At 37.7% G+C, this 71,707-nt stretch overlaps 3 protein-coding genes and 1 non-coding gene across 14 annotated transcripts in view; 2 read left to right on the top strand and 2 right to left on the bottom strand.

The window, feature by feature from the left end:
• Positions 1-5,420: 5,420 nt before the first annotated feature.
• On the top strand, positions 5,421-42,846 carry PRP4K (pre-mRNA processing factor kinase PRP4K). 11 transcript variants are annotated; one of them, XM_037045344.1, is made up of 19 exons: positions 5,479-5,611; positions 12,289-13,488; positions 16,314-16,490; positions 19,031-19,186; positions 20,769-20,850; positions 22,185-22,395; positions 24,939-25,012; positions 26,803-26,893; positions 27,550-27,697; positions 28,789-28,926; positions 29,857-30,010; positions 32,650-32,764; positions 35,479-35,630; positions 36,728-36,814; positions 37,913-38,651; positions 39,161-39,206; positions 39,723-39,810; positions 40,578-40,623; positions 42,666-42,846. In XM_037045344.1, the coding sequence occupies exons 1-15, from the start codon at positions 5,571-5,573 to the stop codon at positions 38,114-38,116; spliced, it is 3,030 nt and encodes a 1,009-aa protein (XP_036901239.1). In that variant the 5' UTR covers positions 5,479-5,570; the 3' UTR covers positions 38,117-38,651; positions 39,161-39,206; positions 39,723-39,810; positions 40,578-40,623; positions 42,666-42,846. The 11 variants fall into 11 exon arrangements, with proteins under 11 accessions (XP_036901229.1, XP_036901240.1, XP_036901239.1 ...); XM_037045337.1 differs by adding an exon at positions 40,067-40,137 and having other exon boundaries at positions 37,913-39,810; XM_037045342.1 differs by having other exon boundaries at positions 39,723-40,623.
• Positions 15,749-15,854, bottom strand: LOC118986494 (U6 spliceosomal RNA). The gene has a single exon (XR_005066390.1). It is a non-coding gene; the product is annotated as a U6 spliceosomal RNA (small nuclear RNA).
• A 3,887-nt stretch (positions 42,847-46,733) lies between the features above and the next one.
• FAM217A (family with sequence similarity 217 member A) lies at positions 46,734-54,235 on the bottom strand. Its single transcript, XM_037045346.1, has 6 exons — positions 54,143-54,235; positions 52,471-52,555; positions 52,293-52,306; positions 51,207-51,281; positions 50,977-51,035; positions 46,734-48,209 (listed from the first exon to the last, which is right to left on the bottom strand). The coding sequence occupies exons 1-6, from the start codon at positions 54,203-54,205 to the stop codon at positions 46,991-46,993; spliced, it is 1,515 nt and encodes a 504-aa protein (XP_036901241.1). The 5' UTR covers positions 54,206-54,235; the 3' UTR covers positions 46,734-46,990.
• A 7,106-nt stretch (positions 54,236-61,341) lies between these two features.
• The window catches only part of LOC118986459 (uncharacterized protein C6orf201 homolog), a 34,562-nt gene continuing 24,196 nt past the window's right edge, over positions 61,342-71,707 (top strand). Inside the window, exons 1-2 of the mRNA XM_037045428.1 lie at positions 61,342-61,534; positions 71,206-71,404. Coding sequence (XP_036901323.1) covers positions 61,342-61,534; positions 71,206-71,404 — 392 coding nt within the window. The remainder of the gene's footprint in view (positions 61,535-71,205; positions 71,405-71,707) is intronic.

Consider the following 71,707-nt stretch of genomic DNA (forward strand, 5'->3'; position numbering starts at 1 on the left):
GCCTGTAACATATAAAAATGTAACATATAGAAATATTTGTTAATAAAATTACAGCAGATGTGGGTAGGAACAAAGATGTATTGTGCTAAAGAAATTCAGATGGCAACTTGAATCTAAAAGAACAAGAAATTAAGAGAACTAGAAATGATAAATAAGGTCAATTAAAACAAAAGCTATAGATATATACTTGCTTACCTTTCTTCTTCCAGCTTTTTTAAAAGATATAATCATTATAACAATATATTGTTGGGTTTGTAAAATTTATAGATACAATATGTATAAAAATTATATCACAAAAAGCAGGGAAACAATAAAACTATATAGGAGTATTAATCTCATTGGAATTAGGTTGTTATAAATCTGAAGGTGATTCTAATAAGTTAAGATGTATATGCCAAATCCTAGAGCAACCCCTAAATTTAGCATTAACTTTTTAAAATGTAAAAAAAAAAGATTAAAAAATTAAACTGTTACAGTAGAAAATACTCACTTAATGCAAAATAAAGCAGTAAAGATGAAACAGAGGAACAAAAAAAGATGAGACATAGATTAAAGATATAGACATAAAGATATGAGACAACAAGTAAAATGAGAGACATAAATCTAACAATATCAATATAATTGAACATAAATGGAGTAAACAATCTAATCAAAAGGGAGATCATTACGCTAAAAAAAATCAAGATACAACTATGTGCTGTCTACAGAAGACACACTTTAGATTGAATGGTACAAACTGAGCAAGCAGCAATTACTAGAAAGCTGTAATGTCAGGGAAAATGAACTTCAAAATTTTTTTTAAATGTTACTAGAGAAAAACAAGAACATTTTTAATAAGTGTTAATTCAACCGGAAGGTATACTCTTTATAAACATGCATGCACAGCCCTGGCTGGTGTAGCTCAGTGGATTGAGCGCGGGCCTGCGAACCACACGATCGTGGTTCGATTCCCAGTCAGGGCACATGCCTGGGTTGCAGGCCAGTTCCCGGTTCCCAGCAGGGGACGAATGAGAGGCAACCATACATTGATATTTCTCTTTCTCTCTCCTCTCCTTCTCTTCCCATCTAAGATAAATAAATAAAATCTTTAAAAAAATGCATGCACCTAATAACAGAGATCCAAAAAAATAACAAAACCTCACAGAAATGAAGGTAGAAATGGACAACTCAGTAATACACATATCGGCTCTTTAAGAGCCCATTTTCAATAGACATCTAATAGGTTCTGAAATATGACTTCATTTTCCCCTCACTTAAAATCTGCTCCTCTTTGTCTAAGTGGCAATTACATCCATCCAATCACTCAAGCCAAACTATTTAAGTCTCCATCTCTCACACCCCACATTCAAGCAATCTGTGAATTCTGCAGTTTGTTTTTTCACAATATATCCAGAATCCAACCCTTTTCTATTTCCACTTTGTTTAAAACCACTACCATCACTCACCAGGATTACTGAATTACACTCCTAACTGGATTCCACCTTTCCTCCCCTGATCCCTGCTATCTCCATACAGCAGCAAAGTGAACCTTCTAAAACAAATTGCCATCCCTTGACCCTGCAGGCCCTACTATCCAGTAAATTTTAAATGAAATCCACATCCTGTAAGGTCCCTTCCCAGCTTTATTTCCTTCTTTCTTTAACCACTGCACTCTCTCCACACTGAATTCTTTGCTCTACTCTGAAAGTAATTAAACTGAATTTATAATGCACCCTATTTTAAAAATATCATTAATATAGGTATAAATGTACAACAAAGTAAGGCTAAGCCCTGTTGTAAAATGTAAATAAAATCCATCTACAGGTAGTAAATTATAGACAATATTCTATTTTTTCCTACTGCAAAAAGATTTCTAATTTATGTATTATGCTTTTATTACTGTGTAATAAAAATGTATAAAAAGCTGTGTATAATACCCCTTACATCCAGTGGTGACAGTATTTAACTATATATGAAATTTGAAAATAAACTATGTGGGTCACAAAAAAGATCTGAAAAGAAACAAATTAAAACAAACGTTGTTTGTAGACAAAACTAGTATTTACCAATATATGCTCCATGCACTGTCATTTATTATTTAATTCTTGTAATAACCCCTTGTGATGAGAACGATTATTCTTATGCTACTCGTGTAACATCATGCTCAAAAAGGTTAAGTAAGTTGTTTGAAGTTGCAGAGCAAGTGATGAGGTCCAGATCTCTTTGACTTGGTCATGCTCTAAATACTGTTGTAGATATTGCCTCATCATTCTCAAACACGATAGTGGAAAACTGAAAGGACTTACACAACCAGTAACAAAGGAAAGGAACACGTGTAGTTTTACAAGTATTTACTGATAACTGCAATTATGTAAAATTATGTAAAAAGTGATGGGCATGTCACACGAAAAAGCAAACTATCACATTTTACACATAAGCACAATAAAATTTAATATTTCATAAGGAAATAGGCCGATATAAGCCAATACGTTAATGTTGGGTCTATGAGGATAATGGGACTCTGGGTGATTTTTGTTTCCTATTGCTTTGCCTATTTTCTCCATTTTCATAAACGCATCGAGACTGCTTTAATACAAACAAAAAAACTAAATTAATTTTCACGAAACAAAGGGAAAAGTTCTTGTTTTGTGATAAAGTAAAAAATCAGCCCAACGTCTTCCCAAAAGGCAACAAATCCCAAGCCTAGATTTAAACTGTAGTATTATCCAAAAGGTGATCTATAACGTTTCCCTATCTGGGTACTTTCCGTGAACCAGTTCTTCAAACTACTTTATGGTGCTCTTCGTTTTTGTTTATAGCGTACATTACGAGCCTATTGAGAGCTTAACGTTATTGATGGTGACAGCACAGCTTAATTTAATAATCCCTTTCCAAGAGAGGAACATAATTCAAAGGCATTTTCAAATTATTTCTAGAATAGTATCTTGCATGAAAATAACACGCAAAAAGAAGCATAAATGGCAAGAAAAAAATGTTCAAAAATGCACACTTGTCCCCAAAACCTCGTCTCCGGGACAATAAACGGTCGGTATTGTTTGAGTGGCGGCGTCAAGCGCTGGGCTTTCAACGTTCCTTCAGCGGGAGAGTCAACCTCGGCTTTACTGTATGCGGCCTCCTCCGGGTTCAGCACACTGAGTCAGCTACACGGGGCCTGGTAGGTGTGCGCTGTCTACCTGCTTGGTATGCGGGCACGCCAGCAGGCTTGGCGGTTCGGGAAAACCGCCCCGACTGTAACGTCAGCCATAGCGCCGAGTCTCACTGGAACTGAAAAGAAGCTGGCTCGGCCGGACTGAGCAGGCGCCTCGGCGGGGCAGGGCGGCGCGGCGCGGGCGCGTGGGCAGAGACCACAAGCCCGCGGCTCAGCCTAGATTCGCAGCTTCAGGGCAGGAAATACCAGGAAATACCAAGGATTGCAGACAGTAACACTTCTCAGATCCGCCAACGTCTTCCTTGGACGCACGCACGCACGCACGCACGCAACTCTCTGGGCGGTACGCACGCCCAGCGCCCACCCACTGGAAAGCGCGCTTGCTCTCTGAGGCCCCGCCCCTCCAGGAATTAACCCGGGGCGATTCTACCTCTTAGGTATCTCTGCCGAGTTTCCGGCGAAGTGACTGCTGACAGAGCAGGTTTCTGGCGCAAAGGTTGTTAAACTGGAGGAGGAAAAGCGGCAAGAGTGAACGGTTGGGGTTAAAGTTTGAAAATGAAATTTTGCGCTTAAGTCTGTTGTTTAATAAACGCTTGCTGAATGATTAAAGTAGTAAGATGTTTGCTTTAACTCCATAATTTAAAAAAAAACCATTCTTCCAAAACTGCACAGTAACATAGGTTTGTATGGTGTGTATGTTACACGCAGTGACTACTAACAACTCTGATGTCCACAAATGTCCCATCCTCTCCTCAGGGCCTGTAGACTTGTGCCTATGGTTTCTGTCTGGAGTCAATCCATCCCATACTTCCTCTTTTCCTGTGGTCCTACTTTACCAGCAATATTGTCTTTTCCAAAGGACCCTGCTTCCTTATGTGCCCGAAGAACAATAGCTTAAATTTTGTCATTTTTTAAAACATCACCTCTTACGGTGTTTCAGGCTTAATTTGCTCTAGGATCCACCTGTTCAATTTTTTAGCTATCCAGGGTGTCCACAGTTTGGGGTGAGTTCTTGACAAATCCCCTTCCTAGTGTCCACTCCGTACCGGCAGTACCTTGCAAACTAATTTGGTGAGATTTTAAAGGAAGTATTTTGCCAGCATCGTTTTCTGAAACTGATTTTTACTATGTTCTTATAAAAAAAACACAAAAAAACCTTAATGGTCTGTCCAAATCTAGACTTTAGCCAGTCATACATCATCTAGCTTCAAACCTGAACATCCTTAGCTCCTACTTTCCCTATCTTTCCCAAACATATGTTCAGTGTAATCTTCACACTAAGCATACCGCAAAGAATCATCGCCGAAGGTGACCAGAGAATATTACGGTTGAGTAAACTGAGATAGGCCTATAAGCTCTCCTCTACATTTCACATTTTAACATGTTTGGGAATCTGTTAACCAGGTACTTATTTTGTAAGAATAGTTGTTAACTTTGCCCCTCTGAAAAATCAAGATACATAAGCAGCCCAGATATTCTGAGCTCAAATTTCCAGGGCAAACCCAAACACAGTGATTACAACACTGAAAATATTGGTCACCCTGCTTTCAGGTTCTGAAAGTGTATGGAGATTGATTTTTTTTTTTTTTTGAGAGAGAGAGCGAGAGCGTGCAGTATCAAATCCTGAATGATACTGAAAACTCTCCAAGAGTCAGTGTTTTCTCATGGAGTGTTTCATTTTGTTGTAATCCATTATTATAGAAAAGCTTAAGTTAGATAATTTGACCTAAAAATACTACTTAAAACTTCAGTTTACAGAACCAGTTAACGGCTCCTGCGTTACCCCTGGATTTAGCAAAAACTGAAAGTATTTAAGTTTCAAATAACTATCAATAACGGTTACGTATCAAAAGACACACTTAACGTTCTAAGCGCAGTTCTAACTTTCCAGTATTCTCAATACTCCTTTACACATACTTTCTGTTATTGCGACTTCCAATTATCTAGCCAGTAAAAGGGCATTCACTGTGCCTCCAAGACAACCCAGAAGCAATATCAACGTCTTGTGTGCCCGAGCTGGATTATTATAACTCAACATCTGGGCCCCACAGTAAAACCAGTTGTCGGAACCCTACACAGGACACCTGCATCCCACTCCGTTTGCACCCATCGCCAAAAGCCCGGAGAAGTAGTGAGCCGGTTCTAACAAGTCAAGAGCGCAAGCCTAAATCTTTCGGCCTCAATTAGCAGGCACCACCTACAGCGCCTCACGCCCCCACGTCCGGGGAAGTTGCGTCATCACGCTAGTTCGCCCTGTCCCCGGATGCACTTTTATTTCCGGATTCTTAGAGCGGACTCAGAGCTCCACGGTTCCCGAAGCGCTTAGCACATGCGCGAGAGCTCTGCTCTCTCTTCCACTTCCACTAGCTTCCACCGTCCAGGCAGCCGCCGCCACCGCCGCCGTAGAGTCAGGAAGTTCAAGATGGCCGCCGCGGAGACTCAGTCTTTGCGGGAACAGCCAGAGTAAGTAGTCCCTCTGAGTGGTACGAAAGGCCGGAGCCTTGGGGACTGCCGAGTGGCAAACGGTGGGGATTTGCATGGGCGGGCGGGAAAGTTCTGGCCTAACGGCGAGAACCAAACTTTGCCTTTCCACGCTCAATATATTGCGGGGCGGGAAGCGTGGGGTGCGGACGGGCGGTCTGCGAGCTTCATTCTCCCGGAGGCCGCGTCTGTTGGGTCTAAGGCGGCTGCGGCCTGCCGCGCGTCGTTGCCCAGGGAGGCACAGGCGCGAGCGGCATCTACAGGTCCTGTGCGCTAGGCGTTTACCGGGACCGTAAGGTCGCACCTTCCTCTCCCTCCCAAGGGGACCAAGCCGAGCTCCGTGGCCCCAGCACTCTGCAGCGTCGGTGTTGGGTATCCAAGGAGCAGTGCGGCACCCGGGCAAGCCCTAAGATTTTCTTCCTCCCGCCTGCAGTACCTCGGTCGTCCTGCTACTGTTGGCAGCGTTAGAAAGCGGAGAGAGGGGTGCTAGGGTCACTCTCTTTGACCATCTCAAAGCTGTAGTTTGTACACTTCATCTCTCTGCCCTTATATTCGTTACTCCAGTATCCACCCATATTTTCGCCCCTGCCCATTTGCAGCTTATTTGCTAACTTGTAAACGTGAAACAAAGTAAGACCAAGTCTTTGGTTTTGAGGCCTGACATTTTTGGCTTGAGTTTATAACGCGTCTTTGGGAGTACGGTTGAAAGAAGTAGTGCAAATTGTTGGCTCCTTCCAAATCCAAGCACTCTGTCTATAATTAAGCTAATGTGAAGATCGACGCGGCCAAGTGAAAACATAGTCGTATATATTGCAGAAGCTAAACATTACTTAACTGAAATCAGTATTTTGTTTTTCGTATTTATGCTAGGAAAATTCAAGCAAGGACATAAAAGAGAATGAGTTTTAAAACAGTATTCCTATTTTGACCGGTTTTTGCACCAGCATTATCTGATTTGTTTGCAGCCATTTTAGGAAAGAGGTAGATAAAGTCTCCCAGCAACTTGGGATTGAGAGGAGAAATCTTTGCCACCAGACAGCCCCACACTTCATTGCTGTGCAACCAGTTGGACTCCAGTAATTTGCTATACTGAGCTAGACAGTCAAGTTCTTCATTAAAGGCTTTTGGAATCTGCTTTATTATCTTCACAATCTGACTTAGAGCAAATAGATTCTAAAATTTTAACTAGACTTCGTCTCTTTGTTTCTCATTGAGTTCACAGTGTGTACAGTTACAGTATTTATGACAGTACAGTAAAAATCTTATGCTATGCAGTTGATTATTCTAAGTAATCTGTTTAGAGTTCTATAGTACCTTGCCCATTCATCTGATTTTAGGGACAGTTCAGCCATAACTTTATTTACATATTCAAATACTAGATTTAATAAATAATTTCATTTAGACCTCTGTAATATGAATGACACTGACACAGTCTTTAATTCTGCCTCCCATCCCCCACAGAACACTCGGTGTAAATGGAACATTTGGTCTATATGCGTTCCACTTTCAATTATTAGAAAACATTTAACAAAGTAAATAATAGTTTGATATGAAAGTAAGTACAGTGTATGCTACTCATAGTGAATGCTGGATGTACTTTAATGACTGAACAGTTCTTTAGAGGACACTTGAGTAGTTTATATGGAAGCTATTCAGAGTAGAACATTTAGAAAAAATGAATATAAAAAAGTTTTAAGCTTCCTGAATGCTTTTTAATGCTTTTACATCTGTCAGTCTCATGAGCTAGCTCAGCCTTTGGATTTTAAACATTTGCATTTTAATATGCATTAACTTATTGACTTATTTGTACTTTCCAAGTACTAGGTACTGTTCAAAGCACTAAACATATATGAACTTATAATATCCCTGTAACAGTAGATACAGTTTTACACATGATGATGTTGAAGCACAGAAAAATTAAGTTAACTTGCCCAAAGTTGTACTAAGTAACAGACCCAAGATTTAAACCACGGAAGTCTGATTCTAGAACCCTGCCCCTACCGATTTTATAGTGTGGTCTACCAAATTGTGGCCCCTTTTAAAAATAGCCTTTAAGGTTTGAAGTCATTTTTACTTATTTCCAGGGTGCCAGGAAGATTCACTTTTTGATGTGATAGTTCCAGTTCTTTGAAATTTAATCCCAAACCTGATTTGGAAAATACATGGGTCAAGGAGTTCATTTTAAGAACAGTTGGTCTTTTAGAGTCATTCTTATTTTTGTATCTCCATCACTTCTGTATTAAAGTAGTGTAACTTGTTAGAGAAATAGGTTTAATTACTTTCCTGGTAAAAGAAACAATGGCATTCATTTTGCTCACCATTCTGTGTCACCAAAGCATAAATTGAATGCTCTCCAAATAAGATGGCCAAAAATATTCTTTTGGAAAAATGTGAAAAAAGGAAGTTAACATCACACTTGCTTGCTGGTAACTGGTCACTTTATTTTAAAATTGTTCGTGGCTATTTTTATTGTGCCAGATGCCCCAAGACCTCAGTTGTTTGAATGATACATGTCATTTGACAAAATAAATGAATGAATACTGTTAAACGCTCCCATGTTGCCTGCAGTCTTAACTCAGCTTTGTTTTCAAATAGTATGATTTGAAGGATATTAATCAGCTCTCAGTCAGTATTGTTTTATGACAAACCTCTTGTAGACCAGGTTGGTATAGACATACACCTGCCAAATGTGTAGTGTAAAATTAGAAAATGTAAATTTGTACACATGGAATTTTTATATGGTGATCCACCTTTTTCACAGAGGATACATTTCAAGGCCCACAGTAAATGCCTGAAAACACAGATAGGACCAACTTCTGTATATACAGGCATACATCACTTTATTGCACTTCACAGTTACTGCATTTTACAAGTTGAAGGTTTGTACTAAGCCTGCCTCAAGCAAATCCTATTGACATCATTTTTCCAACATTTGCTCATTTTGTGTGTCTGTCACATTATGGTAATTTTCACACTTTCAGACTTTAGTCTTATTTTATGGTGATATATAATCAGTAATCTTTGATGTTACTATTTTAACAGCTCAGCTGATGGTTAGCATTTTTAGCAATAAAATATTTTGTAATTGAGAGATACACTTTTTTTAAAAATTGTGCCGTTCCACACTTAGTATAGTGTAAACATAACTTTTACATGCACTAGGAAACCAAAAATTTCTATGACTCACTTTATTGCAATATTCATTTTACTTTGGTGGTGTAGAACTAAACCTGTAATATCTTGAAAGTATACCAGTACTGTTTTTTCCTGTACATACATAGCTATGATAAAGTTGAGATTAACAACAATAAAGTATAACAATTATGGCAGTATATTGTTATAAAAGTTATATGAGTGTGGTCTCTAGCTCTCAGAATGTTTTGTGTATTTACCGTTGTGAGGATGATACCACATTTCTTAACAAGAAACTTCTCCCTAAAGCATTAAAAGAAAGTTGTTACTAATGATTCTAAATTAGCTGATTTAGCACAAACTCATTATATGTAATGTGTTATGCCATGGATTCATCGAGTTCAAGTTTTCCTGATTTACCTAGTCAGACTTCGATTGTTATTTTCTATAAAATTTGCCTTAGAGATCAACTGAAGAGGGTACTTTATGCCTTATTCCAGTGTGGCACAACTCTAGGATTCTAAAGGTAAACCTAGCTGGCCCTAAAATGCTTATAGAATTCTTATCAGTAACCTCCGAATTTCTTGAGATAACATTCATTAAATTACAATAGAAACTGGGGTCACTTGTGGAAATGACTCTCAGATAACACTGAGCCATCTGAGGTAGGTCCTGATTCTCAGAAGTCTTAGGACACAGGTGGCAAACACAAGGCCCATGGGCCAAATCCAGCTCTCCACCTTGTTTTATTTGACCTGGCACTCTGCAGCAGCACTGAGCTCTTGCTTAACTGTTAAGGAGTACTTACATTTATACAGTCCTAAAATTACCATCGGATCTTTGAAGGTAACTGCAGGGCTGATGTGCCGCTGATGAAAATGAGTTTGACACCCCTGTTTTAGGAGTTAGATAAGTTGTTGGTCAGCTCTTAAGGATTTTGAATGAAACTTCTTGGAGGACTTGGAAATTATAGAAAGACCTAGAAAAGGGTTCAAAGAGCAAATTTTCCTTAGGGAGGTGTGATTAAATCATTTGGAGTATTGTGGGATAGGAGATTTTGGAGGAAGGGTTGCCCATATATGGGTATAGCCTATATAAAGAACAAAGTCAAAATGTCTGTGTATCTTCTACCTAAGTCTGTGATTTTCCCTCCTTCACAATTGAACCATGTTGGTCTTTTTTTAATACAAAGCTGTTACGCTTTCTTTTTCCAAGTCTTTTGAAAATGTTTTATAGTCCAGAGAATGCTACTATATTTATCCTGTTTTCTCTTACCCTGTTAGAAACAAGTAAACTTAAACTAAAACCTGACTCAGCAAAAGACTGAGCTTCCTCTGCAGCTCTCTTTTAGTACTTTTTTCTTTCCCACAGTCAATAGTACCAGAAATGAAGGTTGGTAGTCTGACATGAAAAAAATTCAAAGTTCTTGCCGTGTGGTAGTTATGTTCTCCATATTCTGCATACCCCCTCATTGTCAACTGAAAACTTTTCAGGCATACCTCCAGTATGTCCTTAATTGAATACAGTTCTGGCTGGAGGGCCAGACTTTTCTTCAACCCCTGCTGTAACGCCAGTGTTTTTACAGACACCCCATCCAGCAACTTTATCTTTTGGTTCCTGGGTCTCTGACTCTAGTGACTCTGTAACTCTATCTCATCCACTCACTCCCAGAATCTCATACTATATCTTGTCATTTGGAATTAGTCCATTGAGATCTTAACCTTCATTAGACCAGTTTCTTCCACAAGTTTGATGCCTTAACAACAATGATCTGTTTACGGTTTGTTATATGTAACTATGGTTTTGGGGGAAGGTGTAATTTTTTTCCCCTTACACTGTGCCTTTCTCCTTCTGGTTAATTTTTTACCCATTCTCTAGGACAGTGTTTCAGCTCATGTACCTTCCCAATAAACATTTCTTATTTCCAAAGTTTCAGCTTAACAAATAGGTTAGGTTTCTCTGTAATCTCATACAAGATACTCCCTTTGATCATTTTCAAAATGATTTTAGGTGAGGCTTTAGTGTTTCTATAATGCCCTTATTCATGTCATTATCATTGCACTTTCTTTTCCTTTGGACTATAATTTTCTTGAGGGAGGCCAGTGTTTTACATCTTTGTTTTCCTGCTACCTGGCTTAATGTCTATATTCAAGTACAGGTGATTTTTTAAAATGTTAACAGATTGAATTAGATTGATTAATTCTTAAGTTACAAGGAGCTATTTGTAGTATATAGAATAAAAAATTTACTAAAAGTACTTTTAGTAAGTACTTTTAATAAGTATAGGAGTATATAATTTGAAGGACTTTGACTAATTAATTCATATTTTTCTACAAAAATAGTATGATGGCCCCAATTCAAATAAACTTAAGTCTGATTTTGGTGTCATATTCTAGAGAGTGATGATTTAGTATGGAGCGTCTTTAAAGGGTAAAAATTAAAATATTGCTCTTGTAGTCTTTGTTTAACTTGGGGATATTGAACATCAAGAATTTAGCAAAATAATTTAGAATCATAAACTCAGGATAGCCCAAACAGTTAAGCACAAAGCCACCTATTATTATGAACATATTTTGGGAAACTAATCTCTTCGTTTGAAACTTAAATTATAGTAGTACACTGAACAAATTGTGTTGGACCATGTGAAATTGCCCATTTTGGACTATTGTTGACTTACAGAAGACCCTTTAAGGTGGTTCAACCACAAGATAGCTCCGTGGCTGCTACAGGCCAAGAGTCCTAACTCCTGGTCAGTTTACTTCGAAGTTTTAACCCTTGGAGGGTTACTATCCGCATCAGCCACTGGTGCATATGGTGGAGTGCTTATTTTGGGTATGGCTCAATATTGGCCCCAGAGATTTTTTTTTTAAAGTATGCTTCTGAATTTCAAGTGGAGAAAGAGATTAGTCTTCCAAGATACATTTTTGTGTTTTATGGGGGGAAAAAAGAAAACAGAGGATATTTTTGGTGTTATGTCTTTGAGGGAAATACTGGTTTAAAATCAAGTTACTGAGTGACTATTTCAGTAATTGGTACTAACATTTTATCTGGTTTGGATTCCCTGTTCCTATTAAGTATAATTATTTTAACCTCTTTACTATGTATTTCCTCTAATACTTTTGGTATTTGGGTTCAAGCATTAGAAACATATTAAAGGTTAAGTCACTGTTTGACTTCCTTCTTGCCACATGCTGTAGAAATCAGTGTCTGAAGCTGTTATGAAAATATTTTATGTATGTCCTGGCTGGTGTGGCTCAGTGGATTGAGTGCCAGCCTGCAAACCCAAAGGGTCAGTTCCCGGTCAGGGCACATGACTGGGTTGTAGGCCAGGTCCCCAGTGGGGTGGGGTGGGGGGCATGCAAGAGGCAACCACACATTGATGTTTCTTTCCTTTCTCTAAAAATAGATAAATAAAATCTTCTTTTAAAAAATAGAATGTTTCAAAAATATATATGAGATGTATTTTAGTGTTATTTTGTTATGGCACTGAATGTTTGATAAATGATATGATTTTGATATATTTGTAGGATGGAAGATGCTGATAATTCTGAAAAAAGTGTAAATGAAGAAAATGGAGAAGTATCAGAAGACCAATCTCAAAATAAGCACAGTCGTCACAAAAAAAAGAAGCATAAACATAGAAGTAAACATAAGAAACATAAACATTCCTCAGAAGAAGACAAGGATAAAAAACATAAACATAAGCATAAACATAAGAAACACAAAAGAAAAGAGGTTATTGATGCTTCTGACAAAGAAGGTATGTCTCCAGCAAAAAGAACTAAACTTGATGATTTAGCTTTGCTGGAAGACTTGGAAAAACAGAGAGCCTTGATTAAAGCTGAACTTGATAATGAGTTAATGGAAGGAAAGGTCCAGTCGGGAATGGGGCTCATATTACAAGGTTATGAATCTGGCTCTGAAGAGGAGGGGGAAATTCATGAAAAGGCAAGAAATGGAAATAGGTCTAGTACTAGATCGTCAACAACAAAGGGGAAACTTGAACTTATGGACAATAAAAATAGTACAAAAAAGCGAAGTAAAAGCAGATCCAAAGAACGGACTAGACATAGGTCTGACAAAAAGAAAGGTAAGGGAGGTGTTGAAATAATTAAAGAAAAGACAACTAGGAGCAAATCAAAGGAGAGGAAAAAGTCCAAAAGTCCATCCAAAAGAAGTAAGTCTCAAGATCAAACAAGAAAATCAAAATCTCCTACCCTTAGAAGGCGATCTCAAGAGAAAATTGGGAAGGCCAGATCTCCTGCTGATGACAAGGTTAAAATTGAAGATAAAAGTAAGTTAAAAGACAGAAAAAAATCCCCGGTTATAAATGAGAGTAGAAATCGTGATCGAGGCAAAAAATCCAGATCCCCAGTTGACTTAAGAGGTAAATCCAAAGACAGAAGGTCACGGTCCAAAGAGAGAAAATCAAAAAGGTCTGAAACTGATAAGGAAAAGAAGCCAATTAAATCTCCTTCTAAAGATGCTTCTTCTGGGAAAGAAAATAGGTCACCCAGTAGAAGGCCTGGTCGTAGTCCTAAAAGAAGGAGCTTGTCTCCAAAACAACGTGATAAATCAAGAAGAAGTAGATCGCCACTTTTAAATGATAGGAGGTCTAAACAGAGCAAATCACCTTCTCGAACTCTGTCTCCTGGTAGAAGAGCCAAGAGCCGATCTTTGGAAAGAAAACGAAGAGAACCAGAAAGGAGACGACTTTCTTCCCCAAGGTAACTTGTTTTCAAAATGTTACTGTTTTTTTACCAGTGCACCAAATTTTAAAGGACAAACTAGAACTTGTGGATGATGAAACATGAGATAGTAATGGGTTTTATGTTTTTTGTAATTTTGTCGTTGTGTATCTTAATTATGGGCAGTTCGCAAATATTCAACTTGGTGACAGACACAGTTTTTGTTTTCAGGTTCTTAATCTAGTATCTACTTTATAGACCCATTCCTTAAACCCAAGTAATTTGGCAGGTAAAGCCCTGTATACTCCTTTATGGAAGGGGTATAGTTCCTAGCAAGGATTATTCATTGAACAGTATAGGCTGACATTTTAAACTTTAAAAAAGGATGTCAATTTTAAGGATTGTGATCTGTGTATTCTCTTGAATTGGCATGATTTTGAATTCTAACAGTATAAATTGGAACTATAATTTCTCTTAGCCCCCAAATACAAGGAAATTAAAAGCAGAAATTTTTTTTGTTATTAATTCATCATATATTTACTTATAACCAATCGTTGCAAAAAAACTCTTCACTTTGGAAGAATGGTATAAGAAATGATTTTATTTTTTTACTAATAATAATGAAAATAATCATTTGTATAATACATTTAGTCCATCACTTTTTTCCTCATAAATTCTTGTGATTCTCTCCTCATGAGGTAGATAACTTGTACTTAATGAATTAAATGAGAAAATTAGATTGCCTATTTAACTAGGATCGTGGAAGTAATAAGGCATAGAAAAGATTATGATAGGGAAGGGTGGGAAGTTGCTTAGACTAGCTAAACTACTATAGAAACAGGTTTTTTAGTATCTTTATATTCAGTGATGAAGCATGTGAAATTGTCAGCCAAGTTTTACTTAAAAGAATGTTGCCTTATTCTGTGTAGGGGTTTGAATTCATAGCCATTTATTATTGCATATTAACATTTACTGTGTATGGGTATAAGTATAAACCAGAGTTTGTAATTTTTCAAGAAATATCAAGAATACTCTTTTCAAAGAGCTTTATTTTAAGAGGTACTGTTTATTCTTTACCTCTAAGTTACATTGTAATACAATGGCCCATTTTCTTTAGCTTTCCTGTATTGAGACAGCTGTTCATGTTACTAATTATGTTATCTAAAGTGTTTTTTTTCTTTTAATTATTGAGTTTGGAGAGAGGAAGGAAGGGAGAAAGAGCAGCATCCATTTGTTGTCCCACTTATTTATGTATTCATTGGTTATTTCTTGTATGTGCCCTGACTGGATATCAGGCCTGCAACCTTAGCATATTGGGATGATGCTCTAACCAACTGAGCGCCTGGACAGGTCCTAAAGTGTTAGTTAATGATCCTGGTTTCTTTCAGTCTGCAATCGGTTGTGATATTTTGAAGCGTTAATTAAGGATTGGAGTCCAGTTTTTGAAACAAAAATATGGTTTGAATTCCAGAAGAAATAGTAATTAAGGAGAAATTTAAATAATGCAGAAGCATGTAAATTCTCTCCCTCTCTATTCTGCTGTCATGGGGATCTGTCTTTCTAACCCTTTTTTATCAAGCACTTCTCTGATAATACATAAGGACATTTTAAAATTATTTGTGTAACAGCAACATATTTCACAGTATAGATGTGCCATAATATATTTAATCATTCTCTTGTTGAAACGGATAAGAATTTAGGTTGATTCTAGTTTTTCATGATTGTATGCAAAGATGTCTGTAGGTTATATGTGAGGTTTCTTTGTAGAATAGTTTCACAGAAGTGAAATTGTAGAGTCTAACTTTTACAAAGTTATTGCTGAATTTCCTTCTAGGAAATTTATACCAATGTGTATTTTCATAACTAGATGGACTATCCTTTTCCCTAAACCCTTACCTAATATTTCCCCTGTTGTAAGGTAATATTGATTGTAAAATGCTATTATATGTAATCGATATTTTAAAAATAAGGCTCAATTGCAAACATCAAAATTTAGAAATAAAACAGTCTTTAAACTTAGGGAAATGGAATATTGCCAGTCCCTTGGGGAAGTTTTGAGTTGATTATCTGGGATTAGAACCAGTGGCTTTGACCATAAGAATAATCTCTAACAATGTAAATTCTGAGACCAGAGTAAATAGGCAATTTTTCTGTGTGCCTACCATAACATCAAAACATCATTGTAATCATTTGAATTTAAGTTTTGTTACAAAGTGCTAATTTGTGTTTACTATCTTTAACTTAGCATGCCCTTTTTCTTCTTAACATTGTGAACATTTATTTTTATGTATTTATTTTTTAAAATATGGAATGCTTCATGAACTTGCTTGTCATTCTTGCGCAGGGCCATGCTGATCTTCTCTGTATCATTCCAGTTTTAGTGTATGTGCTGCCAAAGCAAGCACTGTAAATATTTATTTTAAAAGGTGTTTTCCTTCTAACAAACATTTTGGAAAGACAGAATTTTTTCTTAAGAACATTTTTGCATGAATCGATTCCCTGATTCTCATTTTTGCGTGAATTACAAACATGCATGTTAGAAGAGTAGAATAATACCTAAAAACACAAAAAACGGATTTTTATAAATTACTGCAATGGCATGGCCTTTTCCTAAGATGTTCATTACAGCCCTGGCCAGGTACCCCAGTTGGTTAGAGCGTTGTCCCAATATACCAAGGTTGCGGGTTGGATCCCTGGTCAGGGCATAAATAAAATGAAACAAAAATCAGTGTTTCTCTCTCTTCACTCCCTTTCTCTCTCTCAAAAATCTGTTTTGTTTTTTTTTTAAAGATGTTTTTACATGTAGAAGAAATTTATTTTGACTTAATTTATTTTTCTATTAACTTGTATTTGTTCCCTTTAAGAACACGACCTCGAGATGATATCCTCAGTAGACGTGAGAGATCAAAAGATGCCAGTCCCATCAGCAGGTGGTCTCCAACCCGAAGAAGAGCAAGTAGATCTCCCATTAGAAGGAGATCTCGCTCTCCACTCAGGCGTAGCAGGTCTCCCAGAAGGAGAAGCAGGTCTCCTCGGAGAAGGTAAAGATTCATTAAATTCTGAATGTTTAATGTAGTTCTCCTTCAAATTTCAATAAGTCAATATTCATCAAAAACTTAAGTCTTTTAAAAGTAGGACTTTTTTTCTCTGTTTTTGAGAGATAAATATTAAATGAGCCTAGGCTTAGGACTTTTTTTTTTTAACTAATAGTATGGATCATAGCAGCCCACTTTTCTTTCTTTCTTTCTTACATCTCCATACTTATTTTTCTGTTAAGAACACAGCCTCTAGGTGATAGGCTCAGCGGGCATAAAAGACCCTGGGCAAAGACCTAAGTTACAGTAGTAAAGACCATTTTAAGTGAAGCACATGTAGTCAGTAGTTAGTTGCTTAGTCAAAAAGCAGGGAAGTTGGTTAATCAAAAAGTTGGCTTTTAAAGCAGGAAATCAATTTAAAATAACATATACGTTAAATATTTTCACCCATAACATGAATGGATGTTCATTTGCCAATCTTTCAACACTTTTAATTGAAACAATACAGAACTATAGTTTAAAGAGACAGTACACCAAAGACTTATATTGCAACCACTGGATATATCTTTTCTAAATATATTGTATCCTAGATTCCTAAAGTAGAAAATGCTTTATCTAATAAGCATGTGTATGTTTAAATGTTTTAAAGTTATTGCCATATTATCTATTGATTTTTTACTTTGGACAACTAGTCTTTAATATTGCCCCTCACATGTTTCTCTTCTGCCTGATTTTGTCACCTTTCTGTGTGCTTCCAGATATCATCATTATTGTGATCATAACCATGTTATTCCTTACTGAGCAAATAGACAGCCTTCATTCTAATGCTTCTAGCCTTCTGGCTCCAAACTGACTGATAGTCCTGCTTATTCAGTTATCATTATAGAATGTGTTTTCCTATCCTCTTGGTATTCCCTTGTTTTCCTTTTGCTGTGATTCCATTTTCTGTATCCATTGCCTACTCGTGTTACCCCTTTGGTGATGAATCTCTAGTAACTTCCTGAGGGAAGTGCATGGGAAGGACTTATATTTTGGGATCTGTGTCTCTAAAAAATGCCTTTTATTCTCATTGCTAAGGTGTCAAGGAATACCAGGTTGACATCATTTTTTCTTAAAAATTTTGAAATTGTCATTTATTACTCCAAAAAAAGAGAGAATGTTGAAGTTGTTATTCCACTGTTTTCTAGTTTCCAGTATTCCTATTTAAAACACCTATTCTGATGTCAATTTTTATAGGGCTTGCTCTCCCCTCCCCCACCTTTTTTTTATAAATGTGCTGTGACTGGCAGACTTGACTGGCACTAAACTCTTAAGCAGTGTGTAGTCCTTTTTGGTCCTTCATTATATAAACTTCCTCTTAATCCTGTTTTCAGTAGAGTGCCTCCCTGGTACCTTGGGCCAGTTTTTACAACCACCACCTCTCCATAAAAAAATCTTAAGTATTCTGCCAGACTGTGAGGGTGCATGGTTGTCATTTTCTGCTCACCCGGGAATAAAATATATAGTCAAACCGTTTAACCAAAGGCTTTCAGCCAGTTCTTTTTAGCTTTTATCTCATGCTTTATCCCTCAGAGGACATACTATCTCCAATTCTTGAGGCTTTCTGGGCTTTTGTGGCATGCACTATGTGTTTCTTTTTTACTTTGTCTCTTACTATTGGACTAAGATTTGATCTATAACTGATCTTCGATTTGTATATTTCAAGATTTTGTTAGCATCTTGGCTGTCATGACTTCATTTTCTTTGGCTGAAGATTTTCTTTTTAACTGTTCCCTTTGCTGTGCTTTTAGTAAGCCTTCAGAAGAAATCTGAGATAAACCTGGTTATCAGATGTGGTTAACTGGGAGTTTGCCAATCCTTTCTAGACTCACAGCCTTTGTGTTTGGAGTTACATCCTTTTAATATAAACTTCAGTTAATGCTTGAGCTGTAATAACAGTTTATTTGTTTGTCTAACATGAGGCATTTAACCTTTGGGCATTTATAAAAAACTGTCCGAGGACCATATCAATTAAACTTGGGATTTTTATCGCATTTCTCTTTCCCATAGCTTATCAACAGAGATCTTTTTTTAAAATCAGGTTTATTGAAACATGATTTATGTAAAATAAATGAAGCCTTTTTGGTGTAAAGCAGAAAGTTTTAACAAACGGAGCGATATAACCACCTCAGACAACTAGAACACCTCAAATATAGAACAACACCTCAAATATAGAACATTTCTATTACCCCCATAGTTCTCTTTGCTCTTTTATAGCCAGTAAGTAGAGTAGCTATGTTTTAGTTATTTTCAGTTAAGCTTATTATATCCACCCTTTCTGAAAATATTTTACTTTCCTTTAAAATTTTGACTGGCTCTTTAATACTTTATTTTTAGAACAGTTTCAGGTTCATAGCAAAATAGAACTTTTGAAAAGTACAGTTCTGTATACCCGTACTCGCAACACAGAGCAGCCTTCCAATTTTAACCTTTAAAAAAATTGTGTGTATATGTGTATACATATGCGTGTATATATGTGTGTATATCTATATAATCTTTTAAAATAGGGACAGAGGTCGGAGGAGCAGATCACGCATGAGAAGGCGGTCTCGGTCACGGGGTGGTCGTAGACGTAGGAGCAGAAGCAAAGTAAAGGAAGATAAATTTAAAGGAAGTCTTTCTGAAGGAATGAAGGTTGAGCAAGAATCATCTTCTGAAGATAAGTAAGAGTGACATTTTCCCATGTTTTCTTTTTCAGTTCAGAGAAACACTGACGTAAATCTTTATTTTCCACCTAAATATTGTAAGTGAGCCCATTTGTTTGGTTTTGAATTGAAGTTAAACTTTGTGCATATTTTATAGGATATATGGCAGAGGTCATGGTTTTTTGAATTTGAATGTTTCTGTTTTGGGTAGAGTAAATATTGGGCCGTTACTTTATGATGAGCTTTTCCTTAATTTTTTTTTTAGAAACAATAGATATGTTAGATAATCTCACCAATCTTTTAAAATTTTATTTATTTATTTTTAGACAGAGGGGAAGGAAGGGAGAAAGAGAGGTAGAGAAACATCGATGTGCTGTTGTGTCTTGCACGCCCTCCACTGGGGACCTGGCCTGCAACCCAGGTGTGGCTCCTGACTAGGAATCAAACCGGTGATCCTTTGGTTCATAGGCCAGCGCTCAGTCCTCTAAGCCACAGCAGCCAGGGCTAACCTTGCCAATCTTAATACCAATTTTGTGGGGAGAAATTTATATATTAAGTTTAGACTTTTTAGTTTGTAAAACGATACATACTTTGCAACTGAGGCTATCTGGTGGTAGATGCGCATGTTAAAAATGTGGAAAATGCAGAAACGCTTCAGTGTTTAATAATATGGCAGGGAAATCTTTTCTAAATGCAAACTTAGTTGTGTAAATAAAACATCTCAAAAATAAGTAAGACTAGTTTAGAGCAGTGGTTCTCAACTGGAAGTGATTTGCTTCCCCACTTGGGAACGTCTGAAGACATTTTAAGGTCATCCAGTGACTAGAGGCCAGGGATACTGTTGAACATCCTCCAGTGCACAAGACAGCCCCCATAGTGAACTGTCAAAATGTCAGTAGTGCTAAGTAAGGACAAGAAACTCTGATTAAAGCCAAGTGATGAGAAAGTTGAATTGGGGAAAGGTGTTATGCATAGATTGCTAACCTCTTCAGAGTCCAGTGGACATTCAGCAGACCACAGAAAAGGCTGCACTGGGAGGGATCATGAAGGTAGTGGAGGAATTTTTTAGTGGTCAGTTAGGACCGGCCTGGGTCAGTGTCAGGAGATAGAGCCACATTCCTCTTCACATTGTGTGCTAATGTTTACGTGTGCATTTTTGATGGAAAAGGGTTTGTAGCTTTCAAAAGGTTCTGTGACCCAGAAAAGGTACCTTGTTTATCTGTTCTGGCCCTCTTGTTTTATAGGTGTGGAAACTGAGGATAGAGAGGTGAAATGACTTTACTAATCCTAAGGTCATGACAGAGCCAATGCTGACACTTTTTTAATTTAAGGATCTTTTGTTCTTCATTTTGGTGCCATGAAACAGATAAGGGTAAAAATGAGACACAGAAGGTTAAATTACTTGCAAGAATTTCAAACCAGACACTGAGACAGTTTTAGAAACAAAGATAAAGAGGGTAAGATAGCTTGAGACTTTTGCTTAAACTTACTGATGACCTACATTTTCCAGCTTTTGTTTTTACAGCATAAAATTATGGTGTAGGAATATCCAAGGGTGTTTAAAATTAATTACATGTGTATATGTGTTAACTTTTTTAAGCCTTGAAGACTTTGATGTAGAGGAGGAAGATGAAGAGGCATTAATAGAACAGAGAAGAATACAAAGGCAAGCGATTGTTCAGGTATGTGATTTTAGTAAAATTTTGATTAATCCTCCTTAAATAATCAATATTTTAGTAAAATAAAGGTTTTTTACTTTAACAAAGAAGTGACAATAGTAGCAATTTAATGGGTCTTTAAAAAAAAGATTGTTTCTTAATAAAATTGAAATGTTTACCCTTTCAGTTATTAATAGGATTGATATAAATCTCTTCTGTAAGACAAAAATTTGAAGTTTGCTTTTTAAGTTAATGAACAGGAAAAACCCTCATAAATAAGTATAGGATAAATTGTAGGAACTTTATTTAGCAAAAAATTATGCCTGTTATTATTTGAAAGAAAACAAACTTCTTAATATCTAATTGTTTAAATGGAACATCTCAAAAATAATTTTAAGATTAGAATTAGGCAGTTGGAAAATTGAGTGGGGAAAGTGTTGTGCATAGTCTTTATGTAGTTATTTAATGAATTATAAGGTGAGCTGCCTTGGAAGATTGCCAGTTCCTCCTTGGCAATCCTGGCATAAAGCCATGACCACTAGATCCTTTATGGGTGGCAGACCCTATAAAGTGCCTCTGTCATCATCATTAGGAGAATTTTCTGCTAATGATGGGAAAGTGAGTGTGTGGAGTTGAAAGGAAGAATTCTGAAAGACACGAAAAATGTTTAGATACTATAAGGAGGACAGCGGACAAAAGGAAAGAACAGTTGTGGTAGCTCACCCAAACATGCGTAATAAACCATAAAACAGGTAATGGTGTGTCAGAGTGAAGGAAAGAATTTAAATCACCAGAGGCTGGCTGTAGAGCAAAACTGGAACTCCAGAGGAAACTTAACTTTTCTGGGACACTGATGAAATTTTATTATTGAATTGATATTCCTAAGGACTTGGTTGAAATTTTTTTGTTCTTGCCCAGGTCCACAATTCCTTATGTCAAGCCCTTGGGGGCAGATATGCTTCAGAGCTCAGAAATATTTGAATTTTAGAAAGGTAATATGCTGCATCTATGTATAGTAGCCCCATCAGTGGGGTCTAGAACAGCACCCCATCATCAAATACATGCATATTTCCGTAGCGAGGCATGTTAGTTCATGCTGGGGGAGATGACGAATATGAAATAGTGTCACATCTGTTTTGGTCGGTTTTGCCACCTAATGAATGCGTACCATACATAGTAAACTATTTTAGAGTTTTGTGGGTTTTGGAATTACATAAGGGATTGTGGATCTGATTCAGTCAAGGCATCAATGTTGTCTAAAAAGTTTTAACATATGACTCTTTATAAAGTACCTCTTAGCAGATATATTTAGATAACATCAGATTTTGTGAAAGTAATGTGTTGTATTATTATTACAGAAATATAAATATCTTGCTGAAGATAGCAATATGTCTGTGCCATCTGAACCCAGCAGCCCCCAGAGCAGTACTCGCACACGGTCACCTTCTCCAGACGACATTCTGGAAAGGGTAGCTGCTGATGTTAAAGAGTATGAACGAGAAAATGTTGATACATTTGAGGCCTCAGTAAAAGCCAAGCATAATCTAATGACAGTTGAGCAAAATAATGGTAAGTTAGATTTTTTTTTGTGACCATGCTTTTCTCTGAATTCTTAGCTCTGTAAATTCATGAGAGAGATTGTTTTGGAATGGGGAAACTGAAAGATTAGGTATGTTACTTGGTAACTTACAATAAGTAATACAGTATGTATTAAATGTCCTAGTGAATGTTCTCCATAAATGTATTAGTTTGCATAACTGAAACAGTATATTGAATTCCCACTCATAATCTTTTGTTTTGCTTGCTAGAGTATTTTAAAGCAAATTTTAGCCATGATTTCATTTCATCTGTAAATATTTCAGTTTATATATTTGTTAAAGACTTAATGGTTGGTTTGAATCAAAATCTAAATAAGATGCACTTACTGTATTTGAGTTATATAAGTTGGTTAGGTGTCTGATATTCCTGGGCCTTTTCCTGTAGACAAAGGTAAGAAATATATACATTTTTGGAAAGGAATTCATACCAATATTGCCAATTAAAATTTGAAATTATAGGGGTTATATTAACTGATATGATTTTATATTTCTACCTCTTACAGTAAAAAAACTTGGTTCCAATTACATGATAACTCATATTATCATTTTGAAGCTTTTATAGGTTCATAGAGTTGTCAGTATGATTAACAACATTAAAGGTACTAAATTGATGTGGACCCTGACCTGCAGGATTTATGTATGTTGTGGCTGCTAGTGAACAAATATACACAGACAACGAAGTCTGTGGAGAAAAAGGGATGGCCACTCTCTAAGAGAGGGGGGCGGGGGGGGGGGCAACCCTTATTTGGACAGGCTTTTATTGTTTTGGGGGGGTACATTACATTGAAGATGGTCCTCATTTATTATGCACAGGTTCACTGTAGGTGACTGTCTTTTACAGATAATGAAGGAAAGAATGTAGCTAATTCAAAGGGAAGGGTGTTGCAGATTAAGGGGGAAAAGTGGTTGAACTGGTTACACTCCATACTTGGGAAGTTTAGCACAGATTTTAGGAAGTTAACTTTAGATGTAGGTAGTAAACATTTGCTTCCTCAATCCAGGGTGAGGGAGTTTTAGCAAAAACAAGCCTCATAGCAGCCTAGGTACAATGCGGGCCTGATCCTCAATGGGAGAACCTATCTGTGGGCATGGCTCCTGTGTGCCAGGCCTCGCTTCCTACTGGCTTTTCCGAGTGGGAGCTGGCTACATTCCCAAACCACACGGATCGGTTCCCTTTACTGAATACAATTTGAAATTTAATAGTTCTTTTTGTCCTTAGTATGCATTCCAAGGTATATAGTCACAAATCTCTTTTAAGGTCATTTGAAATAATTCTCTGTAATGTTATACCACCAATTCAATAGGTTTAGGTTTGTTTTTATTTGCTTTTGCTTTTTTTAATAATTTTTGGGGTTTTTGAAAATTTCTAAAGTATTTTTCATGTGTATGAGTATTCTGCCTACACAGGCACTCATCTGCATGAAAATGTCTTGTTTTTGTAGCTGCATACTATTCCAATGTAATGAATGTGCTATAGTTTATTTAATCTGTCTTAAATGGTGCATATATAGGATGTGTTCAGTTGTTGGCTGTTCATTGGAGCATTAGTTACAATAGTGTTTTACATTAAGACATTTTTTATGCTTTCCTTTGAGGTTGGTTTCCTAGAAATGGAATAGAAGAGTGAATGAATATTACAGAATTTTGCTATGTATTTCCAAGTTCACCTCTATAATGGCTGTACAATTATTGGCATACACAAGCAAGGTCTGAATGCTTATTTATCCAGAACCTTGTACAGTGTTGTCATGCTTGGGATTTTTAGCCAGTCTCATAAAAGAGATAGGTATTTCATTATAGTTTGAATTTACATTCTTTATTTCCAGGAACCCTTTAATGTTTTATCATGGTGTGGTTTTTTGTTTGTTTGTTTGTTTGTTTTTTAAATGGGGTTGTTAGACTTTTTAGGAGAGAAATATGTATAGACCTATATCTATTTTTAATGGGGATATTAACCTTTTGCGATTTAAGTTGCAATTTAGAAATACAATTTTTAAAGAGGAGCTTTCATTTTAATACATAATCGTTTAGCTGTTAGCATGTTAATTGAATATTGGTGAAAAATTGGTATTAGATCTTTCAACTTTATGAAATGTACCCTTTTAGAAAAAAGTGGATTGGCTTTGTACATTTTCAGTGTTTTTTTTTAAAGATTTTATTTATTTATCTTTAGAGGGGAAGGGAAGGAGAGAGGGAGAGAAACCACAATGTATGGTTGCCTTTCATGCGTCCCCTGCTGGGAATTGGCCTGCAGGGAACTGGCCTGCAACCCAGGCATGTGCCCTGACTGAGAATCGAACCTCGATCGTCTGAGTCGCAGGCCCACGCTCAATCCACTGAGCTACACCAGCCAGGGCCATTTTCAGTATTATAAAGTTGATTTTAAGTTGATTATTAATAAAAAACTGATGTGCAAGAGGAAAAAAGTTTTAATTGCTGTTAGTGATTTTCCATGATTTCTACTTTAAATTGTATCTCTTCATTTTTCAAATATTAATGCTAATTTTCATTAAGGGTCTTCTCAGAAGAAGCTTTTGGCACCTGATATGTTTACAGAATCTGATGATATGTTTGCTGCATATTTTGATGTAAGTTATTTTCAGTCATAAAAACACCACTATCACCCAAAATATATATAGCTAACAAGTATGCATTTGTGCATGAGTGTGTAAATGGAGGGAGGGAGGGGGAGAGAGAGATGGATAAAGCAAATTAATAAATGTTAACATTTGGACGCCTGGATGAAGGGTATCTGGGAACTTACGTAGTAGTTTTACAACTTTTCTATAAGTCTGAAATTAAGTCAGAATTTTAAAACAAATGCAGCACAACAGTTTGGGAGCTTCATAAAAAGAGTTACTTAGTTGGCCAAACAGAGTCCCTATGGTGGTTTCCATAAAAAGACACATTTTTAATTTTTACCAATAACTTAATTTGGGTATTTTTGAGTGTGTCGGCTATCTCTTACATGGTATAACATTGATTGTTCTCAGTTAATGTCTCTGTTTGATCATTATCAGTTTCAATTGGTCTATCCAACTGTGGAGCATTGTCCAGTGAGAAATCTCCAGCACGAAATTTCACAAACCACTTTTGACACATCCAGTCAGTCACAGCAACTTCCCCATTCATGGCACAAATCTTTTCTTGCATTTCAGTTGTATTACCATTCTTGAAATAATAAAGCTAACATGCTGACAATGTGTATTTTTTTCCATTCAGTATTAAAATGGCTACCCAGAAATTCACCTATTTTGATGTGTGTTTTTTTAAGCCCACACTGATATGACAGCTGTCACAATACAATCTAAGAAGTTAGAGATAACTAAGTTTCAAATGAAGTTAAAGATAACTAAGTGCTGCTAGAGTTTTCTTACAGAAAAAAGCAAATGAACTTTTTGGCCAACCGAATAAATACCAAGTGACTTGAAACAACTTTTTTCTTAGATTTCCACACTGTGTATTCTTGTATATGGTAGTTAGGTGAGATAAGGTGACGTCAACAATTTCCAGGCCTTTATTAAAACAGAATTTATTTTGGGCTTTTATATCGTAGGTGATGGAGAACTTAAGGATTTGGAGCCTAATAGAAATCATTGAGTTGTTGAAAATGTTATAGGGTGGGTTAAGGAATTTTGCTCCTTTAGCCATTTTTATCAGTGCCTTTTCTTGAAAAGTTTTAAACATTCAAAAGTAAGAGAACATGAGCAATAGGAAGCTTTCATAAGAGGAGGTGGGAAGGATAAACATATAACAAAACAATTAAAAAGGGAATAGGATAAGTAGCCAGTGCCCGGAACCCAGCATACATTGGTAATTGGCTTAAGGAATGTGTCACATACACATTTTGCAATGGGGAAGGGGAGTGGTGTGTGATAAAGACTCTGCAGAAGTGCCAGATAACTCTTAATTTCCCTCATAGGCTTAACTGTACAGCCAGAGACATTTCATACATATGTGGGAAGAGAAGCAAGGGGTGTTACATGGACAAGGCAGTAAAAGAAATGTGAGAATTGGTAGGAGAGTTGTACACTGATTGTTAACTTAAGTGCCCATGTATAATGTTTGTCCTCTATCAATAGCTATGGAAAATTAGATCTGGTTTAAGTTTTTATTTTCATTTATATCCTAGTCATGTTCCCAAAAGTTTTTAAAGATACTCTGTTAATTTTTTTTCCTAAACATTGTGGTACAGGAGACTCTGGTGATCATATTTCATTTATGTCACGTTTTACATGAGTTGATAGTAAGAATTTATTTTGGCATGAAATGTTTTTATTAAATTATAGCTGGTTCACCCATTTTTGTTTTAAAGGAAGTACTTTAAATGTCCACCTGATTAGTGGGTACAAAGCTCATATTGCCTCCTTAATTTCAGAGTGCTCGTCTTCGGGCTGCTGGCATTGGAAAAGATTTCAAAGAGAATCCTAACCTCAGGGATAACTGGACTGATGCAGAAGGCTATTACCGTAAGTTCACTGTTCTTATTTAGAGTTCATTGTAACATTTTATAAAAATGTGTGGCTGATGTAGTCACTCATTGAAGAACCCTAAAAGTCACATACATCAGCATTCCATCACTTAGAAAGTGTCTTATCTAGCAGCTGCTGAATCCCACTTTATTTCAGTAACAGCCCAGAATCATCACCAATTGAAGTGAGGTAGACTTGATATGCAACTTAGTTCTGTTCACAGTTGTTTTAGCCATTAAATAATCCCTAAGAAGGAAGGGAGCCCTCACTTGCTCCTCTTGTTCTGAAAACAAGAGAAATAGCATACAAGGAACTTGTATTAGTCATGTAGGACTGCAGCTGGAAACATTTCAGCCAGCACATTTCTTCCATATCCAGTGTTCAAATCATCAGCATTTGATAGGATGGATAGCAGAAACTCCCCTTGTAATGGTTAGAAGTGGACATGCAATTTTAACCACATTATGAAAGACTGACCAGTGGAGGCCTGACCTTGATTCTCTATGGTGTCTAGGAGGCCAAGCACACAGTAGAATTTGATATGTTTTAAGTGACTGCACTGTTTCCTACTTTTTAATTTATTCTGTATATTTCATAGTTTTGTTTGGTAATCTGTGTGGTCAGAATTCTAATTTTTTAATTTACTCCTTTAGGTGTGAACATAGGTGAAGTACTAGATAAGCGTTACAATGTGTATGGCTACACTGGTCAAGGCGTGTTCAGTAATGTTGTACGAGCCAGAGATAATGCAAGAGCCAACCAAGAAGTGGCTGTAAAGATCATCAGAAACAATGAGCTCATGTAAGTTCAGAAAAATATATAATGAAACCTTTGACAACACAGGTATTCACAAGAAAATATTTTTAAGTGCTGTTAAAAAAGTAAAAATCTGTATAAAATAAGTATTGCAATTATAAAATGACAGAAGCCATTATTTTGATGGGATTTTTAGTTTATAGCCATGTGTTAAATGTGAAGTACTAGAATTGTAGGCTGATTTATATTTCAGTGCATTTCCGTACCGACTGTGTACACTATTACCAACTTAGACTTCTGCTGCTGCCTGTCTAATGTTCATTTTTTGCTATGAATATCTTAAACTCAAAACCAGAGGAGAGAATCAATAAAAGGATTATATTGATTAGTTGCAACTGATAAGCATGTGGTGGTAAAAAAAGGAAAGCTGGTTTATTAGATAGTACTGAGAATTATTTGTATCTTTTGCCTTTTTTCTTTAATAGAATAATTACATAATTGCCACACACATTTGAATGCATGATCTATACCACACACTAAGCTGGTATTAAAGTCTATTTACCCTTGGTTTTGAAACACTGGAAAGAAATGTTGCAGATTTATACTACAGTCTTAAACCACCAAAGGTTTTTTTGTTTTGTTTTGATGGTTATCCCAACCACTGTAATAATAGACACTAACTTTTCAAAATGTAGCTTACTGACAAATTATAACTAGAGTTTCAGAGGATAACCAAATATTAATATTTAGTGAGACATTCTTTAATTAGACTTATAAGGAACCAAGACTGTACACAGTATGGTTCCACTTTTGTATAACATAATATTTATGTCAAGACTTGAGAATAAAATGTGCAAGATTGACTTCCTTCAAGCGAGGTGGGTTTATTCTTCAGTGTTTTTGTGTTATTGGTTATTTTGGAAATTAACTTCATGAAAACAGTATTGATTTGGTATAAAGTATTATGTAAATGATAGAGTCTTATTTTTCCTCAACAGATTTATTATTACTACTTTTTAAAAAATACTAACTAATTTACCACCTGTGGTACATCAGATTGGAACTTGAAAACATATACTACTTTTCCTAAATTCTGTATGTATTTAATTTTGACCAATTTTTTTTTTAAATTTCAGGCAAAAAACTGGTTTAAAAGAACTAGAATTCTTGAAAAAACTTAATGATGCTGATCCTGATGACAAATTTCATTGTTTACGGCTCTTCAGACACTTTTATCACAAACAGCATCTCTGTCTCGTATTTGAGCCTCTCAGGTACAGTGTTAAAACTTATACACTCACTGAAAATTAAGCTTTTTTATCTCTACCAGCCTCACTTTAGAGTCAGCGATTTTCAACTAGTCCACCACAAGAATTCTTAAAACATTCGGTACCTGACTGTTTAGTCAGAGGCACTGACCTGTTTTCCCTTACACTGTCAAATAAAAATATGACAACAGCCAACACAACAAGAGCTGTCTGGTGTGAGCGAATCAAAATTATACTTGTTTTTGTTAGATCAGCAAAGAATAATGGTTTTTGGTATGCTGCAGAATTGTAGTAATTAGTTTATGTGTGCCAGAAGATGAAGAAGGTTGAAAATCACTGCTGTAGATGAATGACATGACAGATTTTCTGGGTGTTTTCTTTTTTCTTTTTTTTTTCTTTCATTGTGCCCTAGTTTTTGTTTTTTAACTTTTGATTAAGAGCTAACTTTTTGACACTCATTAATGTATAAACATTAATTGTTTGCACATTATGTGCCAGTTACTAATCACTTTTAACCTTCAGCTGAACAAGAAAAATTCTCTGAAAATTAAGTATTTCAAGGAAGGATTGAGCAAGAATGAAAAGAAATGGGAATTGGGGAATTAGAAATACGATTTTGATCTTCAAAAGCTTTGAAGTTAGGCTTTCCAATATAAACCCATTCTAAAATCAATGTGAATTTTACCATTGCCTGTCTTCTAGTTATTTTGAAAATTGAGTTTTACTGGAAAATTGTTTTAAGTGTACACCATTCCATATGCTCTAATTTCACTGCAGAACAATTTATCAAATGTTTTGGGCTGGGGTTCTTGAACAGAATATTTTCATTGTAATCCATATTTGGGGTTTAGTTTTACTTTATGCTTAAATGTTTTTGCTTTTTTAAATGTACATTTTGCATTTTAACGCCAAACCATTTTTTTTCTCTTTTAAAAGTATGAATTTACGAGAGGTGTTGAAAAAATATGGTAAAGATGTTGGTCTTCATATTAAAGCTGTAAGATCCTATAGTCAGCAGTTGTTCTTGGCATTGAAACTCCTTAAACGATGCAATATTCTACATGCAGATATCAAGCCAGATAATATCCTGGTAAGTCAAATGGCCAGGTTGCCTTGTGTATCCATATACTGCCTTACTGGTAATGTGAGATTACCACTATTCTAGAAATAACATCTGAGAAGAATAATTTACTGTGTGTATTACCCATTACAAATGACTCTACCAGTTTTTACTTTTTTGGTAACTGAGCCATGAAATTTTAAACTATAAAATTGAGATAGGCCACTATCCCAATTTTTTTCTTTTTGATTGTGGATTCACAGTACACACAAATCCCCAAAGTGCTTAATAATAGTAATGATGGGCTTTCTCTGGTATTGGAGGGAAAAAGTGCTGCACATGTTTCTGTTTTTGAAAGAAGGTATGTCTGCACTTCTTTGTGCTTTAGTTTTATAGACTGATGGAGTTAGGGACATTTAAGAGTACTGCCTTCTCTTAAGCAGATCTATGGAGTTGAGTTTAAAAGTGCCCAGGAGTCATTCTTTTTTTCCCTTAGTCTTTATTGCTTTAGAAGCTGTGCCTTCTGAGAGCCCAAACATAGTTAAAGCTTAGTCCTGGTTAGGTGTTAGATTGAAAGATGTATTTCATGGTCATGACCTCATTTAACTAACAACTTATGATGTAGCATGCAGATGCACAGTGTTTATGTTTTTGAAAGTCAGAAATATATATTATAATGTAAAGATTGATGTACAAACACTGTATTTCCTTTTACACTGCCACATTAATAATGAGGCATTTCATTTTGGTATGTTTGGTCTGAGTTTATAATGTATTGCATATCTAATGTAATTTGTCTTTAGGAGCTAATTAAAGTGAAATGGTAGGTACATTATGAATAATAGACTTGCCTAGTCAACTTAATAGTTGATTTTTACCTCAGTTTTTTTCTTTTTTAAATTGTAAAATATGCACAGTTTAAAGATAATTACACAGTGAATATCTGTGTAACCACCATGGAGGTTAAAGAATAAGACATTTGCCAGTATCTTAGAAGCTCTTGTTTTTAAAACCTTCATTTTTCTTTGAGTTAGTGTTAAACTAGTGTAGATTTTCACAAAGACTCTGACACTGAATATTTTCCATTCCTCAAGAAGGAAAAATAGGTATCAGAGGCCAGATGGAGCTGTTTAATGTAAATCCAAAACTTTTAGCTCATGACTTTAGCTATCAGTATGGCAGAAGTACCACATTCCTCATGAGCAGGTAGAAGATGTGTAGCTAAACTGAAGTGCACCTAAATTAGGTAGCCCTGCTATCATTTAAGGCGTTTTAAGCCAACCGAAAAGTTCCATTGGTAGGTTCTAATTTCAAAATGGTCCTGGGTTTTTTCTTGCTATTTGCAACTGCTTTTTTTTTTTTATCCTCACCCAAGGATATGTTAATTGATATGAGAGAGATAGAGGAAGGTGGTGGGGAGAGACAGACAAACACTGACAGGAAAGAGAAACATCTATCAGTTGCCTCCTGTAAATGCCTTAACCAGGGATCAAACTTGCCACCTTTTTCATGTGCAGACAATACCTCAAACCAACTGAGCCACCTGGCCAAGGTGCAGCTGCATTCTTAAGTAGCTAAATACACGTGATACTTTAACAAGCTTTGAAAGTACTTTTCCTTTTGAAGATACCTGTTTTACTGATCTCCTAGATGAAAACAATGCTTATTGATGTGTCACTTAAAAATAATCATTTCTATCATTAGCCTAATCCGGTGGATATCTGTAATGGACCAGCCCGTGTAACACTGACCAAGCTTTAGCACATACCAGTAGAGAGTGCCTAGGGTACTTTAATTATTTAAAGTGTTATGCGTCTTTTGGGTGGGAACAGTAGGCCAAGTTCAAGTCCCAACTCAGAATTTGTGTGTGTCTCTTTTGAAGGGGGGAAGGGACTCTGGAATATGAATTATCTGCACTTGTTAATCCTGAACATGCTTCTGACTCATGAGTGGCAGCAATCATGGGAGCAGCTCCAGCCTTTCTCAGCAGATGTCACTGTTACTGTGTATGTTGAAGTATTTACAAAGGGAAAAAGAAACAAATGACTAATACAGAGTTCATGTTTATTAGTTTCGCCAAGTATATTTAACACTTTTTAAACTAATAACCTTCTTATATTTAAGGGATTTAATAATTTTTGGACTTGAAGCGACTGCTAAATTTGGGGTGATCTAGCAGCTTCCAGTGAAAGTTTTTATTCCATTTTTGTCCAAATTTATTCTAAATCATCCTTCTTCTGTTGCCATCATAATTTTCTGGAAACTGAACGTTAATCTAAGTCTGATCCCTTATTAATGAACGTCTTTGTGCTCCTTAAATAGTGACTTGACTTTATTCAGGTGTTCTGGGGAGTTTTAGAAGATGCTTTGCTTCAGTGATATTTTTCTCTCACTAGCCCATCTTTTTCTAAATAGTGTTGGTTAGAATTAATTTTACTTTGTATTATCTCATATTTCTTCACTGAGAAAAGTTTTTACTAATTACAATTAAACATTTGGTAGCTCTTAATTTTTCATAATTAGGAAATTGAGTATAAAATAAAAAGGAATTTTAACATGAGTGACTTTGTTCTCAATATTGGAAATAACTTCTCAAAGCCAGTTATTTTTATCTGATTGTCTTATTGTTCCTAATATGAATTAAACTTCCATGATAAAATGTTTTGCAGGTTAATGAATCAAAAACTATTTTAAAGCTCTGTGATTTTGGGTCGGCTTCACATGTTGCGGATAATGACATAACTCCTTATCTTGTCAGTAGATTTTATCGTGCTCCTGAAATCAGTAAGTGTCTTCAAATGTTCTTTTTTTTTTAAAGGAGTTTTTAAAAAATATTTTATTTGTCTTTAGAGGGAAAGGGAAGGAGAGAGGGAGAGAAACATCAATATATGGTTGCCTCTCATGAGTCCCCTGCTGGGAACTGGCCTGCAACCCAGGCATGTGCCCAGACCGGGAATCGAACCTCGATCATCTGGTTCGCAGGCCCGCACTCAATCCACTGAGCTACACCAGCCACGGCTCAGATGTTCTTTGACCTGAGCCATCATGTACAGTGGAAACAGCATATTAATGTCTAAGTACTGTTTTCATCACATTCAGCAGCTCCACAGGGTCATTCATGAGGAAGGGAACCATGGCAAGTTCATCCTCAGGTGGAATGATGGTAGTTGCAACAGAAGTCTTTTTTTTTTTAATATATTTTATTGATTATGCCATTAGAGTTGTCCCATTTCCCCCCCTTCATTCCCCTCCACCCTGCACACCCCTCCCCATTCCCCCCCTTTTAGCTCATGTCCATGTGTCACAATCTCTTTAGTTTCTACATTTCCGATACTATTCTTGCCCTCTCCCTGTCTATTTTCTACCTACCATCTATGCTACTTATTCTCTGTAGCTTCTCCCCACTTCTCCTCCTCCCACTCCCCTGTTTCTTACCTTTCATGTGATCTCCATTTCTGTGGCTCCGCTCCTGATCTAGCTGTCCTCTTAGTTTGCTGTTGTTTTAGGTGTGGTGTTAATAACTGAGTTTGCTGTCCTTTCACTGTTCATATTTTTTATCTTCTTTTTCTTAGATAAATTCCTTTAACATTTCATATAATAAGGGCTTGGTGATGATGAACTCCTTGAACTTGACCTTATCTGAGAAGCACTTTATCTGTCCTTCCATTCTAAATGAAAGCTCTGCTGGGTAGAGCAATCTTGGTTGTGCGTCTTTGGATTTCATGACTTGGAATACTTCTTTCCAGCTCCTTGCCTGTAAGGTCTCTTTTGAGAAATCCGCTGACAGTCTGATGGGTACTCCTTTGTAGGTGACTGTCCCCTTTCTCTTGCTGCTTCTAGAATTGTCTCCTTCATTTTAATCTTGGCTAATGTAATTATGATGTGCCTTGGTGTGTTCTTCCTTGGGTTCACATTCTTTGGGACTCTCTGAGTTTCTTGGATTTCCTGGAAGTCTCTTTCCTTTGCCAGACTGGGGAAGTTCTCCTTTATTATTTGTTCAAATAGGTCTTCCACTGTTGCTCTTCTGGTTCCCCTGTAATTCGGATGTTGGAGTGTTTAAAGATGTCCTGTAGGTTCCTAAGCCTCTCCTCCTTTTTTTGAATTCTTGTTTCTTCATTCTTTTCTGTTTGGTTGTTTCTTTCTTCCTTCTGGTCCACTCCATTGATTTGAGTCCCAGTTTTCTTTCCATCACTGTTGGTTCCTTATGCATTTTCCTTCATTTCACTTAGTGCAGCCTTCTTTTTTTTTTTTTTTTTTTTTTTTTATTTGTGACCAAAATCAACCAGTTCTGTGAGCATCCTGATCACCAGTGTTTTGAACTGTGCATGTGACAGGTTGGCTATCTCTTGGTCGCTTAGAATTATTGGCTCTGGGGCTTTGAGCTGTTCTGCTTCAGCCATAATGTTTTGGTCTGTTCACAGCTGTTACATATGAAGGGCAGAGCCTACATGTTCACCCGGGCAAGGCAACCCAAGTCCCTGGGTTGTGACTGTATGTGGGGGTCGCATGAGAGAGGGAGAAATGGTGCTTGTTCCACTCTCTCTCAGATTTCGGTCTTCTCTGCTGCTTCCCACAAGCAAATTGGGCCCTTCTGGTGCTAGTTCCTGGGTGGGTGGGCTTGTGTACATTCTAGGACCCTGTGGGTCTCTCCAATGACCTCTCCTATGAGGCTGGGAACCTCTCTTAGCACCTTTTCATTCGGTGCTTTTAGGCTTTATTTCCCATCGCTGGGGCCCTGGGTTGTGCAGAGTCTCACTGCCCGTTTTTTGCCTGATTTATCTGCTCTCAAATGTGTGCTCGTGGTCAGCCAGCCACCTTGAGAACCTTACTGGGTTTTCATTCCGGGTCTGCCAACCACCACCTCTTCCTGCTGCAACCCCTCTCTGCTGGCTGCCACCTCTGCCCCTCTTACTGGTCTGGATGGATGGTTTGTTGTTGTCAGACTTTGGTACAGTTCAATTTTCTGTCTATTTGGTTCTGTTTTTGTTTTTGTTTCTAAATCTTTGTTGTTCTTCAATTTGGTTGTGTGAGGAGGTTCAGTATTTCCACCTGTTCCTCTATCTTGGTTGGAAGTTTTTAACCTCTGAGACAGGAGTTTTGATCATGTCTGGCAAGAGGAGCAAAAACAGTTGTAGAAAATCCTTGACCTCAGAGGACTGCTCTTGATTACTCAGGGCCTGATTATCAAATTTATGAATGGTGTAGGACCTTTGTTTTTTCCTGTTGCCTTGGTTGAGGCTGATTAGCACCAAAAATGAAATGAACAAAGAAGAAATACACATTTTTCTCTGCCCCTTCGATTCCTTCCCGACTGCTTCATTTTCTGAGATTTTGAGTTTGAGTTGTTAATTAATGGGAAAGAACATGAAACTAATGCCAAAGCAAGGTATTAAGATTGTGGTTATATAGATCAAGCTAAATTAATACTCCATTCATGGAAATAAATAGTAGTTGATTGTTTTTATCATCATATATTTAAACTTCCATTTTGTTTCCAGTTATAGGTAAAAGCTATGACTATGGTATAGATATGTGGTCAGTAGGTTGCACCTTATATGAACTCTATACTGGAAAAATTTTATTTCCTGGCAAAACCAATAACCATATGTTGAAGCTCGCCATGGATCTCAAAGGAAAGATGCCAAATAAGGTAGGACATTAATGTGAGCTTCTATTTTTTTTAAGGTCTTAGCATTATTTTCCTGTAGAGTGACTGATGGATTACTGATGCTCATTACTAATGGCTATTAAACAGTTACAGAGAGGCAAGTATGTGGCTACTGGGATATCCTTAGTTCTTTTTCATTTCTGGTCTTTAAATTAGAGGTTCTAATCAGCCAAGAGCTATCAAAAGAGAATAGAACTCTGTTTTCCTTTTCCCCTCTAAAGTCTGACTTTATGCTTTTCTTTACCCTCTTGAATTAAGCAGACAGTAGGGTAGAATTGGAATTGAGGAAGAGGGAATTGATGAACATAACTGTTGAACACCATATATATATTTTATATATATACACATGTATATATGATATATATATATGATATATATACTGTTTCATGTGTCTGTTTTTTCAGAAGCAGCAGTGTTCTTGGGAGCACAGCCTTACTGATAACAGCATAAACATGCTTGAGAGCTGAAATGCAAAAAGATGCAGGTCAGGTTAGTTAGATGTAAGGAAGAGCTCAGTCATCAGAGGAGGAATGGGTGAACATTGAAAGAAGAACTTGATGGCAATCAGTTTATTAAAGTTTGAAAGTTATTTGGGAAAGGAAGGTACCAAGAAAATTTACTTGAAATGACATTTTTCTAATGTAAAATTCATCTTAATGCTTCAGCTATAATATCAATTTGTTTTATTAACACAGAGCAAGATCTTTAGGGACTTACAAAATTTTCTGAGAGCCATATCTTAGACTTTTATAATTTCAGTTAATGTTATGTTGGACTTGTTAGAATAAATTACACAGAAATTAGCTGTTGGTATTTATTTTAATGAGAGCTAACCTGTATTGTTTTAGGGCTATTTGAGAATAATTTGTAAAATGTCTTTAAATTTCTTAACTGTAAAAAGAAAAAGCCCCAATTGTGTGATACTTTTCCTATCCAAGAAAAAATTATTTTAAGTTTTTGTTTAATCCTCAATTTGGAATAGTGAAAGCACAGCTCGATATCATAACTGGTTTAAGCTTACTGCCTGGGGAAATGTAATAATTTCATGTTATTAAGCTGAAGTTTTGTTTTATTTCCAGATGATTCGGAAAGGCGTATTCAAAGACCAACATTTTGATCAAAACCTTAACTTCATGTACATAGAAGTTGATAAAGTAACAGAGAGAGTAAGTCTTTTTTAAGTGCCAAGATTAACTGATTATCTTATTGTTAGCAAATGAGCTGGGTCATACTAGGAGCTGTGAATATTTTAAAACATTAAAAATAATTTTTGGTGTTGGTCAGTTCCTGAACAAATTAACATCAAGTTAATGAAAAAGATGAAGAGATTTTTAAAGTGTGTAGTATGAGTTTATTTTTATTATGGGTCATCTTCAGGCCCTTCTCATCTTTCCTTTGGATTGCTTTTTTGGTCTGGCCTCCCATCTACCTTAGTGATCTTTTTGAAAACAAATTTGATCATGTAACTCTCTGCTTAAAAACCCTTCCAGATTTTGTTACCTAGATAATATACTTAAATTTCTCATAATGACAAACTAAGTCCTCTTTGACATGAACTCTGCCATTTTCAACAGTTTCCCCTTTCTTCACTGCACTCTGTAAACACTACCATTTCACACTTGGCAAATAGCTGAGGGGCAAGCTGTTGCTGTTTCAGACCCCTGTGGCTTCGTCCACAACCATCCTGACCTTATCTGCTTCCTGTACTTCCTCATCCCCTTCAAATGTACTCAGCTCCAAGGCTCAGGTGAAATACATATAACTCTGTATGAACCTTTCTAAATACCTCCAGGTTGAAGTAAGGACTTGTTTATTTTGGTTGGCCCCAATATATGGTGTGTCCCTGACTTTGTCAGAGCACTTACAACTTTGCTGGGCCAACCCGTGTACATTTTTGTTCCCGCTTCAGAGTGGGAAAAGCACAGTTCACACAGCAAGCATTTACTGTTCTTTTTAATTACTTAATATTTTTGAATTCTCAAAATTTTAATTACTTAAGTTTTAGAGTTCTATTCTGTTACTATGTTCAGAAAATCACATTACAGGATGATTCTTTAAAAAACTCATAACTAACTTGTTAACATTTTTCCTTTGTTTTCTTACTGCTTCTTGAAAAGACGTAGAGGATAGAGGCAGCCACATAAAATATCCAAATGAATAGATGATTATTCTTACACATTAGTATTTTCGGTAGACAGAACAAAATGTGTTACATGTTTTTAGTAACTTCATTTAGAGATACGCATTTTAAAAATTATTTTTAGGAGAAAGTTACTGTCATGAGCACCATTAATCCAACTAAGGACCTGTTGGCTGACTTGATTGGGTGCCAGCGACTTCCTGAAGACCAACGTAAAAAAGTGCACCAACTAAAGGACTTGTTGGACCAGATCCTAATGTTGGACCCAGCCAAACGAATTAGCATCAACCAGGCCCTACAGCATGCCTTTATCCAGGAAAAAATTTAAACGAGATGAAGAAGCTCCAATGGTTTGAGTAATTAAATACAAAGACTGAAGAAATTTCACAGCAGTTTATTAATGTATATAAACTTATAAATATTTCTCCAGCAAATTTGAGGAAGCATGATATATTTGAATTAACACCAAGGGTGATATTCTTTTAGAAATGTTAGTTAATCTGTTTTGTGTCTTATGTGAAATTTCACTGTAGAACTGTTTTAACTGCCAAGACTGCACAAAATTACAGTGCTAATGTATATGGTTGCAGTTCACATAAAAGACAAAAGCATCTGTTACAAAATAAGTAGTAATACTGGGTGGTTGATTTATTTTTAGCAGACTTGGCTTCATTTTGGTCTTCAGGTAAAATGGCCAGCATAAATGCTGTTTATATTCACATTTTCCTAGGTGTGTGTGTGCAGGCCACAGCAGCATGCCCTTGGTGTAGTCATTGCCGAAGGGGTCTGTTCCTTCTTGAGCCTGCCTGCAGGGACGGTCTCCTCTTTTAAGCAGGTTGTGTACAACATTCAGTACACTGAAGGTAAGCTAAACCATCAACATCACTGGTATTTTAAGATGTTATTTTATTGGAACAATTGACAAATGAGGATATTAGCTTTGTGGCAGAATTCCCTGCATGTGTGATAACTGATCTTGTTTTATTTTTTTGGCATTGCAACTGTGGCATAGTTACAATTTCTGTTCTATTCATCACATTTAAAATTTGAAGAGTATGCGCTTGATGGATAGAGCGCCTTCAGTGTACTGTTTCTTAATTAACTTTAATTTTTTTTAAATCAACTTGCTATAGACTTTATACATTTTGTTAAATACAGTTCCTAGTGACATAGAAACAATGCGTAGTTTTCATTTACTAAATTACAAATGTTGAGGCATAATTGAAAGTCCTCATTTAAAAGTTAGATAGACAACATAATGAAATTTTTAACTATTTGTATGTCATTTTGAAAGTGTACTGGTTTATGGTAAAAGTGTTTTTCATTTGTTCATTGTTTTCATTATTTGTGATCATGTTGTCTTTCAATACAGGCATAAACCTTCCACTCTTGAACAAAGCAGCTGCTTTTTAAAAGCGGTAATTGCTTCTTTACCTTTTATTTCTTTTGTAAATGAAGCTTTTCTTTAAGAATGTGACTTTAAAGTGTTGTCTATTGCATAAAACAGTTGACACTCACTTACTGTAAAGTGAAGATTGTTCTACTGCATGTGAAGTGGACCATGCAGATTTCTGTATGTTCTCAGTATGCATCACTAGATAATAAAGTCTTTTGTGAACAAGGCATTTGTAGCCATTTTTAAAAAATTTTGTCTTCAGTGCTGGTAAGTCAGGTAAACCATAAATAGTTAAAAGCAACCTTTCATTTCTTCCTTAAAATCTTAAACAGAATTAATGTGCTAATAAAGATGTAAACCTAGCCAAAAGTTTATTGTTTTATTAATAATTAGGATCCTAATTATTTCATCAAAATATTCTACAAATATTGTCAGCTTTCAGTGTAGTGAGATAATTCCTGTAGGTTATGGGGTATAAATCAGGATTTAACTAATGTTTCTGCTATTTTCTCACTTTTCCTTTTGATGGTGCGGAAAGAGAAAAAAGGAAAACGGGGCACAGGCCATTCAACGCCTTCTCCAAGGGGTCTGATTTGCTGAGACACCAGCTTCACCTTCCTAACAAGGTTATTTCTGACAGCATGTGTAGATAAACATTTAGCAACAGTTTAAAACAAAAATCATGTAAATCAGCTTGGTTTTGCAACACAAAGGAATTGTATTTTTAACATGGTAGAAGAAAATTTTCAGAAATTTATGTAATGTTTTCCATTTGGGTTTTAAGATTAATTCTTGTCTCCCAGAGGAGTATGGAAAGTAATCAGATTTTAGGAGCTTAAATAATATTTTTAAATTGTAAATGGGATTTTTTTATTCACCCAGGCACTAATTACAACAAGCATGCACATTTTGGTGCATTCAAGAATGGAAATCAGAATAGCAGCATTCTTCTGGTGGGTTTTGCTCCATTTAAAGACATGAAATGAACTACAGCCAGGAAGGTGATAGATGATATAATAAGCCAACTTTGACTCTATACCCCATCTCTTCACAATTTAGACTTACTTAAATAAATACAAGGTGGTGTTCATCTTCAGGTAGAGTGAAGCCTTGTAAATGAGGCATCACTGGTGCAGCTTTCTACCTTAAATGGAATGGGTAGAGATTTTCCCACCATTATTTACTTTATTTTGGTGATAATATGCTGCATATTCAAATCTTCGTAATTATTTTCACTCAGAATAACATATGATGCTTCTGGTGACTTTCATAGCTTCATTTTATATAATTAAGTAAGTTAACTTCCACTAGAAACAGTTCATCTTATGCCTTCAAAACTATTACATATTCTTTAAAAAACAAAGTTGCTTGTCACTTGTTCTTTGTGTTTTAGGTGCAGCTCAGTGGAAGATGATGACAACCAGAAGACATGAGCTAAGGTTTCTGTTCCATAAAAGATTTAAAAAAAAAAAAGAATCCTTCATTTAAGTTTTGTCAAGTTTTTTAGTTTTCAGCATTATGATTTGGGTTTCATTAATGTTTGGTACTTAGAATAGTAGTGCTATTGTGTTCATTTGTAAAGTGCTTGTTTGATCATGTTCCTGCCTCTTCCCCATCTTTCCTTCCCTAAAATAAAAGTAGTGGTCAAACTTAGTGGTGTAGAAGACTCTTGCATGGTGAGATTCCTTATGTAACACATAAGGAGTGTGTAACACATAAGGATCCACAAATTTGGTTCCTATGGATTATTAGGGAAACAGCAAATACCAAAATAGCATACATCAGAACTCAGTCTTTCACTTTAGGTTTCTTACCTCCTTGGCAAATCTGTAAAGATTTAAAAGAATAGAATGTAAAAGGATAGGAACTGGAATTTTGAGAATACTGTTCAACTCCTATTTAATACTCTATTCTCCAACTCTCCCTTCAGTAATTTGTTTTTGACGAGTGGTCCAGTCATGGTCTTAAAGGAAGCAAAATAGTTGGAGGCATTGTTAATTTTTCTTCCTAAGGGAGACGAGAGGTGATACACTGTAGATCTTTTATATGCTCGAATTAAGCATTCCTAGATTAATCTATTTGACAGGAACCCTACAAACAGTCTTTATGTATATGATACTAGAGCTCATAGTTTTCCTGAGGAAGCGATTTGGAACTCTGCAAGAGTTCTGTTAGATTGAGGTCATTTTGTGAATGATCTTTTAAAAGCCCACATTCATGTTTCAGAGTAGCTGTGTAGTTTTCAAATATAGTTATCTCATGAACTTTTTGCTTTGTTACATTTTATACCAAAAAGTGATAGCAAGTAAGTCAAGTGGTTGTCAGACTTCAAGGTTCGTAAGTCTTAGGACATAGCTCTTAAATATTTCATAATTCTTTATGTATTTTGGGGGAATAGTTGAGATTTTAGAAAGCATACACATTTTATTTATTTTTTAAAAAATATTTTATTTATTTATCTTTAGAGGGGAAGGGAAGGAGAGAGGAAGAGAAGCATCAATGTATGGTTGCTTCTCGTGCATCCCCTGCTGGGAACCTGCCCCTGCCGAGAACTGGCCTGCAACCCAGGCATGTGCCCTGACTGGGAATCAAACTGCGATCGTCTGGTTCACAGGCTCACGCTCAGTCCACTGAGCTACACCAGCCAGGGCAGCATACACATTTTAGACACCATTCTCTAGGTAACACTTATTGAAGGTTATCAGAAATTATGTTGGAATTTTAAGGCTTTGAAGGCATGGAGCATCTTGTCATAAATCTTGAGGCTGTCCCAGTACTTGTATTCATCCCTAAATCCTCCATATCATCTTGTTCCCAGTGCCTATCTCATTCCCCTCGAAATTACTTTTTTCCTCAAAATAATTTTTTGTTTTTTATTAAAAGAGTTTTTACTTACAACCGTTATAATTACCACTTTCTCCTAATTAATGAATACACAGGATATTTCTACAATATGAAAAATTTATGTTTTGTGGTATGTGGTAGAGGCAGTGAAATGTTGTGTTCTCAGATTTGTTCCATGTCTGAGAACAAATAACTTACTTTAATTGGACTTTGTCATCATTTTGTAGCAGAACTGTAGCTAGCTAGGTAGAACTAAAATCTCTGAAGTGAAACACAGAAATCACATACATGAACATTTAGGCCAAGTAGTTAAGGAATGCCCTTTTAAATCTTGGAGATAAGACAAGCCAAATATTCAAATATGTTGCTTCTTCCCTTAGTTATAATGACATCATTAGAAATTGGGTTCCATAAATTATTTCTTTTCTTCATAGTGTCCTAGTTCAAGCATATATTCAACATGAATTTTATCATGCTTCTCCTAGATGGAATGTCCTTATAGAAATGTTCGATACAAATTCATCTGTGTTTTTTACATGTTAATAATGTACACTAAATTGAGTTTTGAAATGTTTTCCAGTTATTTTGATAGATATCATCATGGCATCTTTAATTGTTCTTTTCCTTTTGTATATAGGGTAAGGGACTGTTCTTCTGAAGAATCTTTCCATTTAGTGATCAAGATACGGAAGCTGAAATCTGAAAATACTCACCATGTATTCTGTTTGTGATATCATTTGAACTGTAACTTGCATTTGAGCAGCAATGTTCCCAGTCAACTTATTGGGAAAACATAATAAAATATGCCACTTGTTACTGTCTCCTGATTTTTCCTTTGCTTGGTTATGTTGAGTTTTAGATTAAAGACACCATTTCTTACCTGATGTTTCTTGGGTGCTATTTCTTAGGTGGTGTTCACAGATATGCTTCAAAAAATATTCTGTGCTCAAACATGATTGGTAACTGCTGGGTTAAATTAAAGTTAAATATTTCTTTAAAAGTTCTCAGAAGACATTTGATGTGCTCTGTGAATCTCAGTGAAGAGGAAAGGTATGGAGGGAAGCTTACCAAACTACTGGGCAGAATCGACCCTTTCACAGAACTACAGCTCGGAAACACCCCTTTTAGTATGATTGTCCTTTTAGACATCAACATTTTCTGCAACAAGTGCAGAACATACACCAAAGGGTATTGTAAACCTGACCATTTTACATGTATTTTTATTTGATATTCTTAGTAATAGAAGCATAATAAGCAATGAGATAACGCCCTGTTCTATAGTGATTTAAATAAATGGCTTTGCCCTGACTGGTATGGCTCAGTGGATTGAGTACCAGACTGCAAACCAAGGGGTTTCGGGTTCAATTCCCAGTCAGAGCACATTGCCTAGGTTGCAGGCCAGGTCCCTAGCATGGGGTGTGGGAAAGGTGACCACATTGATGTTTCTGTCCCTCTTTCTCCCTCTTCCCCCTCTTTATAAAAGTAAATCAAAATTTAAAAAATGGCTTTGTTGCAGATGGGTTAGCCTGACTCTCAGTGTTCCCAATCTTTATTCTCTCCTCAGGAAATTTCTTGAGCTTTTGAAGAGTGAATGAAATACTTAGGATGTCCTGTGGATCTTTAACACATGCAAAGCCAGGATTGGAGGATGGAGGGCCAGAGTGTCTGGCTTTGTAGGATATCCTCCACCCAGCTGGAGCTGCCTGCCACTTAGGCCAGTAGACTAGTTCCGTCAAATCCTTATTTTTATTTATCTTTAGAGGGGGAGGAAAGGAGAGAGAGGGAGAAATGTCAATGTATGGTTGCCTCTTGCGTGTCCCCTGCTGGGAACTGGCCTGCAACCCAGGCATATGCCCTGAGGGGGAATCAACCCAAGATCCTTTGGTTCACAGGCCTGTGCTCAATCCACTGAGCTACACCAGCCAGGACAAAATCCTTATTTTTATAAGAAATAGAGCAAAAGGCAGTGGCTCTGGATAGCTTTGAAAAGACCCTGATTATAGTTTTCTGCGTGGGCTGGCAGAGGACTAAGAGCTACATAATTTTCTAAAGTGGCTGATAAGGGTCATGAGATCCTGCTTTTATTAGGGAAAGTAGTACGAGTAGTGTATTAGATTAGGGAGGGCAGAGCAAACTGAAGAGAAAAACGGCTTTTGTTTTAGGGCTCAGTTTAAACAGATTCCTGGCAACTAGTTTTACTAAGCATGACATTAAAAATTATTCCTTTCTAATTGAAATAAGCTGCTAATGTCATTTTTTACATAATTATATTTAGGGCAATTTTGGACTCATTGAAAATGATCTGGTAGGTAGGTGTTGCAGTAGCTTCTTTTTGTTTAGGTTTAATTGTATCCTAAATAAAGTAGTCTGGTGGTTTCCAGTAAGTAGTTTACCGGTACCTATCAGTACTGCCCTGCCCCCCACCCACCCACCCACTTAAAATCAATCCTTAGTGCATGATTAACCCCATGGAATCTCTAATAGACTGACCCCTTTCTACCTGTACCTCCAAAATGCCCCTCCCTACCTCCAGTTTTCCATCTCCCACGCTTACTCCCACTCCTGTTCTTACTACAATCCAAGGTTTGTGCCTGCTGGCGTGTGCCTTGTGAGAGGTGCGGCATTTTTAGTCTGGGTGAGTTGTTACTCCAGTGACAGTTAATTCAGTGCTGAGGCAGTTCCTTCTATTCAGTCCTGTGTCATCCCTACTTTTAAATCTTTTTTAAAAAATTAGCCACTTTATTTACTCCATGTATAAAAATATTTTTTATACATGAGATAAAAAATATTCTAGCCACCTTACAAATGAGGGAACTGAACAGATTAAGGACCCTGCCTGAGGTGTTAGAACTTGTTAAGTAGTAGAGCCTGGGTTTGAATTGAGCTGTCTGGCCATGGAGCCGGTGTTTGTAATTGCTATGTCATGCTTAAGAATCTTCAGTGATGGATCAAGTCTATCCCTTAGCCACTTGGAGGGGTATCTACTATAGTGGTTGTTCAGGATACAGTGGTGAACAGAACACTCATGTGTTTCCCAAAGATTTTACAAATAAAAATTGTATCACTTTAGTCCTAAGGGGATAAAATCCAAGCAGGTGAAGAAATAAATTAGAATGGGCGCAAAGGACTGGCAAATGAGGTTCAGGATTCAAATTGGAACTTTGAGGATGAGTGTAAAGAGTTGATAGAGAAGATCAGTGCCAACTGGAAAGTGAGTAAAAATACAAGTTCATAATTGTGTTATCCTGTGGAAGGGATATTGCACCACTTTGGGTAATGACATTAATTGTGTAGGATTTAGGTAAAATCATATAACAAGGTGTCCTGAAGAGTTACCTTCTATCACTGTGTTGATACGGTTCCAGAAAATTCTTTCAATTGAACGTAAAAATGAAGCACGCTTTCTTCCACCCCTGCCTGTAAGAAAACTGAGCCTTACTCTTTTACTAAAGATAGGGCAAATACAGTTGCTCTACTCAACATGAATTATGCTTTAATTCATTTCATGCATCCCTAATACAAATATTTCATCTTATTTGGGAGGATGACACACAGAAGATCCCTGGCTGCCTTTGTGTGTGGGATTGAGGAGAGGGAGAATCCTTTTACTTTTCATGTTTACCTTTGGGTAATGTTTTAAGTTTTAATCATAGCTTTATTTTAATGTTTAAGAAAAACTACATTCACCAACCATTCACTAAAACCAAAGCACACTACCTGTCCCCCCAAATATCCAAACTCTAAGTGTGTTACATGAAGTTTTTCTTTTGCAGGGTTTGCAAGTGTGATCTGAGAAACCACCTGCATTAAAATTGTCTGAGATGGAGTGCCCAGGCCCTGCTCCCAAAGATTGTTTCTGTAAGCCTGCAATAGAATCCGGCATTCAACTTTTTTGTTTCCTTGATTCTTGGGGGCAGTGTCAATCAGTAGTTTCCCTTTTCACCAGTTCATGAGTTAAGCTTTAGCTTATTTTGAGTTTCAACTAACCAAGGGTAAGACTTCAAGCAACAAAGAGCCTTGGGGTTGAGATGTGAGTTTCATTAACCTGAGATTCTGGCTGCCCAGTAGACAGTAACTTTTCCCATTTTTCCTTGGACATTGAAAAACAATTAGATCTGGGAGGGATGAGGGGGCAATGGGGAAAGAAGAAGGGTAAAGTCAAAGAACATGTATGAAAGAGGCATGGACAAAGACAATTGGGGGGGGGTGAGGGAGGACCGAATGTGGAAGGTAGGGGTGGGCAGGGCAGGGGAGAGTAATGGGGGAAAAATGAGGACAACTGTAATTGAACAACAATAAAAAAATACTAACTATTAGATGTGAGTAAAGAGGGTTGTTTCATTCCTAAACCTACAGTTAGGCCCCCAAAGAGACTTGATCTTATTTTCAAATGACAAAGGGCCTGGGAAATGGAAAGTTTTTTTCACAGCAGAACCTCAAGGATTTGTTAACCTCAAGGATTAACAAAGCAGCAACTTATTTTGCTTTTAATGGCCAAATACCTAAGGATATATCAAAACAATAGACAAAAGAGATTTTAGAGACAAGAAAGAAAAGGTAACAATGGGAATAATTTTTTTAAATCACTGGTAGAGATAATTAACTCTTATGTGTATATAATTGAACACAGGAATAACTATAGCAGCAATAAGTCAACTATACCATTTATTGATGATGGAATTATACTGGGAAACAGTCACAACAAAAGAATGATCTTTTGAGTGGAACAGTTTACTAAGTAAAATGTTTTGAAATATAACATGCAAAAGATTATCTAATATGTAACCTTGGGTTGATACATAGACTGATCTCAGCAGTGGTTTCACAGGTTCCACTCCCTGAGCACATCAAGTAATTTGTGTGCTTGTGCGTGTTTAATACCTGCATCTCGAAATGGTGAGCCATTTTCAGCTGGGCTTCTTGGGATGAATTTGCTTACATCGAGTTGTAAAGGGAGAGATGCTATTTTTGCTCAATGGGTGAGCACTTACCCTTAGCTATAAATGAAGGTGATAAACAGTATCGCTTTTGAATACAGAATGGTCTGCTCAATACTATGTGTTTTCGGTAAAGTTTCTTTTTGGTCCTTGGTGCCTTGATTTCTTCTGTGTGATTTTCAGGAAAAGACAAATTTATGGGTGAAACTGGTATTAGAGACCTTGGTGGCAGACAAGGTCTTGCTGAGACCACTTTAACCAGTGATTGAGTTGTTTGGGCAGAAGTGGGATTGGTTGAGAGTTCTTGGCATGGATTTAAAATGGAGCTTTTGGGATTCTTGAAGGCATCATAAGTTGCCATCAAATGTTTTGTTGTGGATGAACCTTTTAGAGATGGTGGTTTAGAATTCCATTTAGAGTTGCCAGCACTGCTCCAATTCCATTGTGAAGCATTTTGTTCAAGCTTGTAAGAATCAGAATTATTTTTTCTTTTTTCTCTAGTTTTATCTACACATGTTGTCTGAAGACTTACAGAGTCAGAAAGTTTGGGCTGTCTCAGTTTTGGTATAGTTTTGGAGGAAGAGGGTCGTTCAGGAGCTGCTGGCGTGCAGAACGTAGTTTGTAGTCTTGGCCTCTCTTTTTGTATAGTCGTATGTTGTAATCGTTCCAATTCCAATAAACGAGTTATCAAATGTTCAATACAGCTTTCTGGAGATTCCACTGTTGCTTTCCAATTTTCAGATTTTGAGAGGGCTAATTTGTGCAAGTCCAGAGTATTGAAAGGAGGAGGGAGAAAATCAGGATATGGAAATACTTCACTTGGTTCTTCTGTGAAAGATTCTTCAACATTTTCTATTGCTTCTGGCTTTAAGTTCAGGTCCATCTTTTTAAAATAGCTGAGTAAAGTATCACTTGCCTTTTCATTTTCTGATAAATCACTTTCATCTGTTAAGTTTTCTTCTACACTGCTGTTTCCGTATTTCACATTCCAATTTGGAGCAGATAAAGTTTCACCATTGTTGTTTTCTATAGTTGGACATAAATTAACATGAGCCTCATTTCTGTCTTTAAAAAAGTCTCCGTCGGCATAGGGCCAGCAGAGACCTACTGATGTCGGCAGTTCAGAGTAAGAACCAACTTGCTTATCAACTGGAGCACTTGTTAGTGAGTGGTTCAGAGTGAAGAACTTTATGGGATTGTTGGTTGTATTAAAGCCAATTTCCATAGAAGGTTTTTTGAAATCCCTTAAAAATGATTTAATTAATGAATGGCTGGTTGACCAAAATTAAAATGCTATTAAATAAGAATGAATAAGTAACCTTTATTTAAGACTGGTTAATGTTTAGTTCCTAATGGCTATCTATCTATCTATCTTAACAGAATATGTTAACTTTCAAATATGCTCTTATTCTATACAACTATATACACTCTAAACTATCAATTAAAATATTAATGGGGCATCACCTTATCATGCATATAACGAAGTCATTATAACTACAAATGGCTAACTGTGGCTAGGAATGGCCACTAGGTTAAAAGTGGTCAATTATATCTATTTGCCTATAAACACTTTGTGCGTACATTTATGCTGTCTGAGAAGGAGGCTTTCCAACTCAGTCTGCAATTATAGTGAAATGTTATTAGCCCAAAATTAGATAGAAGGAAACTCTTAAAGAACACAGTAGGCTACTTACTGGATAAAGGGTTTTACTTTGTGGTCACTGTGGTTTTTAAAAATTATTCTAACAGAAAAGGAATCAAAATAATGTATATCAAACAAAAATTACCCCAGATATAGTCCACAGTAATTTTCATCTGATGGTGCTTTTTTGCTTTAGGAGCAAATACTTCTGGGTATTATATTAAAATGAAACCGCAAAAAAGCCAAGCCACAGAATATTCAGTTTATTTTACTTTTTAAAATAGAAATACTGACATTCAAAGATTTGATCCACTAATTGGATCAGTGGATTGAGTGCTGGCCTCGGAACAAAACAACTGAGGTTCGATTCCCAGTCAGAGAATTCCATGCCTGGGTTGCAGGCCAGTTCCCAGCAGGGGGCCCTAAAAGGCAACCACATATTGATATTTCTCTCCCTCTCTCCTTCCCTTCCTCTCTAAAAATAAATAAAATCTTAAAAAAAATTAATCCTGTTGTGATGTGTGTATACACATCACAACAGGATTAATTTTTTATATATACATCATATATGATATATATATCACAACAGGATTGTTTATATATATACATCATATTATATACATCATATATACATATATATATGTATACATATATCTACATATACATAGACACATATTATATGTGTCTCTTTCTCTCTCTCTCTATATATATATACATACATAATGAAATATATATTCCATTTAGCTTTTAAAGCCAGTTTACCATTTCTACAGAAAATGGTAAAAATTTATGCATTTACTTAAATATTAGGTATACTGACTTGCCTTTGAAAAAACCACAGGAAAACCACTTAAACCTACAGTTGGTAATAGGCACAATCCATGTCATGCAGTAAAAAGAACAGGGGTCTGGAGATAAAAGACCAAGGTTTGGCCCCTTGGCCACCAGGGAGCATAATGGAAAGGAGAATACCTTGGAGGTGATCTAAGAAATAAGGTGATTGATTAAATGAATGGACTTTGCAAAAATGTTAAACACTGAATGAAAATTACTGTTACTTTGATTCTTTACTTGTCGATGGTATATTGAGGAGAAAAATCTCCATAATAAAATATTTCACTGATATCAAGTTTTCAACTCTGGTTGAAATATTACTAGGCCTTCCAGTATCAACAGCAATATTATTAGGCCTTCCCAGTATTAACAGCAAATTCCTAACAAACATATTCTTCTGTTTAGTCCTGACAACAACCCCATGAAATAGGCACTCTTATTTTCTACCTTTTATTGGCAAGGAAACTAAGGCAAGGCTGGTTAAGGTCACACATCTAGAAAATGGCAGAGCTGAGACTGAAACCCAGGTGGTGGGATCCCATGTCTGCGGTCCTAGCCTGCACTCTGCTGTTTGCTCTTCTGCTAGTTAGTTGGACAGAATTAATTTCATCTGACCTCTTACCGTGAAATCCTTGTTCCCAGCTGAGTTCATTCTAGTAAACCTAGCCTTGCCTATTTCCATAAGCTTCAACATTCCCTTAGGGCATTAATCAGTGCAACCCTTTAGCACTTTCTGATTTCACCCTTCAAAGTTTAGCAGTGGGTGAGTTTATTCAGAGCCTCTGATTGCTGCTATCAAATGAACCACCCTATTGTCAAAACCAGATACAAAAAAAAGGAATAGAACTCAAGTCCATTAAATAATATTCTGTATATAAAAGTGACACATACGGTGTTCAATAAATAATAATTTCCAAATAACAGCAACCTGTATTTTTAAGAATCATTATTGCTGATTCTAATGCCCACTAAAGTTTTAAGAACCAAAAAATAAGAATTCAAATCCTGTAAAGTCTCAGAAGCAATATCCTGTTGTGGTTATGAGCACAAATCAAGCTACTTTTATATTCTGGTACTACCATTCATTAATTGTATGACTTTGAGCAAATTATTTAACTTGTCATCTGGCCTCAATGTCCTCATCTATAAAACAGGGATGATGATAACAGTACCTACCTTATAGGATTGTTGAGAGGATTAAATGAGTCAATACATATAAGAAATTATTTCTAGCACATAGAATATTACAATACCTTCTTATTACAAGTCCTTTTTTCTTCAGTGAGAAGTCTAGACTCTCACCCACCTAAACCCTTACTGTAACAGCACAGTAAACTCTCAATGACCACAGAATGATGATCTCTGTAGTGTCTGTCAGCCACTGTCTACTTTAGGGTGAGTCTATGATTTCCCACTATTTGCACACACTACTTTTTTGTGGTTCTTTTTTGTCCTAATACTTCAGATAAGTAGTTAACTTATCTATATTTAAATTTATTACACTAATTTAGGAGCTTACAAAAATATCCTCTTACCTGTTATCCATGGTACTTCCTTTGTTAAGAGGATAACTCCATAACTGACATATCCTATTCTGATTAACAGAAAAGCCATGGACAACATTTTAGCAACTGCATGCATTTTTAAAATAATGAAAATAATGAAATAATAAAATAATGAAATCCTAAAATAATGAAATAATAAAAGTAAAAAAGTGTTATTCCCTAAATAATACTTTAGGAAAAAATGATGAATAAAACCCCACCTGTGTTTTTTTGTGAGCATTATCTGACAAATTCAGCTCTAGCATCAGTTGCTCTACTGGAATCTCCAAATGGCTCTATAAAGCAACAGACTTTTAAACACAGTATATCTCTGTTCCCTACTCCTGTTCTAAGGCTATATAGTTGTTGTAACTAAGGAATATATAGTTTCATCTAAGAAATATATAGTAAAATCCTGTAATACTCCCTTATCATTTGTTTTTACTGACATCAGCAAGAATTAGTATAATCTTATAAGTACTAACTGTACAGTGTTAACTATGAGCCTTGAATATTATTAAGATGATCATATTCAACTAACAGTGAAGTGTTTTATATTTTGATCCAAAAAAGTAAACGAAAAATTAATTTTCTCACTACTTCAAAACAAAATATTAACCATTTCAACTGCTTTAAGATACCTTAATGGCTGAGACCATTTTCCTTCTGGCAATGACTAGAAAACACTATATTCACTACAAAGTTAATTTCCATTTATAGAATTGTATATTGAAAAAATTTAACATATCCCTGGCTTGTGTGACTCAGTTAGTTGGAGCTTTGTTCTGTGTACCAAAATGTTGCCAGTTCAATTCCTGCTCAGGGCATAGCCAGGTTTCAGGTTTGATACCTGTTGGGGCGCATATAAGAAGGCAACCAATTGATGTTTCTCTCTCACATTGATGTTTCTCTCTCTCTCTCTCTCTCTCTCTCTCTCTCTCCCTTCCTGTTTTTAGAAAGCAATGAAAAAAAATATCCCTGGGTAAGGATTTAAAAAAAGAAAAAAACTAAAGGACACATGGACAAAACCGAGGTGGTGAGGGTGGGGGGAATCAGGTGGGGGGAGTGGGGATGGCTGGGGTGGGGGGTAGTGGTGGGTGGGGGATACATGCAGGAAAAAAATAATAAAATATTAATTTAATGATCAATTTGCAGTCCTGTAAAAAACTAATGGCTTTCACTTGATTAAAGAACTCTACAGAAATGAAATATAAAGTTTAACTTTGAGGAAAGATTTTTTAAAGAACATACAAATAATTGTAAAATAATGTTTTCTGAATTATTTAAAGCCAAACATTTATCCTTACCTTGTTACTTTTGCCTGAAAAAATGTACATAAAAATAACAATTAATAGTTACATAAAGCTCGTTATACTAAAAACAACCCCCCTTTAATATGAATGGTTATTCATATTATACAAGTGAATATAACTTTTCATATATTTATAAATACAAGTATAAATACACACATCTAGGATTTCTTACCACCTGCTGCACTATCCCTTCCAGCTGGGAGGTTTTTATTTTCAGGATCAGGTACTTCTGAATCCAAAGTCCAGTGAGATAAATTCTAAAACAATATTTGTTTTAGGATAAACTTAATATGAAAATTCTAAAAGCTTAAGTACATAATATTACATGTCCTTTGGGTAAAGTGTAAAAAAAGACACAAGGCTTCATGAGTCTCCCCCACCACCAATAAGGGTACTACCAGCTATTCTCAGCTTGATTACAATTATTAGTCAGGAAATGGAAAGGCTTTTGCAATAATTTATGGCTTTGCTCTCATTTTGTTAAAAATAATGGCACATCAGTTTTCAGAATTGAGTTAAAAATATAATAAAATATCCACTTCATTGTGTCTCTGGTACATAATGGCAAATTCACCAAATCTTCTACATCTGAGTACCAGATCTGAAAGCCTATAAAATCTTTCCATCAACCAAAGAAAATTCTCTAATCTTCACATTATACTCAACATTGAACAGCCCACTACTCATTCTGGACTACAGTTGTTGAGAAACACTCAGGAAGTACTCAAAAGAAAGTCAAAAAATGAGTCAGAAAATGTACCAACATTGATTGAGTATTTATATTCCAGACATTATGCTGAATGCTATGGGTAAAAGTGTGGGATGTGGAAGACAGGATTGTAATAATTTATCCTGGAAAAGGAAACATGAAGAGGTGATTAGTTAATTTTTTTAAAAAGCAAATTTTTTAGGAACAAACTCAGTTGTATTCTATCTCAAATGAGGAAATCCTTTGTAAATTAAACTCTAAGCAATACACAAATAAAATGTCAGGTAGCATTAGGTGTCATCTCCACAGTAAGAACAGGAGGAACAGGGAGACATAACCCCACATATAGAACGAAGATTTAACAGATCCACAAGGATCATCTCCTGATAGGAAGGAGAGCTGAACCTTGGAAGGTAGGCTGTAGATTTTCTTTCTCTGGTAGCGTCTGAAAAATAAAATTAGTTAATTATTCTCTGCTCTGAAGTAATATGTTTTAGGTGTAGTCTCTATGTAAGACTTACCTGGGGAGCTTTTTAAAAATAATACTCTGAATTCTCATTCAGTAGGATGAAGATATAGCCCAGTTATTTGTATTTTTAAAATGTCCCTGACATTCTTGAGCTCCTTTCAGCTATATCTGTAACCCTGGTACACTTATGTGCAAAACAACATGTGAGAACTATGCTTAAATTCGCATGGTCCAGGAAAGCTGATGAACTGTGCTGTTGAGATCATGCAATCAAATTAATGTAACCAAGTTTGTCAACTGGTAAAGAAGGTCATTGTCAGCCACCCATGAAGCCAACTAGAGTGCAAACTTCTTACAGGTTGGGAATTGGTCATTCTTTTTGACAACCCACCTGCTTTACCAATATTTCCCACAAAATACGTGTGAGAAAATAAAGCAAAATCCAATGGTAATTAGAAACATCCCAAGATGTGGAGAGAAGCTAGTTGATTTTGCCTTTGTTACAAGAAACAAAATTTTTCCATTTTATATTCCAAATGTGTCAAGAGGAAAACTCAGACAAACTGCTCACAGAAAGGGATCTCAGCAGTAAGATTCAATGGGGTTTAGATCTTAACCAATGGGAGCTGCTGCCCAAATATCCAAGGCCAGTAGCATCTGCCATACCTCATGAGAGATGTCTGACACACGCAGGTTGGTGCTGAAGTTCTCACCATTTCTTCTCCCCATTTTGCTGGTTTGTTTCCTTAAAATCCTATACAGGTCGTGGAACAGGCACATTTATGGGTAAGGTACAACACTGATCTTTAAAAAGCATGAACTTTGGCTTCCCATCTAAAGGAGGTATAAAAATTATTTGGAAAGTAGAAGAAAGGGACTGTGAGGGTAGGGTGGGGATATGATGTAAAATCAACCAAAATCAAGGGGCAATCCAGACAAAAAAAGAGTAGGTGGGGCATAGAAAACAGCACATAGATCTAACGGACGGAAGGTTAGGCAATTAAGGTCTAAGGTGACGAAGGAGATAAAATGCAGATTAGAAAAATATGGAGAATTATCTGGAACCTATAAAGCAGGGTCACGAACTCTGCTTTTAATCACTCAAAACAGGCGCTCCATCTGAAAAGAGGATCAACCCACAAACTGGCAGGGCAAGAGCCCCGTGAACGTTTCAGAGACACTAAAAGGTCCAGAGGATCGGACACTACTTTCCACCAGTTTACTGTCTCCTAGAGGGGAAGGTGTATCCTGAAAAAAATGGAAAACACGGTTCTGGCAAGTTTTTAATCAGTGGGCAGTGACCCACCTGCTCTATGCCAGCCACTGGGGTGGGAGGAGGAAGCTGCGGCCTGGGGCCAGCTAGGTGTGTGCCCTGGAGGAGGGTGCTGGGCGCCTGGAAAAGGCCACCACACCTAGGAGGGGCCTTTCCCAGGGAGCTGTGGCCTGTGACTGGGAGTCGGGGAAGGAGCTTTGGAGCCGGGAGCGGGGAGGTGGGTGGCTGCAGAGGTGCCACTGGTAGTGCAGAGCCGGGTGGGGATGCCCTTCCCTCCCCAGCTGTGCACGGCTCCGTGAGGAGAGCCGGGCCGCTGCCAGCAGGGGAGACCCGCCTCTTACCCCACAGCAGCGGCGCCGCCGGCCCACGTGCCGTCCTCGGCGGCGTCTCCCGGCGCGCTGCGGCCCCGAGGGCCGGGCCCCTCGGCGTGAGGGGCGGGCGGCTGCACTGGCACCTCCTCCGGCCCGGCCTTCCTGCAGCGGGAGGACAGGGCAGGCAGCGGCGGCGGCGGCGGCGGGCCTGCGAGGCTCGCGGGCTGGCCTTCACCGCGGCTGGGTCGCCCGGCAACCACCGTCGAGCGTGGGCGCCCTCGACGGCCCCGCGTTCCATCGGGCCCACGGTGTCCCTGGGTCTCGGGGTTGGCGGCGGCCGCCCAGGCCCAGGGCATCTTATGGGCGCTGGGCAGCCAGCCCGGCAGAATGGGCGACGCTGTCCAGGGAGGGCGCCGAGTTCCCACCGATGCGCCCCTCTGGGTTTCCTCGGGGGTGTCCCCGGGCCTGGGCCACAGTGGCTGGGTGGCCGCCAGAGGGCAGGGGCTCAGCACCGGCGGGGAATGTATCATTATATGTAAGTAAATACGTAAGTATTTACACATTTGTGGCTGCCACATATTTATCTACGTACGTAAATGCTAAAAATGCCAGAAGCAGGTAAAATAAAGCATTGACATTTGAGGATTTTTTTTCAATCCTTGGCTGATGGAAACTATTGCATTCTGTTGGGTTGAACACCAGCTCTAGATTCAATCCCCGGAATGTTTTTGCTAAGCATCTAAATGCACTGGTTTAACATTTGAGGGGCAGGGATCCCATGCCCCTTTGGGTATCTTCCCAGGAAAATGCACTTAAGAGTATAGACCAGATGTTGAACACGATCTCAAGGGTTTCTCAGATCTTAGACTACCATGTCCACCTTCCCCACCAGGTGTTTGTCTCCTTCCTCTGCATTTTTATTTTCCTTTCAGGCTTTTCCTGACTTTATTTTTAAAAAGCCCTTCCCACTCACATTTTTCTATTTCATAACACCCTGTTTTTTATTTCTTGTCTGTACTCACAATCTTATTAGTCTTTACTTAGTAAATTGTCTGTCTTCCCAGTAGAACGTAACTTTCTATGAGAGCAGGGGCCTTGTCTGTCTAGTTCATTGCTGAATTCTGGTAACTTTAAACTGCTTGGGCACATAGTGGAAACACAATAAATATAGGAAAATAATTATAAGATCAGACAATGCCTCTTTGGGCATCTCCCACCTAAGCACTCTCCTCCTTCACACTGCTTTCCATACTGCTGATCTAAAACAAATACCCTCCTAATGTCTAAAGAATAAAGTTCACATTTGGTAGCCAGGGTTTCAGTGTCTGTGCGTCACCTTCCCAGTGCCTACACTGGGTCAAACGCATCAGACATTTTGCAGTTTTCCTAGGTACTCTCCTTCAGTGCATTCATTATGTTTACTTTTTCTATAGTTGCTCCTCTTTTTCTTTTAATCTCCCTCCTTTTATCTGCCTAAGTCCTATTTATATAGATCTAGCTCGCAAATCATCTTCCCTGATCCTTCAGGAAGAATAAATTGCTACCTCTTTTAAGAACCCTATTTTGGATTATATTATAATGATTTGTTTATAATTCCTTACTGTTATAATTATTCATTTATAATATCTTACTCATTTTCAATGCCTTAAGGCAAGACCTGGCCTTATTCTATCTAGCAATGTGCTGGCATATACTAAGCACTCAATAAATATTTGAATTAATTTACTAAAACAATGACATTTGCTAGAGTGTATGGTGTGGTGACTATGTGCCAGGTATAAGTAAACCTTTTATACCAATTAACTGATTTAATACTCTTAACCATACAATGAAATTTGTATTCCTATTTTATAAATGAATAAACTGAAACTTAAAAATATTAAATAACTTTTCCCAACTTGCAAGACAAGAACAGTGAATTGGGTAAATATTAGGGTCTGTGAATTTTCAGCTTATACTTTCTACAAATATATCAGCTGGGAATTTTTTCCTGTCTCTGGTTAGGAGACACGAATGTATGTGTACACACATGCATTTCACACATGTCCCCATCTTTCTTGCTTTATGATTCTGTTTCCGCTTTTTTCTTTTGTTTCAGAACTTGAGCTGATTCTTGATTCCTTAAGGTCCCTCTGAGATTTGTAATTTATTAATACATCCGCTAAGATTCCTTTTCCCCCTTGACAGGCATATTTCTAAAACCTTTCTTTCCTTTTATCTCCATTTGCCTCCTCTTCTTTTCTCTGGAGACTTTTCAAACACTTTGACACTAGCAGCAAAAGCATGCACCCATTCACTTGTAGAATTGATAAAGTTTTTGCTATTACATACTTAAAACTATAGTGACAGGATAGTCCTTGTACAGGGGAATATTTACAGGGGAGCACCCCTGCTAAGTGATGAGGAGAGAAGGCTAAGAGAGAGAAGAACTAAATGTGAAATGTGGTCCTGTGAAATATAAGGGCAACAACTAGGAGAGTGATGTTCTCTCCACACCCTCAAGTCTGGTTTGGCTCAAGTCCAGCCTTGAGAGTGAGGGGTTAGCTGGACAGTAGGGTGTTTGTTTTCTGTAGTGGGTCTGGTCCAGCTTTAACAGCATTTGTTGGCCCAAAAGACCACACCATCCTTCTAGGCCATCCCAAGGCCCTCTGAATTCACTTTATAGTGGTAGGCCTTAGGTTTGCCTTACTTTGAACCTGTGCCTCTTTACCTAATCCAATGGAGTAGGGCAAGGCCAGTGTTCTCTGGCTCATGTCATTTAACAAGCTCTTGCATTAATTACAACAAAGGCAGTCTGAATTGGTGGAAAAGAAGGAAAGAAAGCCTTGGGCCAATCACTTAGTAGTTAAGCATGCCTTGCTGCCCAGCTCAGTTTCTCCTAAAGTGACCAAGGTGACATATTGACACCAGTCAACTATTTTGGAAAGCACTTTGATATACATTTGTTTTCTTAGTCCAGAGTTATGCAAAAAAATGTCAATGACAACATCGTTTAGTGTCTATTTACTCTGGTGGGGAGAGGCTTCTTCTGGTTCAGTCTGCCTCTTTCAATACCTCTCTCGTTTTTACTTGCCTGTGCATTTGCCTCCACCTCCTTTTATTTTTCCCTACATTATTGCCAAGGTCACGGCTGGACATAGAATCCTGTTCAGAAATTATGTATATATTTTCAGTAAGTGAGATCATTATTCTCTAGTTAATAAGATGCATTTTTATTCTCCAATGGATGCTTGATCAGTGGGGAATATGTCAAGTCAATTATGAGCAGTTTGTATTTAGTGGCTGGTTTAGCTAAATACAAACTGTTTTTAGCTAACTTGTCTTTTATTTCCTTTTCTGCTTTGTCTTTCAGTCATGGTCAGTTCTATGTATCCTCGATTCAGGACTCCATTTCTATGAGAATTTACCTTAACTAGTCTAACTTTCTCATGTTTGTATAATTCCTTTTTTAGAAACATGAAATATTTTGCTAAAAGTTTTTTTCTTGTTTAAACACTTTGACACTAGCTATGTTCCCTTATTTGAGAGACCACCATTCTACTGCGAAAATAGAGGAGATCTTGTTTAAATTTTCTTTATTCCTAGAATGAATGTGATAGTGATGTGTATGAATATAGTTCCAAAAGTGAGATAGACACATCTGTAAATTCTACATCTGCCTATGATTTAGTTAGTACTTTTGAATAAATTCTCAAGCATATTTCCACCTTTATTTAGATCTTTCTGAGAGACTTGATTTCTACAGTTTAAACTGTTTAAAAACTCTTCTAGGGCCCTGGCTGGTGTAGCTCAGTGGATTGAGCGCGGGCCTGCGAACCAGAGGATTGCGGTTCGATTCCCAGCCAGGGCACATGCCTGGGTTGCAGGCTGGTTCCCTGCAGGCCAACTCCCAGCAAGGGACACATGAAAGGCAACCATACATTGATATTTCTCTCCCTCTCTCCTTCCTCTCTGAAGATAAATAAATAAAATCTTAAAAAAAAAAACAAAACTCTTCTAGTCCTTCAAATGCCTACCTCTGTAATTGTGTTTCATAGCCTTGCCTTATGAATTTACTTTGAATTTCGATTTAAGTTTCAGAATCAGAACTTACTTTCTGGTGCCAGGAAAGCAGTTGTTTGGCTTCTCCTTCTGGGAGTCGGAACCCTCCCACTTCATTTGCTTTGAATGGAACACTCTCTTTAGGACACTTTCTTTAAGAAACTTGGAGATGATCTTTTCTCTTTGAACATTACTGAATACTTTGCCTTCTGGGAGCCAGCTGATCTTGTCACAGTCACCATGGCAGAGAGGACACGGAAGGTGTTCAGGGGACACAACAGCCCTCTTTGGAACAGAGAGAGACAGACAGACAGACAGACAGACAGAAACTGCTGTTCATCTAGAAGTCATGATAAGAAATCTATCTGCCTGTCTAGAAAACCAGCCCGGAGTCCCGCAGCTGCCCTGCTGGAGGGACCGGTCTGAGCCATGCTGCTGGCCCTTCGCTGCAACTCCTGCAGCAACAGGAGGGGCAGTGCTGGCTTACAAGGCTCTTTTTAATCTTGTGAGAGAATAAAAACGTATTACAGACGTGACTGTGAGCGGGTAAATATATTGGACCCTGAAGAATAGAATTAGAAGAGGAATACAAATGGATTTGGCGCCTCAAAGAGCATCAGCACCAGTCAGCAGCAGGCGTCGCCAGCCTCCGGGCATGATGTTAGCTCCCATCCTGATCCGTGTTCTTTTCATCACACCAGCACTAGAGAAAATTGATAAGGCTGATTCCTTGAAGAAGTCTTACCCATTACAAAAAAGAAAAATTATCCATCAGATAGTTTATTGAAAAATAAAATGTAATCATTGTAACCTACATGTGAGTTCAGCCAGGGCCAATGAACTTCAGCTAGCTAGAAACATTCCATCAGTTGCTACTCAGAGTGATGATTAAAAATATGTGGGTCAATTTCCATGGCGTATGAAGAATCTGTTTTAAGAGATAACTTCCTTGGCCTGTTGAATGACTTAAAATATGGTTTGTTCTTTCTACTATGTAAATGAAGATTTAGAGTAAGCACTCAAGTTTTCTTGGAAGAAAGAAGCCTCTTTTTATCAAAATATTTTAACCCCCCGACCTCCACCAATTCCCTTCTCTCTCTAAAAACACCCACAAAATTATGAGAATCACATTATATTCAGGTGATCCGGGTAAGCTCTATAACATATTTTAAATATGTTTGCTTATTTTTTAAAAGTTTTACTTTTTAAGTTTGCCTGTTGAAAATGAAGAAGTGAAATTGTGTATCTCCTGCTCTGGGCACTAATGCTGTGATATAATCATGATGTTTTTATAGTCACAACCAAAGGGTTTTCATCTGGTAAAGAGCCAGCAACATGAGCAGCTTTTGCAGGAGCGTGCTTGGCTCCACAGGGCTCCCTACTTCTGGCTGGGCTGCGGTGTGATCATTCGGCCAGTCAGTTCACAGAGTACAGCAGACTGGTGAACTGGCTCAGTTGATGGAGTGTGCTGGGATTAGAAGTAGCAAAAACAAATCTTATTATTTATATTTTTGCCCCAAATCTGGGAGTTCTTGGCAGCCACTATATTGTTTGGGACTGTGCTATCAAGTGTGGTGATTTAAGATTATTTGATACTTCTACTGTCTTCTTTTTGGTCCTCAATGAAGAATAGCTTCTACCAGTAAAGCTAGAGTTGAGCATCTTTGTTCATTTACTTTATTTCCTCGGTGTTAATTTGGGTAAAAGAATAAGAAGCAGTTTGGCTGCTTACCTGTGTTAATCTGGACATTTCCTCACTTTTTGGTGATGAAGCTGTCCAAAGTTCTGCTCCAGAATTGTATTGACGTAACCACTATCCCTCAGGGCTGTGGAGCCTTAATTATATAAACACAGGGTTTACAGCTTCTAAGTGCCAGAAGGGAATATAACACTGGATTAGTACACACCTATTTCCCTCTTCCTTGTAGGAAAGCACTCTATTTTCCTCAGACACTGTCCATGTCCAGACAGAAAACTGGAGTTTCCTGCCTAAAATCCACTGACAGGATATTTTGTGACAGGCTGACTTCCTCAGGTCTGAAGATGCAGGATGAGCACTCAGAGTTCCAGGCTAAGGTCTGGGCCATTGTGACTCTCGGAATGCTAAGCAATCAGAGACCAGAAAATAGATTGCATGCTCTCTTCTTGGAGATGGAGAAAAGCATGGAGAGAGAACAATTGCAAGGGGCTTCACTCTTCAGAGTCTCTGTTTGTTCTTCTCTGTAACTCAGTGGGTCATCATGGCATCTGCCCCAAACAATCAAACTGGGGTGAAACTTCCACTTCTTGACAAGTGTAAGACACCTAAAAACTATGGCCACCCTGAAATTCTGCATCACACCTTTGAGACCCTATCTCATCTTCACAAGCTGCTTCCAAATCATCGTCTGGAGATGCTTTATTCCTACAAGACTGAACAGGACAAACAAAAATGTATGTAGGTGAAGGGTAAGTGTGAACTCTTTACAGTAAGTTTTTAGTATCTTGGTACCAGCTGCCTCTTCTCTTAGCCATGAGTAAGACCTTATTTTTACATTGCAGGTGTGCTCAGTCCTTGAAATCCTTGGCTGCATTCATACTCATCATTCCAGGGCCCCGGTTCTTAGAGCTTACTGTGGACTTGACCCATGAACTGACTACACTGTCACTTCACGTTCCTTTTATGAATCAAGATAGGTCTATCACTCTTCTTTAGGAAAAGCATGCCTTTTCTGTGGAAACAGGGAAAGGAGATTAAGTGGGAAGTACCACTAAATTTACAGTTTCAGCTTTAGATTTCATTTTAAGATCAGTGATTTCAAACTGAAGTTTATTCCTTGGCTCTATTCCCTACTACTCCTTCCTCCTATTGCCAGGACTGTATCACTCCAGAGACAAGCTGAGTATATCCCCTGAGCATTAGAAGCCACTTTCACTGCTGCAGTTTGGAGTTGCCCACTATTCTGAAATTCCATCAGGGCAGAGAGCCAGACTGATCTGAAGAACTGGTGGAGCTTGCCTCTTGAACTGTTTGTGCTTAAACTAAGGACAAATGTAGGAAGTAGCCACCTGAGCCCCTGAACCTAGAACACAAAATAGCAGCTGTCACAATGATTCAGACACAAATCCTAGGTAAGAATGTAGGTATTTGGAGTAATTTTAAAACATTATGGAAAAATCAGCTATTTGTATTCTGATCAGTCCCTAAACCCTAAATCCACAATATTATGATTCAGATTTCACTAGAGATTACATAAAATCATCAAGAGAAATATAAGCAACCCAACAGAATAGATAAATGTTATAGAAAGGCAATTCACAAATGAAATTCAGATCTTCAATAAGCATGAAGATGTTCAAATACTTGGTAATCAAGAAGTAAAAGATTAATCAGGGAAATGTTCTTAGGCCATCATACTGGTCAAATTTAAAAGATCGATAATGATGAACATGTGGGGAAATAAGTATTCTCAAAAGCGATGGCATGTTAATTGATTATTAAAAAATAATTCCCAAGTATTTCTCAAAGTTAAAATGTATGGTACTGATTTATTGAATGAGTCGAACTTAGTAAAATAGAGACAAAAAATAATTTTTTTCTCTCTCAGAACTTCGCCTTTGACCAACCCACTGTGTTGATCTTCACTCATCACCTTTGGAGGAAAAATCATAAGCAGTTCTTATAGCTTTCCTGTTCATATTCAAATAATAAAAAGTCCACTCATATCCAAATTTCTTACTGTCATCCAATTTAAAATCTCTCTGCTCCCCACTGCTCGGGCCTGCCTTAAACTTAGAAACTGGAGTAAGCCTGGTGGTATATCGGGTTACTTTTTCTTGTTCTGCCCCCTCCCTCCCTGGCTACTGTTAGGTTGACAAGTGTGAGGGTGGGAGGAACTGAAAAGTTTTTTCTCAACTGTCAAGTGTCAGACAGTCATCGTGCTCTCTAGGGGTGGCAGCTTTCAAGATCTAACCTTTTCTTTCCCGGTGTTTGTGTGGGTTCTTGGCAATTTCTTATTGCAGGAGGTCTCTCACTTGACAGCCTTCTGCTTTTTCCCCTTTTTACCTCCGGTCCTCTCACCTTTGGTAGGATACACTTCCACTCTGTTTTACCATGAGCTGCCTCACCCTTAGGACAAAGCCCCCTTGAGATACTGTTCAAGACGACTCAAAACCAACTACTTCCCAGGGGAATTCACATACACCTCACAGACAATTTGCACCCCCCTCCTCCATGTCTTTATTCAGTTAGTGAAAGTACTCTGGCTTCTAACACTGACCCCTTTTCTCCATGGCCACAGGCAGCTATGGTCCTGACCATTTAAGAGACTTTATTAGAGCTTGAATTGTGCCCCCAAAAGATGTGTTGAAGTCCTAACCCCCAGCTCTCCCGAATGTGACCTTATCTGGAAACAGGGTCTTTGTAGAAGTGCAGATATAATTAAGTTAAGATGAGATACTGGAATAGAGTGGGTTCTTCATCCAGTATGACTGGTCCGTATAAGAGTCACACAGGGAGAAGATGGCCATGTGACAGCAGAAGCAGAGTCTGTCACTACAGGCACACGAGGAACTGCCAGCAGACACTAGAAACGAGGGGAGGCAAGGACAGATTCTCTCCTAGGGGTTTCAGAGGGAACGTGGGTTTGATGACACCACCTTGGTTTTGGACTTCCAGCCTCCAGAGCTGTGAGACAATAAAAGTGTTCTTTTAAGCCACCTAGTTTGTAGTTCTATGTCTTGGCCACCCTAAAAACTAATAAATTAGATGTTAGAGGACACAGCCCAGTACCGTCATGTGCCAGGAGGTAGGGAGATGCTACAATACACAGCACTACAATAACTCTAAAGAAATGCTCGTGTGCCCTAAAGAAGGTTTAGCTTTTTCTTGTATAGATGGGTATGTTGTGCATAGGTGGGTATGTGGCACCTACTAGATTTTTTAAAAGATTTTTATTTATTTATTTATTTATAGAGAGAGGGGAAGGAAGAGAGGAAGAGAGGGAGAGAAACATTGATATGAGAGAGAAACATCAATTGGTTGCCTCTCATACATGCCCTGACTGGAGGCTGAACCTGCATCCCAAACATGTGCCCTGACTGGGAATTGAACCTGTAATCTTTGCTTTGCAGGACGATGTCCAGCCAACTGAGCCATGCTGGACAGGGCCTACTGGATTTTTTCTTAGGTAGTGTGGCCTTAGTACAACACAGAGACAACAGGAAAATTCATGTTAACATCTCCTTACTTAAGCATATTTGTCAACTTGGCAATTCCACTTCTACTTAGTGCCCTAGAGAAGCACTTGCATGTGTGCACACAGATGCAACGATGGGGTGTGTGTTGAAAGCATTGTTTATAATGACAGAAACTCACCCAGTGTCAATGACAGAGTGAGTGAATACACTGGTACATCCATATTGTGGAATCTATGAAAAAGAAGGCTAACTTCAAAATATATGTAAAACACACTACAGAATTTTCTAAAAAACTGCAAAATAAAAAACAAGGGTTCTATTCATGCCAAAAAACCCCATATGTTTGTATGTACTACTATGTATGTAAAGGCAGAGAAAAGAGTTCTGAAAAGAGACACTCCAGATTCAGACTGGTGCTTCCTCTGCAGAAAGGAGAGAGATTGGAGGAAGGAGGACTTTTCCTTTGACTATGTATGTGTATATCTTTCAGTTGTTTGACTTTGTTTACTTCAGCAGGAATCTCTGCATGTATTTTTGCAATTAAGGTGTAATTTTAAAATTGAAAATGCAATGCGGTTCAAGAAATGACCTAGCTTTTCTTCCCTTAGCCTCCCAGTGTGGTTACTAACAAATATTGGTACACCTTTAGCAATGTCTGTGTTCCTACCATGTAAAAGTGCTGCCCGTTGCTGTTCCTGTGCCTTTGTTTGGTGTTTGGCTGCAGTCATCCTGTGTTACGGTGGAAGCCAGTCTACAGAAGTGCACGAACGAGTAAATGCAGTAAAGGGGAATGGCGTTCTGGGAGGAGAAATGTTTTTTTCTGAGTTTTGAGTCTGTGCCACCTAAGGCATAATCCAGTCATTGAGGGGACATTAAACTTTGAGGCCCTGAATTCTCCACTAAAAAGCTGCTTCATTTCCAAAATTTCACTTCTAAATGTATAGCAATTGCCTTGAAGGTGAATCCCTGAGTGATGACCCTATTTCTCACTTCCCTCCATCAGGTTATGAATTCAATAATGGATACCAATTCCTCACTGTGTCTAAAGCCTTCCTTCTAGTAGAAATTTCACCTAACCTCGAAAATAAATTTTATACCTCCCCACCACCTGCCTCTTCCTCTGCAGGGAAGTTTTGCCTTTATTAATCTGCACTTGTTACCCAGAGCCATTACCAAAAGAAAGAAAAAAATAATGAAAGATTTATTGCTAAAAAAACAGGTTTTTCCTCTGTATTTTAAATAATAGCAAAGTTAAATCATAAGAACAACATACAACTGAGAAACGAGGATCCATTGCACTATGGATTTAGATATACTGCTGTCTATATAATGGTCTCCAAAAATCATAAGACTCTGCAAGAGAGCCTGCTCCGCCTCTCCTTCAGGCCCTAGTACCACAATGTGAGGGGTTATGTTGAGATCTGCTCAGCACCGGCTTTATGATGTTTAGTACATTTCCATACTAGTTTCTTAAATGACTAGCTGGTGCCAAACCAGAAAGTAGGGAGTGGGAGGATGTTTAAAGCTTTTTCTTTGTTGTTTTTAATGTTTAAGAAAGTACCTCTCAGTTAATTTGCTGCTTCCCCGCCCCACAAAATACTTTGGGAGGTTGCTTAACTGGAGGGTGGGGACCTGCAGGGAGGGCCCTCAAAGGCAGGAGAGAGTGACTCCCACAGAGTGAATGGGCTTGGAGAGGAAGCAGATGGGGCAACTGTGTGTGCTGACAGTCCACCAAATCCATGACTTCTGTTCACACATTGAAGACCATTATGAGGTACAAAAGTAACAGATCAAAAGGGTCCCAGCCCCACATCAGGCCCCCCAACCTGGAGTTCCAATGCCAGAAAGAGAAGTTGCCATAACTTTTGGCTATAAAATCCAGCAGGAATTGAGGCTGTGGGAGACAGAAACTGCTGGGCTCTCTGGCAGTTTCTTTTAAAGGGCCCCCACACAAACTTACTCAGACTTACTCCCTCTGAGCTCCAGGATGGGGCCATCAGATTGGAAGACATCACAGACATATGGGGAGGAACTGAATTGTCTGGCATCAGAGTAAGAACTGGGGAGCAGCTTTCTCCCAGACAGAAGTGCTGGCAGAGGCCATTGTTCCTTACTTGAGCCCTTACCCAACAGAGCCACAGAGCCATCAGGCAGGCACTATATCTGAGACTCCGTCAACCTGTTCACATTATTTTCCCTACCCTGGTAAACTCCTGAGCCCCTGCCCCACCCAAATTTTGGACCTACCCAGGCTATTTCCAGTGGCTTCTTCATGTTAATGGCTTATCTTGGCCCATGCTTAGATTTTTCCTAAATTTTTTCTAATAAGGAGCATCTGGCTGCAGTAAGCCTCTTGCTAAGTTACCCCAGGACTGACACTAACAACAGCCAGTCTTGGTTCACATCCTAGCCTCACTTGGGCACCTCTAAGCCCAGCAAATGGCAGTCATCTGCCGAATGCTTTGTAGCTTATGCTCTGTGGCCCCAAACAGAACACAGGCATTGGCTAACCTTGGGCATGCCAACAGCAATCAAGGCTCAACTACAATAGGAAGTTCTACACAGCCCACACAGTGGGTGCACCTTGAATACCCAGCTTGTGTAATAGAGGAGGTTGTGCCACTCGACCCTACAGGACACCTACTACATTAGGCAATGCTGCCAAGACAGGGGTCATAGCAGCTCTACCTGTGACACAGAAACAAACACAGGGAGTCTACCAAAATGAGGAGAAAAAGAAACATGGCCCAAGTGAAAGATCAGAACAAAACTCCAGAAAAAGAACTAAACAAAATATAAGCAAGGAAGCTGCTAGATGCAGAGTTCAAAATAGTATTTATAAGGATGCTCAAGGAACTTAGTGAGGAGCTCAACAGCATAAAAAATATCCAGTCAGAAATAAAGGATACACTAATTAAAATAAAGAACAATTTACAAGGAGTCAACAATAGAATGGATGAAGCCAAGAATAAAATCAATGATTTGGAATATAAGGAGGCAAAAAACAAACAACCAAAACAGTAAGAAGAAAAGGAATCCACCCTGGCTGGTGTAGCTCAGTGGATTGAGCGTGGGCCTGCGACTCAGATGATCGCGGTTCGATTCTCAGTCAGGGCACATGCCTGGGTTGCAGGCCAGTTCCCTGTAGGCCAGCTCCCAGCAGGGGACTCACGAAAGGCAACCGTACATTGATGTTTCTCTCCCTCTCTCTTTCCCTTCCCCTCTAAAGATAAATAAATAAAATCTTAAAAAAAAAAAAAGAAAAGGAATCCAAAAAAATGGTACTGTAAACAGCCTTTGGGATAACTTAAAGCATACCAACATTCACATCGTGCAGGTGCTGGAAGAAGAAAGAGAGCAAGAAATTGGAAAAATGACAGAAAACTTCTCTAAATTAGTGAAGGTAAATAGACATACACATCCAAGAAGCCCAGAGTCCCAAACAAGATGGACCCAAAGAGGCCTATACCAAGACACAGCACAATAAAATGCCAAAGTTTAAAGACATAGAGAGAATCTTAAAAGCAGAAAGAGAAGAGCAGTTAATTACCTACAAGTAGCCAGCATAAGACTGTCAGCTGATTTCTCAAAAGAAATTTTGTAGGCCAGAATGGATTTGCAAGAAATATGCAAGGTGATGAACAGGAAGGACCTACAACCAAGATTACTCTACCCAGCAAGCTATTACTAAAACAACAGATAAAGGGCTTCCCAGATAAGAAAAAGCTAAAGGAGTTCATCACCACCAAGGCAGCATTATATGAAATATTAAAGGGTCTTCTTTAAGAAGAAGATCAAAACTATGAACAATGAAGTGGCAACAAATACGTATTTTTCGACAATGGAATCTAAAAAAACAAAATAAATGAACAAGCAGAATAGAAACAGAATCATAGATACAGAGAGCATTGTGATGGCTGCCAGATGGGAGTAGGGACGGGGAATGGGCAAAAGGGGTGAAGGAATTGAGAAGTGCCGATTGGTAGTTACAGAATAAGCATGGGGATGTGAAGTACAGCACCCGGAATAGAGTAGCCAAAGGACATATATGCATGACCCATAGACATGGACAACAGTGTGGGAATTGCCTGAAGGAGTGGAAGAGACTGGGTGGAGGTGGAGCAAAGGCAGAAAATTTGGGACAACTGTAATAGCATATATTTAGTTTATAGATATTTTAAGTTTTTAAAAAAGTAACATCACCTTAAAGATGGAAGTTTTAAATTACCTATTTTAACTGTCTCTAGAAAATATACACACAAATATACACAGGCACACACATGCTCATACACACTTACAATGGCTTGTGTACTGGTTCATAAACCTTACCTATGCTGATTTGTATCATGATTACTAATTCATCCATCCATTCATTCATCCAACCATCCAACAACCATGTCCTGATGGAGTCAACAATAGAATGGATGAAAGAGAAGAATTGTATTCCACAATTCAAATATTTTATAAAAACCACTCAAATAGTGTACAGTTCTGTATCTCCAAACTTTCAACTATAAGTTTACAATCAAAATTATTTGACTTCTAAAAATTTCTTGAGGTGCCCCTATGTTTATCACACTTTCTTTCAAAGCCAGGAAACTTGCTTACAATTTCAAATAAAGTGGGCTGTAAGATCCAATTAAACATTCAAACTGAGTTCTGGGTTTTCATTTAACTTTGGTGTGTGCGCAGGACTAAATATCATTATTCACACTGGAAACTATGAGAATTTGTAAATGTTATTCTCTCTCTAATTTACCCCTAGTTGCTTACAAAAAGAATTTCAAGGTAGTATACAATATAAAATATGTCTGTCTATACAAGACAATCAAAATACTCATTTGAGGCAAAAATTTTTATTTTAACTAGATATCATCAAATACCTGAATTTGCTTAATTTAGTTGAGTATGAAATTTTGCTATGAAATTCTGATGACCAAAGCAAACCATATACTCTTCCTATTGTTCAAGTGTGCTCATGAGAGCTTCCAGGTGCCCCAGCTGTGTGATCACTGAACTAATAACCTGCTAAGAGCAGTATGTGGGAGCTGAGTCAGGCTTGACATGAGCCTCAGATTACAGTACTGTTCTTGACTTACTTGGAGTGGTTTTTGGGCCCTAAGGATCCATCCATTAAGTCAATATATCATTTAGTCAGTTTGCTGAGCTATGTCCCTTGAGCCAGTTCTTGGTTCTTTGGGGTTCCTGCCAACTGCCCTGTCTGGGAGGGATCATCAGTGGTTCAGCCTGAGGAAAAACAGGCGCTGGATGAGTTCTGATCTAGTTCCTGTCTAGGGTCACCTTGACTCTCCCCAACGCTCAGCTTCTGTTCTTGTATGAGGTTTAAGACGGCTCTTTTATTTTGTAATACACCCAAATGAATTGCTGAGTTACTCAGCATAGCCTGCAAAGTGGCTTTCGTTCTCAAAGTGTTAGCCCTTGGCAAAGAGATAAGAAGTTTACACTACAATATCAGTCAACTATGTCATTAAACAACAATGTAATTTAACTGATTCTTTCCTGCTGGGGTCCAGCCTCTGCAGGTCTCAGTGTCCCCTAAGGATGGATGGCACAGGTGACAAATGAAGAGTCAGACACCCAATTGGATGCTGGGGAACAGCCAGCCTCTGTGGGTCTGACCGAACTCTCAGAGTTTGATTTAAGCTTTATTTTTATAGAGATTGTTACATAACATTAAAGGAACAGGTGCATGGCATGATCAGTTAAGCAGAAAAAATCAATACAGAAGTAACTAGGCAAAGTGCAGGAAATTCCATAGATTCAGTTATGTTAAACAAATGTTATTTTGACCAGGAGAGCCATTAATCAGACAATTAGAAATACCTGTATGTACAGAGTTTTAAATGTCTTATTGATAAATAGATGCTTATTAAAGTTCTTAGAATTTGGCATGGGTCAAATACTCTAGACTGATACTCTAGACTGAACGGTGGTTATAGAAAATTTATTACAAGGCCTTTGTGGTTTCTAACTTAGCTATCTATCTTCTTGTCTAGAATCTTTCTTTATATACTTTGGACTATAACTCCTTAGTAATTGTTCCTATGTGCTTAGTTTGTAATAATTAACTTCCCTTGCTTTTTTTTTTTACCTCATTGCACATCATTGAGCCTGAAATACAGGTGTCTAAAAATCCCACCTCCTATTAATTGCAAAGACAAACATTCAAGGAGAGGGAGACAGGAAATCCAGCCACAGCTGCCTCTGCTGTGCAGATGCATCTCATCCGTCCAGACTGGAACAGCTGTTGGTTGGCTCCCGACAATTTCCTTCCTTTCTTCCTTCCTTCTTCCTTCCTCCTTCCTTCCTTCCTCCTTCCTTCCTCCTTCCTTCCTTCCTCCTTCCTTCCTCCTTCCTCCCTCCTTCCTTCCTCCTTCCTCCCTCCTTCCTCCTCTCCTCTCCTCTCCTCTCCTCTCCTCTCCTTTCTTTTCTTGTAGCAAGACTGTTCTGTTGAAGGAAGCAGTGTATTGAATTGCATTCTGGCAAAGCTCTTTGTCTCATTGCAGATGGGTAATTTGGTTAGGGGTCAATTGAGGTCAATGTGAAGCCATGGATGTTATGCAAATGCAAATGTCGTATCTCCAAAAATAAAAATTATTGTACATTAACTTGCCATTAGTTTGAGAATCATGCACAAATTGTACAAATAACCTTCAGTATTTATGGTAGTACAAGAGCATGTTTTCATTCATTCATTTATTCATTTGCTGTGTTTATTAGATGTTTAGGACCAGACTAAGGTGTAGATGTTGTTCAATAATATTTTTGCAGTGATGGAGTGCAAGAGCTGAATAGCAATTATTAAGTGGCATAAATATTCCCTCTCAAATTAATGTCATGTTACTTTTGCTATGCAAAAAATGGAGAAGAACACTGAATTGAAGTGATGCTTACTCTGTTACCAGGTGAGAATTCTGAACTCTCTGGCTTAGAAAGGATCTTAGCAAGACATCAGTTTCCAAATGAGATTAATCTGACCCCAAATCCAAGCAGTATGTCCCTGCGGAGAAGAAAAGCCATCAACAATGCAAATCATGGGTGGAAGAAATGCCACTTTTTGAGCAAAAACATAAAGGATCCTCCAATGTCAACTATAGTTGTCAGGTAGGTGTCTAATGTTTGACCTATACAGACACGTTTAGAGATATACAGGGTGATAACAAACTCTGTTTATGCCTTAGCTAAAAATGACTTAATGTGGTTTTTGAGATATATGATAAGGTTAAAAACAAGCATTGCACTGTATAAAAGCACATGAACTGAATTTTCAAACACCTCAAGCATCTGGAAGAGCCTTCATTGAAAGAAAACTCATGGAGAAAGGGACAGATGAATGGGTCCCCTATGAATAATTGCAATCTTGGTTACTGAGGAGAGATCCAGCAGGACTGGAGTGCAATTCTTTGA

Source organism: Sturnira hondurensis, unplaced genomic scaffold (genome assembly GCF_014824575.4).
Source record: "Sturnira hondurensis isolate 20B ecotype Veracruz unplaced genomic scaffold, ASM1482457v3 Scaffold0004271, whole genome shotgun sequence".
Lineage (NCBI taxonomy): Eukaryota > Metazoa > Chordata > Mammalia > Chiroptera > Phyllostomidae > Sturnira > Sturnira hondurensis.

Excerpts from the sequence above, each read along its gene's own strand:
- PRP4K (XM_037045334.1), top strand. The coding sequence starts at position 5,478 with ATGCGCGAGAGCTCTGCTCTCTCTTCCACTTCCACTAGCTTCCACCGT. Across the intron at positions 16,491-19,030 it reads AGCAGGTCTCCTCGGAGAAG|GGACAGAGGTCGGAGGAGCA; the intron begins GTAAAGATTCAT and ends CTTTTAAAATAG. Across the intron at positions 30,011-32,649 it reads TCAAGCCAGATAATATCCTG|GTTAATGAATCAAAAACTAT; the intron begins GTAAGTCAAATG and ends AATGTTTTGCAG.
- FAM217A (XM_037045346.1), bottom strand. The coding sequence starts at position 54,205 with ATGGGGAGAAGAAATGGTGAGAACTTCAGCACCAACCTGCGTGTGTCA. Across the intron at positions 51,036-51,206 it reads ATGCTCACAAAAAAACACAG|AATAGGATATGTCAGTTATG; the intron begins GTGGGGTTTTAT and ends TCTGTTAATCAG. Across the intron at positions 48,210-50,976 it reads GGAAGTACCATGGATAACAG|GGATTTCAAAAAACCTTCTA; the intron begins GTAAGAGGATAT and ends ATCATTTTTAAG.